The 72,089-nt window shown below is 38.0% G+C and overlaps 3 protein-coding genes across 3 annotated transcripts; 2 read left to right on the top strand and 1 right to left on the bottom strand.

The window, feature by feature from the left end:
- The first annotated feature begins 56,747 nt into the window (after positions 1-56,747).
- Positions 56,748-57,370, top strand: LOC122049285. The gene has a single exon (XM_042610688.1). It carries the CDS (start codon positions 56,819-56,821, stop codon positions 57,179-57,181), a length of 363 nt encoding a protein of 120 aa, XP_042466622.1. The 5' UTR covers positions 56,748-56,818; the 3' UTR covers positions 57,182-57,370.
- A 4,469-nt stretch (positions 57,371-61,839) lies between these two features.
- On the top strand, positions 61,840-63,703 carry LOC122046348 (glycerol-3-phosphate acyltransferase RAM2-like). The gene is made up of 2 exons (XM_042606998.1): positions 61,840-62,484; positions 62,588-63,703. Exons 1-2 carry the CDS (start codon positions 61,891-61,893, stop codon positions 63,458-63,460), a joined length of 1,467 nt encoding a protein of 488 aa, XP_042462932.1. The 5' UTR covers positions 61,840-61,890; the 3' UTR covers positions 63,461-63,703.
- On the bottom strand, positions 63,562-68,465 carry LOC122046347 (translation initiation factor IF-2, chloroplastic-like). The gene is made up of 12 exons (XM_042606996.1): positions 66,954-68,465; positions 66,842-66,874; positions 66,627-66,740; positions 66,317-66,466; positions 66,134-66,232; positions 65,964-66,026; positions 65,726-65,881; positions 65,532-65,597; positions 64,864-65,100; positions 64,501-64,776; positions 64,230-64,418; positions 63,562-64,086 (listed from the first exon to the last, which is right to left on the bottom strand). Exons 1-12 carry the CDS (start codon positions 68,211-68,213, stop codon positions 63,925-63,927), a joined length of 2,805 nt encoding a protein of 934 aa, XP_042462930.1. The 5' UTR covers positions 68,214-68,465; the 3' UTR covers positions 63,562-63,924.
- Between the last annotated feature and the right edge of the window lie 3,624 nt (positions 68,466-72,089).

Raw genomic sequence — 72,089 nt, 5'->3', positions numbered from 1 at the left:
AATCGGTGCAACCACCATTCAAAATATTTTTTTGTGGTATTTTTTAGATTTTCGGAGTCGATTAGAATGTAGCCTCATAGCTATATTCTAATTCTTTTTCCCTCGAATCGGTTTTTCTCGGAATTGGTGCAACACCACCCGAGTTCGTGATCCATTTTTTTCCTTCCGCACTACTAAGCCAGGACCAAGTCCTGGGACAGTTTGTTGGTTGTTTTTCGTTTTAGGTTAATCTGAAATGGCCCTTCAAGAAGGCTACAGTACAGCCCGCCCTCCGCTATTCACCGGAGACGATTTCGGGTACTGGAAGGGTCGGATGGAGGCATATCTCCAGACTGACTTTGAAGTCTGGATGATTGTCAAAACCGGATTCCAACTACCATCTGATAGCGCCGGCAAACCACTACCGTACGAGGACTGGGATGCATCTTTGATCAAGAAGGTGGAAACTAATGCCAAGGCAACTTGCACCCTCCAGTGTGGCCTATCAAAAGAAGAACTCAACCGCGTCGGCCCCTTTAACAGTGCCAAAGAGTTGTGGGAGAAGCTAATTGAACTTCACGAAGGGACATCCGACACCAAAGTAAGTAAAAGAGACCTAATTTTTAATAAATTATTTAACATCAATTGGTATCAGAGCCCCAGGATTTGAGGACATAGAACATCCAAATTATGTCTTTAGATTAAAAAAGGCCCTGTACGGACTAAAACAAGCACCTAGGGCTTGGTATGAACGACTGTCCAACTATCTAATATCAAAAGGGTTCAACCAAGGTCAAATAGACCCAACCCTTTTTGTAAAAACCCTTGAAAACGACATCTTTATAGCCTAAATTTATGTTGACGATATTATTTTTGGATCAACCAACTCAAAATTTCTAAAAGAATTTACCAAACTAATGGAAAATGAATTTGAAATGAGTCTAGTAGGTGAACTTAATTTCTTTTTAGGGTTACAAATTAAGCAAACCAAAGATGGAATTTATATTTATCAAACCAAATATGCTAAGGAATTAATTAGTAAATTTGGAATGGAAAACTCAAAAATCATTAATACACCAATGGCTACTAATGTTAAAATTGACTCAGACTTAGAAGGTAAACCAGTAGACTTGAAATACTATCGAAGTGCGATAGGAAGTCTACTGTACCTAACTGCAAGTCGACCAGACATCATCTTTGCAGTAGGTATGTGCGCAAGATACCAATCTTGTGCAAAAGAGTCTCACTTAACCCTAGTAAAAAGAATCCTTAGGTATGTTAAGGGAACCCTAAACGTAGGACTTTGATACCCTAGATCTTGCACCCGTGATCTAACCGGCTACTCTGACTCTGACTATGCCGGATGCAAGCTAGATAGAAAAAGCACAAGTGGCAGCTGTCAATTTTTAGGGCACTGCTTAGTAAGTTGGTCAAGTAGAAAGCAACATTGTGTTGCCTTATCTACCACTGAAGCTGAATATATAGCACTAGGTGAATGCACATCACAGTTACTATGGATGATGCATACCCTTAAAGACTATCAACTTGAATATCAAAAAACAAAAATCTCAATTGATAACATAAGTTCAATAAATCTAACTAAAAACCCAATTCATCACTCAAGGACTAAACATATAGAAGTGAAGCACCACTTTGTAAGGGATCATGTAGCTAAGGGTGATATTGTACTCAACTATGTTGAGTCCAAATCAAACCTAGCTGACATCTTTACAAAATCCTTACCTGAACTTGAGTTCAGTACACTCAGAAGACTAATAGGAATGTTTTGGGTAGAATAGGTATCTTCAAATTAGTCCTCTTAATGTTTTTTGGTTTAAAATTACATTTCAAAAATTCTAGGCAAAATTTTGTTTTTTTTTTTTTTAAAAAATCCCCATTTTACTAGACTTTCTAAATTTGGATTTAGCCTAGGCTTTTCCCCTATAAATCATGTTCCCCCAGGACTCAGCCAGAGCATCTCACAAACACCTAGGTCTACCTTGATTGTGTTTGTAAAACATAGAATGGTGTGAGATGCATAGGGTACAGCCTGGACTCAAGAATGCTTATTTCTGTGCATCAATATGAGTCTGGGCGTTAAATACTTTATTAACAGTAATCAAATCAAGTCTTCCATCCCTAGTCAAATCTAACTGGATAAATTGACTTGGCTTGACTAACCAAGTGAACACTGTTGCTGTCTAGGCAATCAGCAAGTAGCTAAAGGTTAGACAGTTGGTGAAGGAAATAATAAGTTTAAGCATGCTTGTACTTAAGGGCTCTGATACCTGATCAAAACCAAATCTTGACTCATGCTTGGACCTTAGGGCTCTGATACCTTACTAATTTTGTAAACTATTAAACACTAAGGTTATCGCTTCTCCTTTGCCTTAAACACTAAGTATTCTTGAAATTCATTTCAAAAACATGCCTTAAACAGCTTTTCAAAAACTTCTCCAAATTTAAAACTTTCAAGTGTCCTCTATTTTGAAAATTTTTTAGAAAATTATTTAAGCTGAAACTTTTTCAAAAATTCGTTAAGTTAAAAAAAAAAATTCTTAAGTTAGAAAATTCTTTAAAGTTTGAAAAAAAAATTTTAAGCTGTAATTAACTTCTTTAAGTTGAAAATTGTGTTTTGAAAATTTTTCTGTGAAAATTTTGGAAACTCCTCAAAATACACTAAGTTAAAAAGAGCTCCTTTTTGCTATATCTCTTCAAGCAAAATCAATTCTAAGGTGTTGCCTTTCACTTGCTCCTTGCCTAAGTTAAAATGTTTTCTGCTAAATTCTGTCTTGAAAAGTTAAGTTTTTCAAAACTAGCTCATTTTTTATATATGGCAAAGGGGGAGAGTAGAGAAATTCAAAGAAAATATTTTAAAGAAGAAAATATTTTAAAGGGAGCTTGTATTAAGGGGGAGCTATGGCTATTAGTAAAAAAATTCAAAGAGAATAACTTATATTAAGGGGGAGCTATGTTTATGCTTATCTTGCTATCACGCTTATCTTGTTTCTTGTACTTATACATAACTGGATATTTTTTACTTAACATTGAATTTCGGTTGCCATTATCAAAAAGGGGAAGATTGTTGGTGCGGGAAGCATCCGACGATCGAACCTTAGTTTTGATAATGGCAAAGGATTCAAAGTTAAGTTAGTGTGTGATCTAACATGATTGAATGAGTGTTTCAGGAAAGTCCTAGCTGCGGTTAGGCAGGTGAAATATCCTAAGGGGTGGTAACCTTAGGTCCTAGGGGGCGGTAACCCTAGGTGGAGGAAAACCCTAAGGGGCGGTAACCTTAGGTCCTAGGGGGTGGTAACCCTAGGTGGAGGAAAACCCTAAGGGGCGGTAACCTTAGGTCCTAGGGGGCGGTAACCCTAGGTGGAGAAAAACCCTAGGGGGCGGTAACCCTAGGTCCTAGGGGGTGGTAACCCTAGGCGAAAAGTCCAGTCGGTCTGGAGGACCGGACTGGCATCAGGTAAATCTCCTGAGTGGAGTAGGTGAGGACGCATTCCCCGTAGAGGGAACAGTAGGCATCGGGTCGGTCTAGGGTTTCCGGTTGGGAAATCCGAAGTCAGACTCGGACAGTCCGAAGACTGTCAGCTCTTTTTCACTTATGAATTATCAGATTCTAACATTGTCTTACAAGGTATGCAATTGCTCGGACTAACCTTGTTTTGCAGGAGAAGCGGCTCCTGGAAAAAGGAGGTCCGGGCGCCCGGGACCAACTTTTATCCCCTGCGCGACTTCGCGACGTGGAGCAACCTGGTTGGCTGGCCACGTCACACTCCAGGCGTCCGGAAAGGTCCCAGGCGCCCGGAACCTCATATAAAAGGAGGGTTGAGGTGCAGCTTTAAGTACAACAATCTTCTAAGCATTCTCCGTGCGACAAGCTGCTAACGTCTCGACTCAGAAGTGCTGCAACGACAACCCGGAGCTTCAGTTTTAGTCTTTTTATTGTCGGTACAATATTCTTTTCTGCTTAAATTGTACTTAGCTTGTAATAGCTTTTACGAATTATAGTTGTTGCCCACCGGAAGCGATCAAGGATCGCGGGCCTTCGAGTAGGAGTCGTCACAGGCTCCGAACGAAGTAAATCCTTCGTGTCCACTTTATTTACTTTCCGCTGAGTTATTTCTGAACAAGCTTTTACGATTTTGAAAAACGAAATAGCCACGAGCGCTATTCACCCCCCCCCCCCTCTAGCGCTTTCGATCCATCAATCACGGTCGTGCCATTTAGCATGACCGTGTGCTGCTTGGCCTCGGGACGATTGGCACGGTCGTGCGGGTTTGCATGGTCATGCAAGGATTTGCTTCTGCTTCAGTCGCACGGTCATGCAAGAGTTGCACGACCATGCACCATTCTGCCTCTGTTTGTCCACACGGTCGTGCGAGGTTGCACGGTCGTGTTCTTTGCCTTGTTCCGGTGCGTCGACAATTGCTGTTTTTGCTCAAAAGTTATCCCTGTCAACACAAAACTAAACAAAGAGCAGATCTCCGAACAAAAGAGTATTTATGATGATCATATGAATAAAGAGACGATTATGTAAAGAATATGCACGCATAAAGTAAGTGAATGTGCGTTAAAACATGCCTAAATGATCATACTATTTACACATCACCGGCCATAGCTTGGAGTCCAAGCTTATTGTGGCCGAAATCTTTCCTTATGTGGATATCATGGTTTTAAAAGAGAGAGTTTAAAATTTAAATCTTTCCTTTTATAGCTTTCTACAAAAGATTAAGTGAAAGATTTGATATCTTTCCTTATTTGTAGTTAAAAGGAAGATTTAAATTTTTGATAAAACTTTCCTTTTTTGTAACCATGTTCATGATTTAAAAGAGAGTTTTAAAATTAAATATTTCCTTTTATAAGTTTCTACAAAAGATTAAGAAAAGATTTGATATCTTTCCTTATTTGTAGATTAAAAGGAAGATTTTAATTTTAAAGAAAACTTTCCTTTTTGGAAATCATCCACATGTTTTAATAGAGAGATTTTAATTTATAAAATTTCCTTTTATAACCAACCATAAAGGGAAAAATTATTAGAGAAATTTTTATTAAAATTTCGGAAGCAAATTAGGAAGTTTTAATTTTGTGTTATTAAAACTTTCCTTGCTTGGAGCTATGAGGTGGTCGACCACTTGATATAAGAAAAGGAAATTATTTTTAATCAATTAAATTTTTATTTTCATGGCAAAGAAAATAAGGAAGTTTTTATTTAAATTTTCTTTTTTTTCCAAGACCAAGGATTATAAAAGAGAGGGAGGGAGTGCCTTCATGAGACACAACTCTATTCTATTTTCCTCTCCTCTCTTCCTTGGCGGTGGCCGACCATTAGCTCCTTGCTCTTCTCCTTTTCTCTTCCTCCTTGGTGGCCGGCAGCATCAACACAAGAGGAGTCCTTGGTAGTCGGTTCTAGCTAGGAGAAGAAGGAGAGAAAGGAGGATTTGCTCTTGTGTCCCTTTGGAGCTTGAAGGTTGGTGGCCGAATCTTGCAAGAAGGAAGGTGTTGGTGGTTCTCATCTTGGTAGATCGTTGCCCACACAATGTCCGAGATAAGAAGAGGAATATGGTAGAAGATCAAGAGGTTGTTGCTTACAAAGAAAGGTATAACTAGTAATTATTTTCCGCATCATACTAGTTTTTCTTTGTATGAATTCCAAACACAAGAGGCTAGTGATTCTAGATTTTCGGATCAGATATTCGAAGTTGTGTTTATTTTGTTTTGTTTTTTTCGAATTTATGATTCGATTGCTCCTTTTGGTTAAACCTAGAGTTATATAAGGAAATTAAATATTATGTTTCTTTAAAAGGCTTTGTCTAGGCGGTGGTGGATGATCTCATACCCAAGAAGGCCTAGTGCCTCGCCATGCAGTCCTGAAAGCTAATTATAGAAATTAATATTTAATTAAATTTATAACATAGGTGGATTTGGATCAATAATGTTAAGTATCGTTTGCTATCCAAGTCTAAACCATTAAGAACAGATAAGTTAAATTTGGAATCAATAATGTTAAGTTCTGTTTGCGATTTCGAATTTAATTTCTAAAGAACATAATAGGTTGTTAGGAAAGGTTCAGGACTTGTACAAAATTTTTGTACAGTGGAACCGGTACGATCTTCCTAGGACCAACCAACGGTTATATGTGATCGACCGGACCGACGAATCTTGAATTCTATTAACATTATCTAACCTTATCATTTTATCTATTGTGCTAACTTAGTATTACAGGGAAGTTCAGCTAGGTTGACGGACTGACCAGATAGCTAGCACGAAGTCCAGACTGGTCGACGGGCTGACCGGATGTCTGGCAAAAGATAAGTAAAGGTAAGTCACTAGAGGAAAGTGACTGTGAGGACGCGTCCCAGTTGAGGGAAAGTAGGTGTTGGTCTAGTTTAGGTTCATTTGTGATCCCTAAATTGAGACTTTGACTAGTTTCTAGTCCTGAGAGGATAGGAACTAATTACTTCATCTATCATATTTGTGCTAACACTTGTCTTACAGGGTATTTGGACTAACATATTTGTTGCAGGGCAAGAAAGCAAGCAAAGAAGCAAAGTTATCTTCGGGTGAACAATACCCGAAGGCGCCTCAGTATTGTTCATAGAAGGTGTCTTCCATGGTTATGAAAGGCGCCTTCCATGAATAGAATTTGACTGGTTCACAGATAAACACCGATCACTTCGGGATAGATTCTATCCTATTGGAAGTGCCCTCCAAGCCCTTTATAAGGCAATTTCGAGGAGGCTTTGCTAAATCAAGAACATACGAGCTATTGCACGCACCTCTGAGCCTTCGACTGCTTCCTATTGCTGCTATGACACTACCAAGAAGCTTCTGAGCTCAACAACTAATCTGAGAAGTTCTGATCGTGCCCGGCAGACAGACATCAACATGAAGCGCATCATTTTCATTCCTATAAGAGTATTGGTAACAGTTATTTTTTTGTACTTAATTTCTATAAAAGGGTAAGTGCAGTTTATTGCACTTAACCTAATTCTTGTGTACTCGACTCTCTCTTCCAGGGGTACCGGAAGAGATTTTTAGTGGATTGTCCATCGATAGGTCCGTGGGACCTGGGTCTTGGAGTAGGAGTCACCAAAGGCTCCGAACCAAGTAAAAATTGCTCGTGTTTTTCTGGTATTGCTCTTGTTATTTACTTTCCGCTGCTTACTCAATAATGATTTTCAACGAACACTATTCACCCCCCCCCCCCTCTAGCATTTTCACAATCCAACAACTTGTGATCTGGCCATTATCGGTAGGTCTAAATCTTCTTGCGACAAAGTAACGGTGGTAAACTTTTTGGGGTCGTCCATCTTCACATTCCAATTCAGGTGGAGAAGTTCCCACAGATGACACCAAATTTGATCTCGTCTGAAAGCAGTAAATAGTGGACTACTGGTAAGCTAGCTGGGAGTTTGACTAGAAGAAGACTTCAACGAAAGGAATGCCGGAAGACGCCTACAAGCACCAATAGGAGGAGAAAAAATCATCAGTAAGCAGGTCAGGGAGTCCCTGGCACAACTACTCTGACAATCAAGTCAGGATCTCGAAAGAAGAAGAACAGTGGATTACTATGAAAAGCAGTGGACTTGCGTACCTATGCCAGCGGAGAATGACTCCTTTTATAATGTCTCTCATGATCTCCACATTAAATGATATTTCATATCGCTCTTAGATAACCTATCTAATCATCATGCTTCCATTGTATCCGTAGTTCCATCATAGGTATGAGGGGTATTGTGTATTTGTGCAAAGATACAATCCTTTTATTCTCTCACAAATCCACATGTCGTATTAATGGTGAACCAGGCTTATAGGCCAGAAGGCCCATTCAGCTACTAGTCAGAAGATGGGCCATGAATAGGTAGCCTAATTCTCATGAGGAGTGAATGAGTTATGTGTTGATCCCTTGCGGTTGGCTAGAGGAGGGTGAATAGCCTAAAATAAAAAATGAATACTTTTCTTGACTTATAGCTTTATCAACATAAACACTTGTACAAAAAGGGAAAAGCAAGCAAATTAAAAAGAGCCACAGAGGATTACTTGGCTTGCAATCAAGGGATTATTAATCCAAGTCGTTAAAAGTTCACTATAAATTTCCTTCAGGAGGAGAAGCCTCTTACAACAGTTAAAACACTCAATTACAAAACAAAACTGAAAATAGAATATTTACAAGTGTTGTGTTTAGCTATTGGGATCAGAGCTATATTCATAGCCATAATCAGGGCACCTTGAAGGGTTCTGAGCGCCTGGGTGTGGATATAATTCTATCCGCGTCGCAACGGATCATGACAGTTAGCGAGTCAATAACATTTGTGGTTCGGGCGCCTTGACCAGGTCCGGGCGCCCGGACCGAGTTGAACCAGTCCTAGCCAAGGCCCGAGTTGGGGCTGTTGGGTTCTTCGGGCCGTGAAAACCACTTTTCGCGTCGCAGAAACCCCGAGTCACCCAAAGCCATGGATCTCGTGCAAAGATTCGTAAACAAAATTTTTCGAAAAACCTTTTTCTTGTACGAGTTTGTAAAAAATTTAGATCTACACTAAAGTTAAGATCATTACCCTTGTAGCGAAGCCCTTCGCGTTCCCGCTTGTCCAAGATGTCGCCGGATCTCTAGTTGTCAAAGTAGACAACCTCTATATGTATCCACACAGACACAAGTAGAAGGAGATGACCAAAACACAAGGTGTGCTAGCACCAATGGAGTGTTCGGCCAAGGAATGGGAGAGGGAGAAGAGAGAGCACCCAAGGGAGAAGAAGAGTGAATGAATCAATCAAAGGAAATTCAAAACACACCTTAGCCATCAAGTGGTCGGCCACTCTAGGAGGTGTAACCCCCACATTAATTCCAATTAATGTGGAGACCATTAAGAGTTGTAACCCCCATGAGGTGGCACTCTAGGATGATGTGGATCAACACTATTGGTCCACATCTTGCCACCTCACTAAATGACATGGCAACAAGTGTAACCTCCTCATTTAATGTGGGCCGGCCACATTAAATGCTATGGAGGCTTGTAACCTCCATGAGGTGGCACACATTGATGATGTGGAGCAATCCTATTGGTCCACATCTTGCCAACTCACTAGTGATGTGGCAAAAAGTCAAGTCAAACATGACTTTTCCTCTTCCTCTCAAATCAAGTCAAACTTGATCAAATCTCTCTCATGGTTGATCTAATCCAACCATATGATTCAAGCCAACTTAATATAATGAATCTAATTCATTAAATTAAGTTGATTTAATGAGTCATAATCTAAATTAGACTCATTGAATACATGAATCAACTTGAGTCCAACTCAATTAGCCTAATTTGGATTACTCTTAATCCAATATGATTCATCAAATGAATCTAATCCTCTTGGTTCATCATATGAACCAAATCTCCATCTAATTGTCCTTAGTGTGTGACCCTATAGGTTCTTGTAACGTTGGCAATGCCCTAAACCCATTTAGGAGCATAAGTAATGAGCGGTATCTAGCAACACATCATTACTACCCAAGTTACAAGAATGTCGAGATCCAACATCACCTTGTGACTACTAATTGTGACTCCTCACAATATATGTGACATTGTCCTTCTATCCTAGACATCTAGATTGATCAATATGAGGCATAGACCGTGTCATCCTCTAATCAATCTAAATCTTGAACTCCAAGTAGACTCACTCGATCAAATGAGCTCAACATCTAATGTTGACTCATTTGGGCATGGCCATACACTTCGTGGTCTAACTCTATCAAGAATATTGATGTCGCTCCCGTCATATGGGAGGGATAGATCCCATCTACATCACTCACATCCCTCTGCATAATTTGTTACATACCCAGTAATCGCCTTTATAGTCCACCCTGTTACGGGTGACATTTGACGAAACCAAAGTACATAACTCCTTATGTAGGGATCCATGGTGACTTCAGGGACTAATAGTCATACTAATAGCCACATGAGAAAGTATATGACACTCATATAACGATCCATGATACTTTCTCATGGCGGGTCATTCAGTATACATTCTCTATTGGATCGAGACGTGCTAGAGGGGGGGGTGAATAGCGCTCGTGGCTATTTCGTTCGATTATCGGAAAACTATCGGAGTTAAAACGTGCAGCGGAATAAGCGGAGATAAAATAAAGAGACAACACAAAGAGACAGGTCGATTTTACTTCGTTCGGAGCCTAAGTCGACTCCTACTCGAAGGCCCGCGATCCTTGATCGCTTCCGGTGGGCAACAACTAGAAGCTCGTTAAAAGATTACAATTATGAGTACAAATAAAAGCTATCAAAAATTATACCGACAACAAGAAATGCTAATTCTGAAGCTTCGGGTCGTCGGGCACTTGTAGTAGCACTTAGGAGCGTCTTTTGGAGCAGAGTGTTGATGAAAGATCACTTAGAATTCGTTGTCAAGATTGTTGTTTTGAAGCTGCTCCTCGACCCTTCTTTTATATGAAGTTCCGGGCGCCTGGAGTGTGACGTGGCCAACCAACCAGGATGCTCCACGTGGCGAAGTCGCGGCAGGGATAATGTTTGGTCCCGGGCGCCTGGACCTGTTCCGGGCGCCCGGACAGCCTTTTTCCAGCAGGTTCCTTACCTGCAAACAAAGGTTAGTCCGAGCAAAATCCCCTGCAAGACAGTGTTAGAATAAGATAAAACATTGTAAAGAAGAATTGACAGTCTTCGGACTGTCCGAGTCTGACTTCGGATTTCCAACCGAAAATCCTAGGTCGACCCGACGCCTACTGTTCCCTCTACGGGGAACGCGTCCTCACTGTTAGATTTACCTGATCCTAGCGACTGGACTTTTGCTCAGCACTCGACGCTTCCGGACTTTCTGCTGGACATCCGCTTCCCGGCTAGTCCAGTCTTTCACCTGGTTCGCGACACCAGGACTTTCCACCTAGGGTTACCACCCCCTAGGACTTTTGCCTGAAGCCATCGACCTGCCAAGACTTTCCGCATAGGGTTACCACCCCCTATGACCTAGGGTTACCACCCCCTAGGGTTTTCCTCTACCTAGGGTTACCACCCCCTAGGGTTTTCCATTTGCCTAACCGCAGCTAGGACTTATGCCTAAGTACCACTTAGGACTTTCCTGCAAACTTGTTCAACATATTAGAAACCAAAACACCTTAACTTTGAACCCTTTGACATAATCAAAACATAGGTTCGATCGTCGGATGCTTCCCGCACTAACAATCTTCCCCTTTTTGATTATGACAATACAGTTCAAAGTTAAGTACAAAATAAGACAGTAAGTACAGAAACTTAAACAAAAAACTTTATATGCTTTCCCATTGATTATGTTTAAGTTTACACTTTACTTAACTTTTCTCTCTCCCCCTTTGACATAAATCAAAAAGAAACCTAGGAAAAGAGAAAAATAGTCTATGTAACTTCCTCTCTCCCCCTTGCTCTATGAATCACCTTTTGCAAACATTGAATTTTGAAAATATAGCTTAAGTGAAAAGGGACTTAGCTTAATTTTGAATAAAATAATACTTATTTTTGAAAAAGAACTTGTTAGTTTTTAGGTTGAAGAGAGAGAGTAGCTAAAATTTTAATTTAGATTATTTATTCAGTTGGTCTTTAAGTCTAAGCATGAGTCAAGTTAAATAGTAATCAAATTATCTAATTGGTGTTGATCAGGTATCAGAGCCCTAAAGTACAGGTAATCTTAATCTTAATATTTCTATTTCCTTTAGTTTGAGAGATACTTTTAGCTAAGATAAGGTTATTTTTGTTTTTAACAAGTAACTCAGCAAATTTTTGTGATATCACAACACTTTAAATTCTTAATTTTTAAAGAGGGAGTTTAGAAAAAATTTGATCAAGACTAAGTTTAACTAAGATTTTTACTTTTTAAAATACTTTTATCAAAGACTTAGCTAAACTTATGAAGATAGTAGTTTTGTTAAGTATTTAACCTTAAAAAAACTTAGTTTTTAAAAAAAAAATATTTTGATGAAATTTTGAGAATGTTTTGGAAAATACTTAGCATATTCAGCGAAACTTAGCATTTGAAAACAATTGCTTTGAGAGACTCTTAGCTAAATTCCCTTTTTGTCTTTAAAAAACTTTAAAAGTACTTAGCTAAATTTGAAAATACTTAGCTATATATTCAGCTTAAAAATGATTGTCTTGAGAAAACTTCTTGCCAAATAGCTAAGTTTAGAGTATAATCTAACTAAGCTTAGTTAAAGAAGACTTGATTAAGTACTTAGCTTAAAGAGGTTTTACATAAAGGCTTAGCTTTGAAAACATTCTAGAAGAGTTGTAATTTAAAAGCCAGGTCATAAATAATTTTAATTTTAAAGTTAAGTTAAAAATAACCTGAATTTTTGAAGATAAGTAAAAATAGTTTTTAATTTTGAGGTTAAGTCAAAATTTTATTTTAAAGAAAACTAATTTTAAAACCAACTCAAAATCACTCCCCCTTAATTTATGCCTTAATAAATTTTTGAGTTCAGAAGTCCAAGCATGAGAGGTAAAAAAAAATATTTTCCTATCTTTCCATCTCACTCATTCTAGATTAACAAGCATGTTTAGCATATGAGTGAGCGTGAGATGAGTTGTCTTTGCAATTGATATAAAACATAAGTTTTGAATTTCAAATAATTTTGAAATGAAGTTTTAAAAGATTTTAAAATGATTTTTGAAATTTAGTTTTGAAAATATTTTTAAAATGATTTTTGAATTTTAGTTTTGAAAAGATTTTAAATTGATTTTGAAAAGATTTTGAAATTAAGTTTTGAAAAAATTTTAAAATGATTTTCAACATTTTTTGAAATTAAGTTTTGAAAAGATTTTAAAATGATTTTGAAAATATTTTGAAATAAAGTTTTGAAAAGATTTTAAAATGATTTTGAAAAGATTTTGAAATTAAGTTTTGAAAAGATTTTAAAATGATTTTGAAAATATTTTGAAATTAAGTTTTGAAAAGATTTTAAAATGATTTTGAAAATATAGTTTTGAAATAATTTTAAAATGATTTTGAAAAGATTTTGAAATTAACTTTTGAAAAGATTTTAAAATGATTTTGAAATTTAGTTTTGAAATAATTTTAAAATGATTTTGAAAAGATTTTAAAATGATTTTGAAATTTAGTTTTGAAATAATTTTAAAATGATTTTGAAAAGATTTTGAAATTAAGTTTTGAAAAGATTTAGTTTTGAAATAATTTTAAAATGATTTTTAAAAAGATTTTGAAATTAAGTTTTGAAAAGATTTTAAAATGATTTTGAAATTTAGTTTTGAAATAATTTTAAAATGATTTTGAAAAGATTTTGAAATTAAGTTTTGAAAAGATTTTAAAATGATTTTGAAAAGATTTTGAAATTAAGTTTTGAAAAGATTTTAAAATGATTTTAAAAATATTTTGAAATTCAGTTTTGAAAAGATTTTAAAATGATTTTGAAATTTAGTTTTAAAATAATTTCAAAATGATTTTGAAATTAAGTTTTGAAAAGATTTTAAAATGATTTTGAAAAGATTTTGAAATTAAGTTTTGAAAAGATTTTAAAATGATTTTAAAAAGATTTTGAAATTAAGTTTTGAAAAGATTTTAAAATGATTTTGAAAAGATTTTGAAATTATGTTTTGAAAATAATTTTGAAATTAAGTTTAAAATAATTTTGAAAGATTTTGAAATTGAGTTTAAAAATAATTTTGAAAGATTTTGAAATTGAGTTTAAAAATAATTTTTAAAGATTTTTGAAATTAAGTTTAAAATAATTTTGAAAGATTTTTGAAATTAAGTTTAAAAATAATTTTGAAAGATTTTTGAAATTAAGTTTAAAATAATTTTGAAAGATTTTTGAAATTAAGTTTAAAAATAATTTTGAAAGATTTTTGAAATTAAGTTTAAAATAATTTTGAAAGATTTTGAAATTGAGTTTAAAAATAATTTTGAAAGATTTTTGAAATTAAGTTTAAAATAATTTTGAAAGATTTTTGAAATTAAGTTTAAAAATAATTTTGAAAGATTTTTGAAATTAAGTTTAAAATAATTTTGAAAGATTTTGAAATTGAGTTTAAAAATAATTTTCAAATATTTTTAAAATTAAGTTTAAAAATAATTTTCAAATATTTTTGAAATTAAGTTTAAAATAATTTTGAAAGATTTTTGAAATTAAGTTTAAAAATAATTTTGAAAGATTTTTGAAATTAAGTTAAAAATAATTTTGAAAGATTTTTGAAATTAAGTTTAAAAATAATTTTGAAATATTTTGAAATTGAGTTTAAAAATAATTTTGAAAGATTTTTGAAATTAAGTTTAAAAATAATTTTGAAAGATTTTTGAAATTAAGTTTAAAATAATTTTGAAAGATTTTTGAAATTAAGTTTAAAAATAATTTTGAAAGATTTTTGAAATTAAGTTTAAAATAATTTTGAAAGATTTTTGAAATTAAGTTTAAAAATAATTTTGAAAGATTTTGAAATTGAGTTTAAAAATAATTTTGAAAGATTTTTGAAATTAAGTTTAAAATTAATTTTGAAAGATTTTTGAAATTAAGTTTAAAATAATTTTGAAAGATTTTGAAATTGAGTTTAAAAATAATTTTGAAAGATTTTTGAAATTAAGTTTAAAATAATTTTGAAAGATTTTGAAATTGAGTTTAAAAATAATTTTGAAAGATTTTTTAAATTAAGTTTAAAATAATTTTGAAATATTTTTGAAATTGAGTTTAAAAATAGTTTTCAAATATTTTTGAAATTAAGTTTAAAATAATTTTGATTTGAAAATAATTCATGTTAAAATAATTTAATTATTAATTAACTTGATTTAAGTTAAGTCAATTTAATTTCCTAGTTATCTCACCCGATCTAAATTTTCAATCAGGGAATCCTATAATTTTTGTGAGATGAATTGAGGTTCAATTTAAGGGTTTGGTTTAACTTTGTGTTAGATTTAGATTTAGTTTTGGGTTCAACAAGTAAGCATTCTTTGGATAAACTTCTGGGCTATGGTGAGTCACAAGGAACTCATTAAAGTAACCATGCCTTCGAGGTTTTCCAAATAGTCCTACCCACTGAACTTAATACTAAACCTTGGTCTAACTAGTTAGGATCCATTTAAGGGTAGCTTCGGTCAGTTCCACTTGGCCAAATGCACCAGGTCGAAGTCATATCTTCCTAGACATGCGATGCCCAAGCTTCCCTAACGTACTATCATCCAAAAACTTCACCAGTACCGTGGGTCAAGTTAAACCTCGCCCATTTATCTAACCTTAATTACCCTGCCGGGTAGTCTACTCTTGTTTACCCATTCCGGGAGGATTAAGTTCGGTTACCCAGTCGGGTAATTTAGTTAGGGGTGCCAGCTATTCTGGATCCTCCTTCTATTGACTTTTGAATTTTAATTTAATTTTAAATTTTGAATTTGTAATTTGAATTTTGAATTATGAATTTTGAATTTTTGAATTTTAATTTAATTTCGAATCTAGAATTTGTAATTTCATTTTTGAATTTTATTTTAATTTCGAATTTTGAATTTATAATTTGAATTTTGAATTTTTGAATTTTAATTTAATTTAGAATTTAGAATTTGTAATTTGATTTTTGAATTTTAATTTAGTTTTAAATTTAGAATTTGAATTTTGAATTTTTGAATTTTAATTTAATTTTGAATTTAGAATTTATAATTTGAATTTTGAATTTTTGAATTTTAATTTCGAATTTAGAATTTGTAATTTGAATTTTGAATTTTGAATTTTTGAATTTTAATTTAATTTCGAATTTAGAATTTATAATTTGAATTTTGAATTTTTGAATTTTAATTTAATTTCGAATTTAGAATTTATAATTTGAATTTTGAATTTTGAATTTTGAATTAAGTTGGTTTGATTAATATCGTTTTTCTTTTTGCTCCCCCTGGATCATGGCCTCGATATGGCCTATCGAGGTAGTGTATTTGATCCTTCAGATCCAGATTCTTGGAACCCAAGGTGAACCGTTCCAACGTGTTCTTGAGTTCTTTAATTTGATCTTTCAGATTGGAATTTTCTTCCTCAAGTTGTTGTGTAACGACCACCCAATTTCTTTACTACTACTCTTTAAGGTGAACGTTACTTAACCACTATTTTTTTTTTTTTTTTAGCATACTATCACTTCTAATTATCTCAGTACTACCCTCAACCAAGCTTATCAATCATGCTAAAATGTATCAACATGTTACCATGACAGTGTTTAGCATTTAACACTTATAGGCATGTATAGATCTGTAAACCAATTCAGTTAACTTGCAAACGAATTCCAGATAACATGTATAGCCACAAATGTGTAGGCATTTAAAACTTGCAAATTGAATTAGTTAACCCAGCAAACGAAATCCATCATTTGTTCACATTAAGAATTTAAGCAAACTTGCACATGATAAATTTGTAAACTACCAGTTAACATTTTACATGTACTTCTACCAATCATACATCTAACAACCATTAACAGATTTGCATATATGGCTATTACTCATCTTGAGCAAACTCATGGCATATCAGTTTTCACAGAAAGTTACTTTGCAATTAAAAAAAAAACCAAACTTCCAGCAGCAACAGATAACACAAGAGCAGATAAGTATCACGGCCGAAATAGTTCTCAAGCTTAAGCAATGCAATTCAGGCTACAATAATATAGAACTTTACAGTTTTAAGCAACATGAAAGGATCTGAATTTTCCAAACTCCACGGCAACAATCTGAAACTCCAGATTTAAGCAATGCACCAAAACCGAATTTCATATAACTCAAACAATTCATATTGTACTCAACAGAACCAACGTATTTAATCAACTTCAAAACAGTAAAACAGGGAGAGCATAAAGAATCTGAATTTTTTATTAATTCTCCTAGTTATTTAAGAAGAAACCTAAATAATTTAACTTGCAGAAATTTAAAAGCAAGGTCCCCAAATCTTCCATCACCGCCATCCACACACACATCACCAGTGTCTCCTTGTCGCCTTCTTCTATACCACTTTAGCTTTTCCTTTATTTTTATCTATATCTGCAGTAGGAGGAAAAAGTAGTATCTATAAGCTAAAAGCTTAGTAAGTGCTTTCTACTCACAAAATCCGATACGGAATGCATAAGCATAAAAGAAAGCAGGGAAATACATGCTCAACATGAAAATGGCAAATAGAACTACATCATGCATCTCTAAAGGAAACAACAATTTAATTTGCTAAAATTTGCAACTTAGATAAAAGAACTTGTTCTGTTTGTTTCCAAATTAATATTTTTATACTTTAAAATAATATTCAACTTTACTTGGGCCCGGCATTGTACCACTTTGCGCGCCTTTCTTAATGAGAATTGAGGTAGCTAATCCCAAAATCATTAAGACACTTCTAGACCTTATGTCTAGGGGCAACTTGGAGCCCATCCCTTGGACTTTGTGTCCGGTACATGCCCTTTTAAAAGTAAAATACTTTTCTTTATATCCTTCTTTAAATACTTCTTCTAATAAAATGCCTTGGCACTTATTTGTGTGCTTTGATTCTAAATTCTGGAATTTAGGATCAGATTGTAACTTAGTCTTTCTTTACTTGCACTTCTCTCATTTATTCATTATACGAGAGATTCTAAAGCATATATCACTATATAAGCCAGTACTTATTCAAACTAATCTCCACAGAGTTTTAAAAACAACTACACTACTGGTAAGTAACATGGTATATTGCAAACATAATTTCAACAGTAAATAACAAAACTACATGGTCATAGATGGTAACCTTAGATAGGTTCACAGCAGTAAAAGTTTCTACACATCAAGCTTGTAACAACTAACTTATTCATGAACCTAACAATCTTTCATCATGCTGTAGCTTGAAGAAATTTATACCCACTTAAACATGCTTGAATTGTGAGGTAAACACATCAAAAACATGCTGTGATAAAACAAGGGAACATCAAGATTCTGTCCGTGCACTAAAAGCTTCAAAGGATTGAAACCAAATCTTAATCCGGATTGTTAGAGCAAGGGTTGAAATCAAAACCATATGCTAGAATGAAAAAGACTGCTCTTGTTCATTACACAATAACAAAACGCAAACGAAAACCCCAAAAGCTACTCCTACCGCAGGTGAGAAGCACTTACATCCGGTTCTTGGACTTACAATCCGAAGGAAACGCTCTAGGGTTTCGGTGGAGCTCCGATTTCTCCCTTTTTCTTGTGTTTCCCGAGCTCCCCTTGCCGGAATGGTCACCCACGCGTGGAGACCGGCCGGAAAATGCCTCGCCGACGTCGAGAGGAGGAAACCCTAGCTTTGGCTGCGGTTTCGCCCGAGAGAGTCGGCGCCGTCGCGAGAGAGGAGAGGAGAAATTTCGAGAGAAAGTTTTTTTAGGTTTTCCTCTCTTAACCTCTTTTTATAACCTAGTTTGAATTCGATTCCAACTATGCTTAAATCTATTTCTCTCCATACTAGGTTAATAAAACACGCGCAGTCCAGTTGGTTAGTCGGCTCTCAACCAAACCAAGGGTCTAGGCTTCGAATCCTTATCCGCGCACCTTTTTATTTTCAAAGTTTATTTTCGGTTTCTAAAATATCGCTTAACTATGCTATAAACTTAATTCTTTCCTTATAAGGTTAACAAAAAAACTTGTAGCTCAGCTGGTTGGGCTGGGTTCAGCTGAGATTCGGTTCGGGTCAAGGTCTTGGGTTCGAGTCTCCCCTTCAACGTTTTTTTATCAAAACTTCTTTCTTTTTGTAACTCTACTAAACGACCTCCAAAAATTACATAAAAATATTCTAAAAATTCCTAAAAATCTCTAGAATATTTTAAAAGTATTTCCAAATATTTTATGGACTTTTAGAACTTAAAATAAGGAAAATTGGGTCATTACAATTCCCCATACCTTATAAAAAGTTCGTCCTCGAACTTAGAATAGCTCTGGATACTTCTGTCTCATACTGTCCTCCCGCTCCCAAGTGACTTCCTCGTGCTTCTGGTTCTGCCAGACGACCTTCACTAGTGGTACTTCTTTGCTTCTTAGTCTCTTGACTGCTCTGTCCACTATCTGTGTAGCTCTACTCTCAAAACTAAGATCCTCTTGGATCTGCACTGACTGAGGCTCAATCACTTGGCTAGGGTCCTGGAGACACTTCTTTAACATGGAGACATGAAACACATTGTGTATTGCTGACATGTCTTGTGGTAACTCCAGTTTGTAAGCTACCTTCCCAATCCTGTCTGTAATCAGGTAAGGTCCTACATAGCGAGGACTCAATTTGCCCTTCTTGCCAAATCTCATCACCCCCTTCATAGGAGCAACTTTGAGAAAAACTGAATCTCCTACTTGAAATTCCAGTGGCCTACGGCGTGTGTCAGCATAGCTTTTCTGTCTACTCTGGGCAGTCTCAATCCTCTGTCTGATTTTCTGGACAGCCTGAGTGGTTTCTTCTATCAGCTCTGTCTGAATGCCCAGCTCCACTTCCATTTCCTTTCTTTCACCTGCTTCTTGCCAGCATATAGGTGATCTGCACTTTCTGCCATACAATGCCTCATATGGTGCCATCCTGATGGTGGCTTGGTAGCTGTTGTTGTAGGCAAACTCAGCTAAGCACAGATACTTGCACCAACTGCCTTTAAAATCTAGTGCACAAGCCCTGAGCATATCTTCTAGGATCTGATTTACTCGCTCTGTCTGTCCATCAGTCTGAGGATGGAAGGCTGTGCTGAACTTGAGCTTGGTGCCTAGTGCAGTCTGTACACACTCCCAAAAGTGAGAGGTGAAGCGCCCATCTCTATCAGAAATAATAGATTTGGGAACTCCGTGAAGTCTGATCACCTCTTTAACGTATAGCTGTGCTAACTGCTCTATAGAGTGTGACACCTTGATGGCTAGGAAATGAGCAGACTTGGTCAATCTGTCCACTATCACCCATATCGCATCGTATCCATTTGTGGTTCTTGGGAGACCTGTTATGAAATCCATGGATATGTCTTCCCACTTCCACTCTGGTATAGGAAGAGGTCGTAGAACTCCTCCTGGTCTCTGGTGTTCGCTTTGACTCTCGACATGTCGGTACTGACATATTTAGCCACATCTCTTTTGAGTCCAGACCACCAGAATTTCTGTTTCACGTCTTGGTACATCTTGGTAGAACCAGGATGCATAGAGTATGGCGTACTATGGGCCTCTTCTAAAATTCTCTTTCTCAGCTCTTCATCATTGGGAACACAAAGGCGATTTCCCTGATAAAGAATTCCACTGTCTGATACTCGAAATTCTGAATTTCCTTCTTCTTGTATTCCTTGCTTGATCTTTTGGATATCTGGATCTTCACTTTGCTTTTTCTGTATATCCTCAAGCAGGGTTGACTCTAGGGTCAATGCAGAAAGTTGCCCATAAATAATTTCAAGTCCGAAATCGACAACTCCTTCTGAGTGGCGGAGCTAATGAAGTCAAGGACATCAGGGATGCACTGGATTTTCTGCTTAGTGTATCTGCCACTTTATTAGCTTTACCTGGTGGTAGAGGATTTCACGGTCATAATCTTTGACCAACTCTAGCCACCTACGCTGCCTCATGTTTAAGTCCTTCCGAGTAAAGAAGTACTTAACTCGATGGTCTGTGAAGATTCTGCACTGGACTCCATACAAATAGTGTCGCCAGAGTTTCAGTGCAAAGACCACAGTGCCGACTCAAGATCATGAGTGGGGTAATTCTTCTCGTAGTCTTTGAGTTGTCTGGAAGCATAAGCTATAACTTTTCCTTCTGCATGAGTATAAGCCCATCTTGGAAGCATCACTGTAGATGTCAAAACTCTTGTCGCTCTCTGGAACAGTCAGTATAGGAGCACTGGTCAGTCTCCTCTTGAGTTCTTGAAAACTCTGCTCACATTTATCTGACCATTCAAACTTCTTGTCCTTCCTGGTGAGGGCTGTAAGTGGAGAGGCTATCCTGGAAAAGTCCTCCACAAATTTCCTGTAGTACCCAGCTAAACCAAGGAAACTTCTGATCTCCCTGGCATTCTTGGGTCTCTTCCAGTTGCTGACCGCTTCTACTTTGGCTGGATCTACCTGAATGCCTTCTTTTGAAACAATGTGACCTAAAAATGCTACCTGCTCCAACTAGAACTCGCACTTTGAGAATTTAGCATAGAGCTGCTTTTGCTGAAGGATCTGCAGGACTATTCTCAAGTGCGTGTCATGCTCCTCTGAGGTTCTAGAATAGATTAGAATGTCGTCGATGAACACAATGACAAACTTGTCAAGGTATTCACTGAACACTCTATTCATCAAGTCCATAAAGACTGCAGGTGCATTAGTCACACCAAAAGGCATGACCATGAATTCATAGTGCCCATATCTGGTCCTGAAAGCAGTTCTGGGTATATCACTCTCCTTCACTTTCAACTGATGGTACCCAGAGCGCAGATCTATCTTGGAGAACACTGTTGCACCTTTCAATTGATCAAATAAATCATCGATCCTGGGCAGTGGATACTTGTTCTTGATGGTCACCTGATTCAGAGCCCTATAATCTATGCACATCCGCATAGATCCATCCTTCTTCTTGACAAACAACACAGGAGCTCCCCATGGTGAGTGACTAGGGCGAATGAAACCCTTGTCAAACAGCTCCTGAAGTTGTTCTTGTAACTCTTTTAGCTCTGCTGGAGACATGCGATATGGAGCTTTTGAAATTGGACCGGTACCAGGAACCAGTTCAATCTCAAACTCCACTTCTCTGTTTGGAGGTAGTCCAGGTAGCTCTTCTGGGAATACCTCCGGATACTCACAGACTACCCGAACTTCTTCCTGCTTAGGCCTTTCCTCTTCTTCTGTACTCACAATGAATGCAAGAAAACCAACACACCCTTTAGCTAGCATCTGGTGAGCTGTGAGGGAAGAGAGAAATTTCTGGGTCTTCCTCTTTGGTACTCCGGTAAATTCAAAGGATGATTCACCTTCTGGGCTAAAGACCACTTTTCTTCTGCGGCAGTCGACTGAAGCACTGTACTTGCTGAGGAAATCCATACCTAAAATGATATCGAAATCCTGCATAGCGAGGACTACCAGATTAACACATAGCTCTCGGTCTAAAATTCTGACTGGTACAGACCGAAGCCACTGACTAGATTCCATGACTTCCCCAGAAGGTAGGGTTGTCAGGAACTTGGAATTCATGCTTTCTGTAGGTACCTGTAATTCTTTGGCAAAAGGTATGGATACAAAAGAATGGGTCGCCCCAGTATCAAATAGTAGCTATATGTTGAAAAATAACTACTTGACACACGACCGTGGAGGCACTAGCGACTTCCTCTTTGGTAAGGAGAATACTCAGCATTGTCAAAGTTGGGCGGTGGAGCTCCAACCTTCCTTGACCGATCGAGGTCCTTCCGAGTTGCGGGCATATAATGTAGTTGAGGCTTGGCTCCATATTGTATTGGCATGGCTGGGGTGCTTTGAACTTGTTAGGACATTGTTTGGCCATGTGTCCTTCTTGACCACAAGAATAACATCCAGTCTTACCCAAGAGGCAGGCTCCTGGATGTGTTCTCCCACATTTAGGGCAGGGAAGGAGCTTAGTCTGCTTGGTTTCTGGTCCTCCCTTCTGGTTACTTCATGAATCCCACTGCTTTCTTTTAGTGCCCTTGCCTTTCCAGTTCTGATTATTTGACTGGGGTTTCTGATTTCCCCCAGTCTTGGTCTCCATCTTGATTGGCTTGTGTTGCTCTCTTTGTGCCTTCATGCTGCTCAGGTAGTGCTCAGCTACTAAGGCTCTACTGACCAACTCTTCTCCAGTCAGGGGCTGATGAGTCCCACTGCTCACATTAAGTGATATCACAGGCTTCAGCATTCTGAGCATTAGTCCGACTCGCTCCTTCTCTGTACTTACTAGTTCCGGGCAGAGACGAGCTAGCCTATTGAATCTTTTAACCGCTTCCTCCACTGTCGGATCCCCTGTCTCAACTCCATAAACTCCTCGTAGTGCTTGTTGGTGATCTTTTGGCGAAAGAACTCGTCGTAGAACTCTTCTCAAAATCAATCCATCTCATCGGATTGATCGCCCTCTTGCTTTTGACTCTCTCACACCACATGCGTGCGTCTCCGTCAAAGGAAGGAGGCACACTTGACCTTCTCGACTTGGCCGCCAAGAAGCTCCATGGTGCTCTCAGTGTCTTGAACCAAGCACAGGCATCCTGTGGCTCGATCGTGCTCGAGAAGCTCTGGTTTCGATTTGACCTGTATAAGGTAAGCTTCTTGTCTCCGGGGTGCTGTGACGACTCCTTGGGTAACCGGTGGAACCTCAGTTACCACTGGAGTCTCCACAGTTACTGTTTGAGGAGTAGGAGGGACTGGTTGTTGATTTGCCATCAGATTGGCAATTACTTGCTGTTGCTCAGCTACTTGTTTCTGAAGTTGGGCAACAACTTCAGAAAGATTGGGCTCAGTTGAGCCTGGCCTCTCTTCCTCCTGAACTTGGTCCTCAGTACGAGCGGTACGGGGACGTCCTCTTCTCGACATCTAGTTAAACAAATAAGAAAATTTGATAATTTCTCTACCCTTTCTAAACATACACATTTATATATTAAGAAAGGAAATAGCTAAAAACTCTTATCTTACTTAATCACTTATAAACAATCCATCCATACTGCAAATAATAATAATAAAGGAAAGCACTAAAGAAAGAACTTAAATACTTTCTTACTTGAAAGCGGCAAGGATGATGCTGATGTGTGTGTGTTGCTGGAAAATGGACCTGCTCTGATACCAACTGTAACGACCACCCAATTTCTTTACTACTACTCTTTAAGGTGAACGTTACTTAACCACTATTTTTTTTTTTTTAGCATACTATCACTTCTAATTATCTCAGTACTACCCTCAACCAAGCTTATCAATCATGCTAAAATGTATCAACATGTTACCATGACAGTGTTTAGCATTTAACACTTATAGGCATGTATAGATCTGTAAACCAATTCAGTTAACTTGCAAACGAATTCCAGTTAACATGTATAGCCACAAATGTGTAGGCATTTAAAACTTGCAAATTGAATTAGTTAACCCAGCAAACGAAATCCATCATTTGTTCACATTAAGAATTTAAGCAAACTTGCACATGATAAATTTGTAAACTACCAGTTAACATTTTACATGTACTTCTACCAATCATACATCTACAACCATTAACAGATTTGCATATATGGCTATTACTCATCTTGAGCAAACTCATGGCATATCAGTTTTCACAGAAAGTTACTTTGCAATTAAAAAAAAACCAAACTTCCAGCAGCAACAGATAACACAAGAGCAGATAAGTATCACGGCCGAAATAGTTCTCAAGCTTAAGCAATGCAATTCAGGCTACAATAATATAGAACTTTACAGTTTTAAGCAACATGAAAGGATCTGAATTTTCCAAACTCCATGGCAACAATCTGAAACTCCAGATTTAAGCAATGCACCAAAACCGAATTTCATATAACTCAAACAATTCATATTGTACTCAACAGAACCAACGTATTTAATCAACTTCAAAACAGTAAAACAGGGAGAGCATAAAGAATCTGAATTTTTTTATTAATTCTCCTAGTTATTTAAGAAGAAACCTAAATAATTTAACTTGCAGAAATTTAAAAGCAAGGTCCCCAAATCTTCCATCACCGCCATCCACACACACATCACCAGTGTCTCCTTGTCGCCTTCTTCTATACCACTTTAGCTTTTCCTTTATTTTTATCTATATCTGCAGTAGGAGGAAAAAGTAGTATCTATAAGCTAAAAGCTTAGTAAGTGCTTTCTACTCACAAAATCCGATACGGAATGCATAAGCATAAAAGAAAGCAGGGAAATACATGCTCAACATGAAAATGGCAAATAGAACTACATCATGCATCTCTAAAGGAAACAACAATTTAATTTGCTAAAATTTACAACTTAGATAAAAGAACTTGTTCTGTTTGTTTCCAAATTAATACTTTTATACTTTAAAATAATATTCAACTTTACTTGGGCCCGGCATTGTACCACTTTGCGCGCCTTTCTTAATGAGAATTGAGGTAGCTAATCCCAAAACCATTAAGACACTTCTAGACCTTATGTCTAGGGGCAACTTGGAGCCCATCCCTTGGACTTTGTGTCCGGTACATGCCCTTTTAAAAGTAAAATACTTTTCTTTATATCCTTCTTTAAATACTTCTTCTAATAAAATGTCTTGGCACTTATTTGTGTGCTTTGATTCTAAATTCTGGAATTTAGGATCAGATTGTGACTTAGTCTTTCTTTACTTGCACTTCTCTCATTTATTCATTATACGAGAGATTCTAAAGCATATATCACTATATAAGCCAGTACTTATTCAAACTAATCTCCACAGAGTTTTAAAAACAACTACACTACTGGTAAGTAACATGGTATATTGCAAACATAATTTCAACAGTAAATAACAAAACTACATGGTCATAGATGGTAACCTTAGATAGGTTCACAGCAGTAAAAGTTTCTACACATCAAGCTTGTAACAACTAACTTATTCATGAACCTAACAATCTTTCATCATGCTGTAGCTTGAAGAAATTTATACCCACTTAAACATGCTTGAATTGTGAGGTAAACACATCAAAAACATGCTGTGATAAAACAAGGGAACATCAAGATTCTGTCCGTGCACTAAAAGCTTCAAAGGATTGAAACCAAATCTTAATCCGGATTGTTAGAGCAAGGGTTGAAATCAAAACCATATGCTAGAATGAAAAAGACTGCTCTTGTTCATTACACAATAACAAAACGCAAACGAAAACCCCGAAAGCTACTCCTACCGCAGGTGAGAAGCACTTACATCCGGTTCTTGGACTTACAATCCGAAGGAAACGCTCTAGGGTTTCGGTGGAGCTCCGATTTCTCCCTTTTTCTTGTGTTTCCCGAGCTCCCCTTGCCGGAATGGTCACCCACGCATGGAGACCGGCCGGAAAACGCCTCGCCGACGTCGAGAGGAGGAAACCCTAGCCTTGGCTGCGGTTTCGCCCGAGAGAGTCGACGCCGTCGCGAGAGAGGAGAGGAGAAATTTCGAGAGAAAGTTTTTTTAGGTTTTCCTCTCTTAACCTCTTTTTATAACCTAGTTTGAATTCGATTCCAACTATGCTTAAATCTATTTCTCTCCATACTAGGTTAATAAAACATGCGCAGTCCAGTTGGTTAGTCGGCTCTCAACCAAACCAAGGGTCTAGGCTTCGAATCCTTATCCGCGCACCTTTTTATTTTCAAAGTTTATTTTCGGTTTCTAAAATATCGCTTAACTATGCTATAAACTTAATTCTTTCCTTATAAGGTTAACAAAAAAACTTGTAGCTCAGCTGGTTGGGCTGGGTTCAGCTGAGATTCGGTTCGGGTCAAGGTCTTGGGTTCGAGTCTCCCCTTCAACGTTTTTTTTATCAAAACTTCTTTCTTTTTGTAACTCTACTAAACGACCTCCAAAAATTACATAAAAATACTCTAAAAATTCCTAAAAATCTCTAGAATATTTTAAAAGTATTTCCAAATATTTTATGGACTTTTAGAACTTAAAATAAGGAAAATTGGGTCGTTACATGTTGGACTTGAGTTGAACTTCCAATTTGAACTGACTTAGTTAAAGAACTCGAGTCAGTCGCTTCCTTAAGGGTTGTTACCTCCTTTTGGAGCGACTTAACCCGGACGTTGGATTTAGCCAACTTCTTAAGCAAGTATGGAATTAAATTTTGCGAGTCATCTAAGTTAATACTAGACATTAAAGCACTTATAGTGGTTTTGGGTCCTTCTGAAACGGATACGGATCCGTGTCTTTGCTCGGACTCGGTGTCTGATTCGCTCTCGATTTCTGAATCGGACTCGAACTCGGACTCTGTTTCAACAACATGTGCTAGTACTGGTAGAGCGAGGAGGCTTGCTTGTTCTTCTTCATCGGATTCAGATTCGTCTGATGACTCGGACCATGTTGCCTTTAACACTTTCTTCGTCCTTTTCTTTCTAGCTTCCTCTGTCTTGCTTGTACCTGCAACCAATGTAATACCTTCCTCGACCGAAGTAGTATCATACTGTTCATCTAATTCAAATAAATCGTCTATTAAATTATGCTTACTTACTTGGGTACCTTCGTGTAACTGAATCAGATTCTCCCATAGCTCCCTGGCGCTTGAGAATGGGCCGGCGCGATTCAGCTCCTTATTCGTTAAGCCGCACTGAAGTGTATACGTTGCTTTTACGTTTGCTTCTACCTTTTTGATAAGGTTCGCGTCCCAGTTCTCGAACGGTAGTGGCATGCCGGCGCCGTCAGTTGGTATTTCGAGCCCGGTCTTGGTGATCATCCAGACATCGAACTCGGTTTGTAGGTACGACTCCATTCGGCCTTTCCAGTAGCCGAAGTCTTCGCCGGAGAAGAGCGGTGGTCGAGTGGTGCTATAGCCTTCTTGGAGAGCCATTGAATCTTGCACGAAAAAATGAGCAAAAACGACAACAAGAAATGCTAATTCTGAAGCTTCGGGTCGTCGGGCACTTGTAGTAGCACTTAGGAGCATCTTTTGGAGCAGAGTGTTGATGAAAGATCACTTAGAATTCGTTGTCAAGATTGTTGTTTTGAAGCTGCTCCTCGACCCTTCTTTTATATGAAGTTCCGGACGCCTGGATCCCTTCCGGGCGCCTGGAGTGTGACGTGGCCAACCAACCAGGATGCTCCACGTGGCGAAGTCGCGGCAGGGATAAAGTTTGGTCTCGGGCGCCTGGACCTGTTCCGGGCGCCCGGACCTCCGGGCGCCCGGATCCATCCCGGGCGCCCAGACAGCCTTTTTCCAGCAGGATCCTTACCTGCAAACAAAGGTTAGTCCGAGCAAAATCCCCTGCAAGAAAGTGTTAGAATAAGATAAAACATTGTAAAGAAGAATTGACAGTCTTCGGACTGTCCGAGTCTGACTTCGGATTTCCAACCGGAAATCCTAGGTCGACCCGACGCCTACAGTTCCCTCTACGGGGAACGCGTCCTCACTTACTCCACTCAGGAGATTTACCTGTTGCCAGCTGATCCTCCAGACCGACTGGACTTTTGCTCAGCACTCGACGCTTCCGGACTTTCTGCTGGACATCCGCTTCCCGGCTAGTCCAGTCTTTCACCTGGTTCGCGACACCAGGACTTTCCACCTAGGGTTACCACCCCCTAGGACTTTTGCCTGAAGCCATCGACCTGCCAAGACTTTCCGCATAGGGTTACCACCCCCTAGGATTTTCCTCTACCTAGGGTTACCACCCCCTAGGGTTTTCCATTTGCCTAACCGCAGCTAGGACTTATGCCTAAGTACCACTTAGGACTTTCCTGTAAACTTGTTCAACATATTAGAAACCAAAACACCTTAACTTTGAACCCTTTGACATAATCAAAACATAGGTTCGATCGTCGGATGCTTCCCGCACCAACATTCTCCAATATATACCCATGTGTCAGCTTGATATCTCTATATCCATGACTTGTGAGATCAAGTCATCGAGCTGACCTACATGCTAGTCTTATTGCATTAACATTGTCCCTGAATGTTAATACTCGACTAGGAATGATTTAGAGTAGTGTTCCCTATATCATCTCACTATCGATTCAACTAATCGATTGATATAGGTATGAACCTTCTACTCAAGGACGTTATTATACTTAGTCTATTTGGCACTAATACAAATAAGTATAATAACCAAACAAATGCCTTTATTAATATACAAGAATATGATACAATGAGTCCATACAATCATCAAATGATTGGCTCTAGGGCTCTAACTAACAATCTCCCACTAGCACTAGTGCCAATCAGTATAGGCTCTAAGGCCTAATGACCTAGTGTGACCATCATGCTTCCTCTGTGCCAAAGTCTTGGTCAAGGGATCTGCAATGTTAGCTTCTGTAGGTACTCTGCAAATCTTCACATCTCCTCTATCGATAATCTCTCGAATGAGATGGTAGCGTCGTAGTATGTACTTGGTCCGCTGGTGTGAGCGAGGTTCCTTCGCCTGTGCTATAGCTCCATTGTTGTCACAATAGAGCTCAACTGGATCAGCGATGCTAGGAACCACCCCAAGTTCAGTGATGAACTTGCGGATCCAAACTGCCTCCTTTGCTGCCTCTGATGCAACAATATACTCGGCCTCTATTGTAGAATCAACTACTGTGTCCTGCTTCGAACTCTTCCAGCTCACAGCACCATCATTTAAGCAAAACACAAACCCTGACTGCGATCGGTAATCATCCTGATCGGTCTGGAAGCTGGCATCACTGTAACCCTTTACAGTTAGCTCAGCATTGCCTCTATATATCAAGAAATATTCTTTAGTCCTTCGTAAGTACTTAAGAATATTCTTGACCGCTATCCAGTGACTTTCACCTGGATCTGATTGGTATCTGCTCGTCATGCTCAAAGCATACGAGACATCAGGTCGAGTACATAGCATGGCGTACATGATCGATCCTATGGCTGAGGCATAAGGGATCTAATCCATGCGATCTCTCTCCTCTCTAGAAGAGGGACCTTGAGTCTTCGAAAGACTCACGCCATGTGACATTGGCAAAAATCCCTTCTTGGAGTTCTGCATGGCAAACCGTAGGAGTACCTTGTCAATGTATGTACTCTGACTTAGGTCAAGCAATTTCTTAGATCTATCTCTATAGATCTATATCCCTAGAATGCGGGATGCCTCACCTAAGTCCTACATTGAGAAGCAACTCCCTAGCCAGGTCTTGACAGACTGAAGCATAGGGATGTCCTTCCCAATGAGTAGTATGTCATCCACATACAATATGAGGAAGACAACTATATCCCCTACAACCTTCTTGTAGACACAAGGTTCATCTTCGTTCTTGATGAAACCAAACTATTTGATTGCATCATCGAATCGAAGATTCCAGCTCCGAGAAGCTTGCTTTAGTCCATAAATGGACCTATGCAGCTTGCATACTCTACTAGTATGCTGTGGATCTACAAAACCCTCAGGTTGTGTCATGTACACATCCTCGAGCAGGTTTCTATTCAGAAACGCGGTTTTGACATCCATCTGTCATATCTCGGAATCTGGTCTCATCACAGCTTCCTGATAGGTGGTAGGCTCATCCTCTATGAGCACAATGTCATCATGGTCAGACAAGAGAAATGAATATCTCTCTGGCTGACGACGTACCCTATCAGACCTGTGAAGAGGTATGTCTACTTGAACTGGTTGTTGTTCCTCAACTCTTTGTGGAACAACATCATCCACAACACTTTGTGGTTCCAGTTCAACTTCCATCGAGGCTTCAGTGCTATTATTCGCATCTTGAATTTCTTCAAGATCGAACATGCTCCCACTAGTCTTTCTAGAAACAAAATCCCTTTCTAGAAAGACCCCAGTCTTCCTTCTGCTGACTGGGAATGTAGAAGTAATATCCCTTAGTTTCCTTGGGATATCCGATGAAATAGCACTTGTCGGATTTGGGTCCTAATTTGTCTGAGACTTGACATCGTACGTAAGCCTCACAGCCCCAAATCCTCATGAAAGACACCTGGGCATCTCTCCCAGTCCATATCCTATATGGTGTCTTTATCACGGCCTTGGATGGAACTCGGTTGAGAATAAAAGCTGTCGTGTCTAGAGCATAGCCCCAAAGGTATGTCGGAAGATCTGTGTGACTCATCATAGATCGTACCATATCTAATAGGGTACGATTCCTCCTTTTGGATACACCATTCCACTGTGGTGTTCCAGGAGGAGTGAGTTGGGATAGAATCCCACACTCAGCTAGGTAGTCACGAAACTCATGGCTAAGGTATTCTCCACCTCGATCTGATCGAAGTATCTTAATACTCTTACCAAGCTGGTTCTGTACTTCATTCTTGAATTCTTTGAACTTTTCAAATGATTCAGACTTATGTGTCATCAAGTACACATAACCATATCTACTGAAGTCATCAGTAAATGTGATGAAGTATCTATAACCGCCTCTAGCAGCAACATTGAAAGGGCCACATACATCACTATGTATGAGTCCTAACAAATCAGTTGCTCTCTCGCTATGCCCACTAAAGGGGGTCTTGGTCATCTTGCCTCGTAGGCATGACTCGCATATGTCATATGATTCTAAATCAAATGAGTCCAGCAAACCATCCTTATGGAGCTGGGATAAGCGCTTGTCATTTATATGACCTAAGCGACAGTGCCAGAGGTAGGTTTGGTTCATGTCATTTGACTTGAACCTCTTGGTACTAATGTTATAGATAGGGCTGTCACGCCCCAAGTAGTCCCTGTCCGAAGAAATTTCGGCAGCATCTCCCTTGTACGGCGGACAATATGAATCTCAGTATACATATATCTATACCTCGGCCACACTCGACCGGAACAATACACACAAATAGTAAACAATCCACTCAGTTATATAAAGAAAAGATGATATAGAAATCAACGAAGATATACGTACACATCCTACTCCACTATAACGAGGAAAAACAAAATCCACGAAGTAATAAAAATATATCCGCAGCGGAAAAACCAAAAGTAGCAAATCCAAGTGGTCGATATAAAGTCCACAATACAAACCCACATCACAAGTATACGTATAAAAGCGAATACAGAAAACGATATCTAGAAATCCTCGCGACAAAGGGGCTAGCGACTGGAATCTCTCCTGACGGCCTCAACCTGAAAAATAGTAACAACGGGGTGAGTTCAAAGAACTCAGCAGGTAATCCAATAGATATGTACAGCAACATATAACCACCAGTAACATCCTATGGTACAGTACACTAAACCATAGAGCCTACAGTACAGTCTCCTAACAGTACAACCTACGGTACAGTCTCCTAACAGTATAACAGATATGCATAGCTGAAATAAACTGTAATAACCAGCAATAGGCATAAAGTACAGTCTATAGCAAGAATAATAAGAAAATGCATAACTGAAATAAACTGTACTCACCTGCGAGGCTTGGGCAACTGACTGTCAACATACAGAGATAAAAATAGTCAGAGCAAAAGCATGTATCCTGTATGCATGTCAATCATATGCAATCACCAAAATGCATCAATCATAATGAATGCAATCCGTGCATATGATGCAATATGACATGGTCACCCCTGTCAACCAGTCAGCCATCTCACACACAATGGTGAGACCGAGTGGGTAGGGTTGTGACACCGTGCACTCTGCCGTCACTACCCCTGATGAGTGACCGAGTGGACGGGATGCTGTCGGAGTACACCTATCCTCCTACCTCAAACATAGTGAGGGAGCGCAATGCTCTCAACTCCCGGTACGCGATGACGGGGAGGGATCCCGACTGCAACCCCGCTGTATCGTGCTACCCATGAGCACCCCAGCAGTGCACCACCGAGCAACCTGCCATACACACCCTGAGTGTTGTGCCACTACCCATGCAGTGGTCACGCTGTGTGCAGGCCCATGTAGCCGGCCGACGAGCTCAACAATAATGGAGTTGTCAATCGCCCAGCATGCAATCATGCGATATGGTGCATGCGGCTACAGTATGTCATACCTGAGCATATCCTCCATATGTGTAGGTGCCAAAAAGATAAACACATATATAACAAGGATAATAAACAACATGAATCCAACAACATATAACAAGTACCTACAGCAACTAGTCCAGTGGAGAGTAACACTAAATGTACCTATCCATCTCCATAAACATATATACACATGGCAAAAGATAAAAGCATCTAGTTCTAAGGTAAAGCAACTAACAGAAGAAGCATGTGATAGATATCAACTAAGTTAAGACCAGGTAAGAGATAAATCTACCATCTACCACTAGTAATTATATATAAACTATACGTATCATAAGACAGTATCAAAAGATAAGTCAAAGGGTACCCGCCTCAAATAGAAGGTACAATCCCAAATCCGAAGTCAACGTCGAGATGCCTGTCTCGAATCAGAATCCTGTGTCAAACAACATATATATTTTATTTAGCTAAATCTAAATAAAATAGCTAAATAAAATTCCCAAAACTAAATTAGGGCAAAACCCTAATCAACATAATCACAACTTACTTAACTAAATCCAATGGTCGATTAGGATTAGTTACCTAATCCCTAATCACCCATTAGTTTAGGAAATCCTATCAACACATAAACCTAATTCATATAGTAATATAATTTAACCCTAAACCAATACATCACGTATCAATTAATACAACCATAATCCACATCTAAGTAGCTCACAGGGAATAGAACTCACCTCACTGATCTAAAGCCTCTGCCGACAGCACAGTGAGAGGAATTTCCTTGCTGGATCAAAGAAACCACAGCAACTCTGCTGAAATTCTTCCCCACTTCAACCGAAACCTCAATCACAGCAAAGAAGGAAACATCCCAGAACTGATATGTGGGTTACAGCAAGTAGTTGGATCTGATCTCTCCTTCCTAGCTCAAAACCGAAGAAGATATCACAATTCCAACAAGGATCAAAACAGAAACAAGCCCTAACCTCCAAGATCGACAACCAGAGAGGGAAAATAAGGAACCAGTTGCTTACCTTCGAAACCCTAGGGCATCTTCAAGCTGGCGATCGGATCGGGGAAGAGAGGGTAGGCAGAAACGAGAAGAATGATCAGGGAAGGGTTGAGCAGAGGAAATCAAGATGATTCGTGCCTCCTTGATTGATCTCCGGCAAGCTCCGTGGATAGATCTACACCGGCGATCGTCGGCGTCGACTCGTCCACGCTCGGCGTCGGTTCGTCCCCGTGAGAGAACAGAGAGATTAGAGTGAGAAGGAGAAGGCTTCGGCTAGATCAGAGCTAAAGGATCGATGCTGGTAGAAGGAAGATCGCCGGAGCTGAAGCCTTGCTCCCGTCGGCGCCGATCGCCCGCGAGAGAGAACAAAGAAGAGAGAAAGGGAACGGGGAAGAAGAGAAGCTCGGGTTCGGCGATTTAGGTTTGGGAAGGAATAATAAAGGAAAAGAATTTATATTAAACACTTTTCCTCACTTAAATGGGTATCCCAAACAGGCTTTATCCGAATCCGTCGATCAATCCCCTCAAAACCCTCCGTACGAGTTTCGAAAAATTCCCAGAAAATTTTTAAAAATTTCGAAAAAATTTTATAAGGCTATTTCTCAAATAACCCTATTTATTTAATTTTTTCCGAGATCTCACAAGGGCTCTCAAGGTCTAGAATATAGAGTCCGTTTATTAGTGGTGCACTACAATAGAACATATCTTTTAAATAAACAGAACAACATTTGTCTTTTATTATAAAAGAGTATCCTTTCTTGTCTAAACAAGAAACTGAAACTATGTTCTTAGTAAGAGCAGGCACATAACAACAATCATCTAAATCTAGTACAAGCCCAGAGGGCAGAGATAGCTGATAAGTTCCTACAGCAACAGCAGCAACCCGTGCTCCATTGCCTACTCGTAGGTCCACCTCGCCCTTTGCCAATGCTCTGCTATTTCTCAGCGCCTGCACATCAGTACAAATGTGAGAAGCACATCCAGTATCTAATACCCATGATGTAGAAATAGATAGATTGACTTTTATAACATATATACCTGAAGTGGAAGTCTCACTTCGCTTCTTCTTAAGATCCTCCAAGTATACCTTGCAGTTCCTCTTCCAGTGCCCGGTCTGACCGCAGTGGAAGCAGGTAGCATCCTTGGCGACCCCTCCTTTAGGCATCAATGCCTTGCCTTTGCCCTTGGTTTGGGACTTTCCCTTACCTTTGGGTTTGCCCTTGCCCTTGCCCGGACCATCGAATGGGCTTAACCTTCTTAAGATTAATCTCAGCAGTTCGTAACATACTAAGTAGCTCAGGGTGGCTTGTCAATCTCGTTCATGTTATAGTTGAGAACGAATTGACTATAGCTATCCGGCAAGGACTGCAAGATCAAGTGGCCACCTCTTGGCCAAGTGGGAACCCAGCCTTTGTAGGTTTTCTATGTACCCAATCATCTTGAGTACATAAGGACCTACAGGAGCCCCGTCGACATCTTGCATCGAAACAGTGCCTTCGAGATCTAAAATCTCTCATGCCTCGCTTGTCCCTCGATATAGTTGGCGAAGATGCTCAACCATATCGAAGCGCCCATCAACTCATGTTGCTTCAGCTCCGAGTTCATGGTCGCGAGCATTAGACAGGACACATCTAATGCGTCGTCTTGATGCTTTTTGTAAGTATCTTTGTCTGCTCGCGGGGCATTGGCAGGAGGAGCCTCCGGAATGGGCTGCTCCAGAACATACAGTTTACGTTCCTGGGTGAGAACTATTCTCAAATTTCTGTACCAGTCCAGGAAATTCGCTCCGTTGAGCTTGTCCTTCTCAAGGACAGATCGCAGGGAGAAGGAATTCGTGTTCGACGTCATGATTATCTACAACAGAAAATTTGCAGAAATAAATATCATATTCTTTTAAAAATCATTTAATTAGGCCTTTAATTAAATGATGCTCCCACTGAATTCTATAATTCTTGTGGGACAAGATCCACATCATACTAACCCTTGAGTTAGCTTTGGCTAATACGCCCAAGACTTAGTATGATCGGTAGGTAACGATTACCAATTACATCTCTATGCAACTCTTGTTTATAGAATCAATATACGCATTTATATTAAAACTCGAGTTAGATTTGGCTAATACGCCCGAGAGTTAATATAGATGTGATTTTGATCTATCTTTTCCAACCGTTGGAATAATGCCTATAGTTGACTCGATCCAACGGAGTAACTAGGAATACTCAATCTTATTGAGTTCGTATTCACCCATGCGTTGATAGGCGGGACCAAGATTGTCCCTTCGTACCCTACCAAGATAATATGTATTGCTCTGCTTTGGCAGATTCAACAATACATGTGATCGAGGTAGTGATAGGTATCACGGCACGGTTAGGCATTTAGAGTTGGTTCGATCGAGATCTAATCTAATCGAAAGAGGATGCATCTTGTGCACGACTTAGATCTAATCTAATCGCAAGGGTGCATCATGTGCACGACTTAGATCTAATCTAATCGTAAGGCACTAATTAATTAATTACTTATTAAACATGCATCATATACATAAGCAATTAACTAATTAATCTATTTGTGATTTAGTCATGACCCTACTACGATCTTCTCAAGCCAATGAGAAGATTGAATGGTCAACCTAGGGTCAACAGCTTCTCCAAGCTCCTCCCTTTGACCACCTTGTGTTGCTCGTGCCCGCCTCGGAACTCCGTCTCGTGTGGACCCTCCACCGCTCCAATTTGTACATTACAATTTGAAACTCGAGTTACATTCGAGTCTAAATCTAATTTACAACCAGAATAAGAGAAAGGCATGACGCGCAGGCCGTGGGAAAAAAAATAAAAATACAGCACACACAATCATATGACGGCACGCAGGCCGTATTATGAATTACAACACAAATCCAATCTTATTGGGTATTTTGGGCCATGACTATCACAAATTAATATATAATTCAAAATTATATATTTTTTCATAATTTTTCTGTAATTTTAAAAATAATTTTTACAATTTTTATGAGTAAAATTTCCCGGCGGACCCGTTTAGCGGTTTTGGGCGCAATCGCGGAACGGATCCCCTTGCGGGGCCAGGGGCAGCGCCCCTACCCGCGATCTAACCATCGCGAGGGTTCCTTTACGATCCAACAGCGCCTAAACCCGCTGTCCCAAAACGATTTGGGTCGAGACATTGCCGTTTCAGAAAAATCTTCCCGGCGAGTTCGTTTTTAGCGATTTCGGGTGCAACCGCGGAGCAAATCCCCTTGCGGGGTTAGGGGCAGTACCCCTACCCGCGATCTAACCATCGCGAGTTGCTCCTAAGCGATCTAATGGCATCCAAGCCCGCTGTCCCCAAAAATTTTGGGGCGAAACGAAGCCGTTTTGGAACAATCTTTCCGGTAGCCGAAGCCTACAAGTGCCGAGACACTTGTACTTCGCTTCTACGGAAAAATTACCCATAAAAACTCGAAAACCATAATTTTTACAGAAAATCACAGAAGGTATATTTTCATAAAAATACAAACGAAGTCGTACAAGTCTTTACACGTGGCTCTGATACCACTGTTGGGTTCTTTGGGCCGCGAAAACCGCTTTTCGCGTTGCGGAAACCCCGAGTCACCCAAAGCCATGGATCTCGTGCAAAGATTCGTAAACAAAATTTTTCGAAAAACCTTTTTCTTGTACAAGTTTGTAAAAACTTTAGATCTACACTAAAGTTAAGATCATTACCCTTGTAGCGAAGCCCTTCGCGTTCCCGCTTGTCCAAGATGTCGCCGGATCTCTAGTTGTCAAAGTAGACAACCTCTATATGTATCCACACGGACACAAGTAGAAGGAGATGACCAAAACACAAGGTGTGCTAGCACCAATGGAGTGTTCGGCCAAGGAATGGGAGAGGGAGAAGAGAGAGCACCCAAGGGAGAAGAAGAGTGAATGAATCAATCAAAGGAAATTCAAAACACACCTTAGCCATCAAGTGGTTGGCCACTCTAGGAGGTGTAACCCCCACATTAATTCCAATTAATGTGGAGACCATTAAGAGTTGTAACCCCCATGAGGTGGCACTCTAGGATGATGTGGATCAACACTATTGGTCCACATCTTGCCACCTCACTAAATGACATGGCAACAAGTGTAACCTCCTCATTTAATGTGGGCCGGTCACATTAAATGCTATGGAGGCTTGTAACCTCCATGAGGTGGCACACATTGATGATGTGGAGCAATCCTATTGGTCCACATCTTGCCAACTCACTAGTGATGTGGCAAAAAGTCAAGTCAAACATGACTTTTCCTCTTCCTCTCAAATCAAGTCAAACTTGATCAAATCTCTCATGGTTGATCTAATCCAACCATATGATTCAAGCCAACTTAATATAATGAATCTAATTCATTAAATTAAGTTGATTTAATGAGTCATAATCTAAATTAGACTCATTGAATACATGAATCAACTTGAGTCCAACTCAATTAGCCTAATTTGGATTACTCTTAATCCAATATGATTCATCAAATGAATCTAATCCTCTTGGTTCATCATATGAACCAAATCTCCATCTAATTGTCCTTAGTGTGTGACCCTATAGGTTCTTGTAACGTTGGCAATGCCCTAAACCCATTTAGGAGCATAAGTAATGAGCGGTATCTAGCAACACATCATTACTACCCAAGTTACAAGAATGTCGAGATCCAACATCACCTTGTGACTACTAATTGTGACTCCTCACAATATATGTGACATTGTCCTTCTATCCTAAACATCTAGATTGATCAATATGAGGCATAGACCGTGTCATCCTCTAATCAATCTAAATCTTGAACTCCAAGTAGACTCACTCGATCAAATGAGCTCAACATCTAATGTTGACTCATTTGGGCATGGCCATGCACTTCGTGGTCTAACTCTATCAAGAATATTGATGTCGCTCCCGTCATATGGGAGGGATAGATCCCATCTACATCACTCACATCCCTCTGCATAATTTGTTACATACCCAGTAATCGCCTTTATAGTCCACCCTGTTACGGGTGACGTTTGACAAAACCAAAGTACATAACTCCTTATGTAGGGATCCATGGTGACTTCAGGTCTAAGGACTAATAGTCATACTAATAGCCACATGAGAAAGTATATGACACTCATATAACGATCCATGATACTTTCTCATGGCGGGTCATTCAGTATACATTCTCCAATGTATACCCATGTGTCAGCTTGATATCTCTATATCCATGACTTGTGAGATCAAGTCATCGAGCTGACCTACATGCTAGTCTTATTGCATTAACATTGTCCCTGAATGTTAATACTCGACTAAAAATGATTTAGAGTAGTGTTCCCTATATCATCTCACTATCGATTCAACTAATCGATTGATATAGGTATGAACCTTCTACTCAAGGACGCTATTATACTTAGTCTATTTGGCACTAATACAAATAAGTATAATAACCAAACAAATGCCTTTATTAATATACAAGAATATGATACAATGAGTCCATACAATCATCAAATGATTGGCTCTAGGGCTCTAACTAACAGGGGCGCCTTGGCTGGCCTCAGGGGTTCGAGCGCCTAGACCAAAGTCAACATCTTTGTTAATTTTTCGGTCCGAACTCTCGTTCCGGCTCTGCTCGCTTGGGTGATTTCGACTATCTGGAATAGGGCTCACCTGAACCCATTTTCTGGCATTCTCGAGCAACCTTCCGCTCCGGCTTCTCGTCCCTCGGGAACGTCGCGTGCTTCCTTCTCGTCCGCCAGCGTACTCTTCTGCAGTGCCTCGTCCCTCGGATACACTGAGCCCATCAACTCTCTCCTGTGTCATCCTTCTCGCTAGCTGCGTCTTTCGCTCGACCTCCTGTGTTCCTAAATTCTTGCATACTCAGACACAGGGCATCAAAATATAACAGAACCTAGCTTGATTTGGTTGATCACATCAAAACTATCACGGGGTACTTACAATCTTTCCCTTTTTGATATAAGCAACTTAAGTTAAGTTAGGGTAAACTAAAAACAAATAAGAGTAAAAATGGAAAGTACATATTTTGTATTTAAAAAAATATGCAAAAAATAAAAAATGTACCCTCACCCTAGACTTAACTTCTAATTCTCCCTCTTTGATCACATTAAAAATAGGGATATTTCATGAATCTAATTTGAAATAAATTTAGCACGGAGTCTAAGGGATAAAACTATTATCATTAAGAACTTTAAATTTTGAATATAAGTAGTAATAAATTCTTTTCCTTAGCAAGATGTATTCAAATTCTCTCTCTTAATTTTTTTCTAAAAAAATTACTTAACAAAATTAAAATTCAATTTTTTTTAAAAAAAAATATCTTAGAATAAATTAAAGCAAGTACTTTTGCAGGAAAAAATAAATTTTCAATACCTAACTTTTGAATAACATTTATTTAAAATTCAATAATGGTAAAAAAATTTAAAAATATTTCCATGGATAGAGAAGATTATAATCTTTAAAATAAATAATTTTGTTTAAAATAACTCTTCGAAATATTTTTTAAAATTAAAAAATATGATCTTGGTTAAAAAAATTCATATAATATGATACAACGGTAAACAAAAATCAGAAAAAATATCTTAGATGGAGAAAAAAATAAAATTTTACAAAAATAAATAAATTTTCAAATAATAGCATTGCAAAATATTTTTAAATTGAAAATATGATTTTTGAAAAAAAAATCATAGAAAAATAATGTAATGGTAATGAAATTCTCTTTCTAAAAAAAATAAATTCTAATTAATTTTTAACAGAAATCATGTAAAAAAATTTATTTGAAAACATAAATCATGTAAAAAAATTTATTTGAAAACATTAGACAAAAAAAACTTTAATTCAATTAAAAAATAAGGCATAAGTAAAAAAAAATTAATTTAGGCATGATTTTGGAATCCAATATAAATTCCTTCCAACAAAATTAATCAAAAAAATTTTTGAGACATATTTTGATGATAATTTTCTAATGTGACCCTTATGGTATCTATAATACCAATTTAGTCCTTGAAAATTTTTAAAATTTGAAAGAATAACATTCGAGCATGCAGAAATTTTTAATTTTTATATTTATTCTTTTAAATTTAAGTTTTCTATTTTCAATTTCTAATTTACAGGAATTTTTTGACAATATTTTTATAAACTTAAATAACTAGTCAGGAGGTAGAGACCGTACCTGACTTACCTTGTTGATTTCTGATGCTCCCCCTATAGAGCTGCTTTCCTCTGACGTTGTTCTCCCTTCATCGATACTGATGCTCATTTCAGAAGAGCTCGCTTCATCTTCTTCTCCTTGATGACTTGCCATCAATGCAAGTCTGACATGTGCTTCGATCTCTGACTCTGACGACGTTTCATCCCATGTCGCGTTTAGGTTTCTATGCTTTATATGGATTGGCTTTTTGTTCTTCTCCTTGTTCTTCAATTTTGAGTAGTTGTCTTTGACGTGCTCTTCTTCATCGCAGTGGTAGCATCTTACCTTTCTTTTCCTTCTTTTGCCTTACACTTGATTAAACTTATTAGTTTTAATAAACTTTTTGAACTTTCTTATCATAAAAATTGTTTCATCATTATCGAGAGTCATTTCAAATTTTGATTCGTCCATTTTTGCCCTTAAGGCAATGTTGTGCTTGGGCTCCTTCTTCAGATTTGCACATTTAGTTTCATGCACTTCAAGTCTAGAAAATAATTCCTCTAATGTACTTACTTCTAAATCCTTAGAGATGTAATATGCATCTACTAAGGTTGACCATTCAGGAGTCCTAAAAAATGCGTTAAGAGTGTACCTTAGTGAATCTTGGTTGGTTATCTTTTCTCCGAGATTCATAAGTCTGGTGATGAGTTCCTTGATCCTTGAGTAGAGGTGTGCAATGATTTCACCTTCTTTTAACTGGAGGTTGCTGATCTGGTTTCAGAGCAGGTTTCGTCTCGTGAGTTTTACCTCAGAGATCCCTTTGTGTAGTTCTATGAATTTCTCCCAAAGCTTCTTGGCTGACTCATAGGCTCCGATCCAGTTGACTTCTTCTGGTGATAAAACGCTCAGCAGATGAAACTTTGCCTTACCGTTTGCCACGAAGTCAGCTTGCTCCTTCTATTTTCAGTTCACGAATTCCCTCTTGAACTTCAATGGGTAGATACTCAGTGCGGTCATCTCTTGTGCTTTGATTGGCAGTTAGTCCTCTTGAAATGATTGGGCTCTAATACCACTTGTTGGTCCCTTACGGCCAACTAGAGGGGGTGAATAGCCTGAAATAAAAACGAAAACCTTTCTCGACTTGTAGCTTTATCAACATAAACACTTGTACAAAAAAGGAATAGCAAGCAAATTAAAAAGAGGCACAGAGGTTTACTTGATTTACAACCTGGGGATTGCTAATCCAAGTCGTTGAAAGCTCACTATAAATCTCCTTCAGGCAGAAAAGCCTCTTGTAGTAGTTAAAGCACTCAATTACAAAGCTAAACTGAAAATAGAACGTTTATAAGTGTTGTGTTTAGTTATTGGGATCAAGGCTATATTTATAGCCTTGATTGAAGTGCCTAGAAGGGTTCCAGGTGCCTGGGTGTGGATAGAATTCTATTCGCGTCGCAATGGATTGCGACAGCTGGCGAGTCGATAATATTCGTGGTCCAGGCACCCGGACCCGGTTGAACCAGCCCTATCCAGGGCGAGAGGCCGAGGCGCCCTGGCTAGCCCCAAGGGTCAAGGCGCCAGAACTAAAGTCAATATCTTTGTTGACTTTTTTGTTTGAGCTCTCGCTCAGACTTTGTTCTCTTGGGTGATTTTGGCCATCCGGAATAGAGCTCATCCGAACCCATTTTTAGGTCTTCTCGGGGAACTTTCCGCTCTGGTTTCTCATACTTCGGAAATGTCGCGCGCTTCCTTTTAGTCTGCCAGCGTACTCTTCCGCAGCGCCTCATCCCTTGGACACACCGAGCCCATCGACTCTCTCCCGTGTCGTCCTTTTCGCTAGCCGCCTCTTTCGCTCAACCTCCTGTGCTCCTAAGTTCCTACACACTCAAACATAGAGCATCAAAATATAATAGGACATAACTTGACTTGGTTGATCACATCAAAACTATCATGGGGTACTTACACTGTGATAGTATCCCAAGGGGAATTGAGCCTCATAAGCAATTGTCAGACTAGGGAACTGGGCCCCATGAGAACATGTCCGATCGATATTAGCTGATCGGAAGATGATGGGGAGCAAAGCCTTGTAGCAACTGGCAAACTAGGGAGTTGGGCTCCTGAGAGCATGTTCGATCAACATTAACTAATCAGGAGATGATGGGGAGAAGAGCCTCATAAGCAACTGGCAAATTGGAGAGTTGGGCTCCTGAGAGCAACTGGCAAATTGGGGAGCTAGGCCCCTGAGAGCATGTCCGATCGACAGGAGGTTTCACCGATCAGGTTACTTTAGCTTTAACCTACTTGGGGCTTTGACTGCCAACTATGATGGTCTGTTGACCTTTGAACCCCACTTGGGGGCCCCTCCTCATTCGTCGTAACACTCGGTAAGAATTGAACCTTGATTCATGGAATTGTCCAGTAAATTTGTTTACCAAATGCACTATGCGCTTGGGGTAAACTAAGATGTTGGATGATTCTCATTGTTGTGGCTCTTGATGTGATCTTATCGTCTATTAATGAGAAAATGATTGTTAACTTTACTGTATCACAATGATCCAAGGGTGGGGCCAATTATCAATAATGTGTATTGACCCCGTTTGAAATTGGTGAGAGATGGACTACCAGTGAGTTGTTATTAGTGTTGACCAAGTCACCATGACCATGAGGATAAAGGGATGTGTTGTCTTCGATATTGGCCAGGTCACGGAGCTTCCGAATAAAAGGGGTGAGTTGTCTCCGTCATCGAAAGAGCTTGTGAAGAGTAAGAAAGCGAGGGAGGGTGTGAGAATGGAGACCAGATTGTCTTGGCCTTCCACTCCGACACTTAATTTCCGACAATGTCAAAAATGAAGAAGATAAACAGTGTCATAGAGTAATGTATGTGCTCATGGAGGCAAGACTTTTTAGAGCACAAAGGAGTGATGTGTCACATCTATGGCTGTTAGAGGAGATGATGCATGTCTGACAAGATGTCATGTCCTGGTAAGGAGGGTGTTCCACTGCCATATCAAGGGATCATGTCACCTATATCTGATATTGTAGAAAATATCTTGGGATCACACTACGTCCACCATACTACTCCACATGTCACATCAGTCCACGCTCTAGGATGTCTGGATATTTAGGGTTGGGAGTAGAGGTGAGATAGAGTGTCTGATCGGTAGAGCCGGTCGAACATGAGCTGGATACTCGGTCAGGGAGCTGAGCCCCTATATAGGACCAACTGAAGGCTTGGGGTTGGCCTTTACTGGGAAGGCTGCCAGTTGACTCAGTCGGGAATATTGGCTAGTCAGCTCGGCCAGGAAGATTTACAGGTCAGCTCGGCCAAGAAGATTGGTAGGTTGGATTTCACTGGGAAGATTGAAGAGTCGGACGGGTCAGCCTTGGAAGACTGGTCGATCGGCTCAGTCGGAAAGATTTGCGGGTTAACCTTTACTAGGCAAACTGCCTATCAGCTTGACTAGATAGAAGATGTGTTGGTGCAATCGACCTCCAAGGTTTTAATGTTAGATAAATATGTTTAAGTATGTTTAATGGCGTTTGATCATGGGAAGTCCTAGTCATGGCTAGGCAAGGGTGAGAAGTCAACTGAGTCTTGGAAAGTCCTAGTTGTAGGCTAGACAAGGAAAATCTTGGTATATCGTGGAAGCCAGGTTGATAGGTCTGGAGGACCTGATCCCTGGGTAGCCGAATACTGAGGCAAGGGGAAAATCTCGACATATCGTGGAAGCCAAGTGGATAGGTTTGGAAGACCTGATCCCTGGGTAGCCGAATACTGAGTCTTGGTGAGTGAAGCCAGGTGGAGAAAACCCTAGGGGGAGATAACCTTAGGTAACGAGAAGTCTTGGAGGAGTGAACTCCAAGCAAGATTGATCGGATGGTTTTCGGTCGACCGCAAACTAATGGATCTCGGTAAATCTAGGATTAGGTTTACCATTATATTCTATATTACTATTATTGTTGTTGGCTAATATAGTATTGTAGGAAAAGTCTTAGTGGATCAGGTGATCAGACACTGAGCAGGCAAAGTCCAAACATATCTGAAGGACCATGTTTGGCAGATAGGTTGAGGTAAACAACTGGAGGAGCGACGGTGAGGTCGGGTTCCTGTAGAGAACAACCTTAGGTCGCTGATCCAACTGAAGAAACCGAGAATGTTTCAAGACAGTTCTACTGTCTTTTATATTACTCATGCATTATAATATTATTACTGTACTAACATCTGTTTTGCAGGTTTATTGTCTAACACTGTTTTGCAGGTTTGGCTGGATCGGTCGACCAAACAAGAAGAGATCAAAGTAGTGTTTAGATCAGACCAGAATAGACCGAGTACGATCAAGCCATGATCGATCGACCGAACCCTGATGACAGGAAACTACTGTTGGTGCGGGTAGCACTAACGATTTAACCCAGGTTTTGATGAATGACAAATAGGTTAAGTTAGTTTTGTTGTTGTCTGACACTTTGATCGAGTGTGCAGGAGAAGTCCAGATAGGTCGACGGGCTGACCGGATGTCTGGCACGAAGTCCAGCTAGGTCGACGGGCTGACCGGATAGCTGGCAAGAAGTCCAAACGGGTCGACGGGCTGACCGGACGCTTGGCGAGAAGTCCAGCTAGGTCGACGGGCTGACCGGATAGCTGGCGAGAAGTCCAAGTGGGTCGACGGGCTGACCGGACGCTTGGCGAGAAGTCCAGATAGGTCGACGGGCTGACCAGATAGCTGGCGAGAAGTCCAGACGGGTCGAAGGGCTGACCGGACGTCTGGCAGGTAAGTAAGGTAAGTCACTGGAGGGGAGTGACTGCGAGGACGCGTTCCCGGGAAGGGAACATTAGGCGTCGATCCGGCTTAGATCCATTTCGGATATCTAAGTCAAGATCGTGACTAGATTCCGGTCTCGGAAAGACGGAATCTAAGTCATACTAACTTTTGCTAATTCATACTCACTTTGCTTTTGCTAACAATCTGTGTTGCAGGGTAAATTTGCCTCCGGACTAACGTTTGTCTTGCAGGACGGATTCTGCGGGAAAACAGGGTCCGGGCGCCCGGAAGGGAAATTTCATCCTGATCGCGCGTCGCCACGTGGAACTCGCTGGTTGGACTTGCCACGTCTCACCAGGGCGCCCCGAGCCTCATATAAAAGAAGGGTCAGAGGAGAGTTTCAGAACAACAACGAAAAGAAAAGTCTTCCACTGCTCTGCACTTCTGCGACGCTAACAAAGCTCCGACACTACGCTCCTTTCTTGTCTTTATTGTCGGTATTTGCTTTTCATTTTCATTAGCATTCATTGTACTATTTTTGTAATCATTATTTCGAACTGCTAGTGAATTGCCCAACGAAAGTACTCACGGAGTACGGGCCTTCGAGTAGGAGTCGTCACAGGCCCCGAACGAAGTAAAAAACATTTGTGTCTATTTTACTTTTCCGCTGCGTTTATACTCTAAAATTTCTAATCGATATTCACCCCCCCTCTATCGAATCTAACGGTCCTACAAGTGGTATCAGAGCAGGTACCGCTCTGATTTGGTGCAACCACCAGTCAGGCAAAGAGGGGTGTTTTTTAAAGAAAAATTAGATATCGTTCGTCTTTAAAATAAAACCTCACGCCTTTCGTTTTTTCCCTCCAAAACTGTTTTTGAAAAACACATCATCATCTTTTCACCGTTGCTTAGTATTGATAAAATATTACATTTTCAAAATTTTGAAATAATATTTTTCTTTCAAATATTTTATTAATATTTTAATAATATTTTATTATTTTTTCCGAAAATAGTGAAATATTATTTTTTTCAGCACTGCTAATCCAAGACCAAGTCTTGGGATTTTTTTCTGTTTCTCTGTGTGCAAGAATAATGACTCTTCAAGAAGGACGGAACCCCTGCGAACCACCACCATACGATCATGAAGACTTCAACTACTGGAAGCGCTTAATGGAATGCTTCTTAGGAAGCGTAGACATTGATTATTGGCTGATATTGAGAAAACCTTCTCAGAACTCGGAACTGAACAAAAAGGTAAGTAACATTATTTGTAATGTTTTACCTAACAATATTTTATGCAGATTAGAAAAGTACAAGAATGCATATGAGCTGTGGACCCAGTTGATCAAGCTTCACGAGATGCCGATAGAGCTAGAAGATCAAGTTAAAGTCGAATCCGGACTTGAGTCAGATCCAACGGAGAAGCCTGCTGAATTAGGGGTTGCGCTCAAGGTTAGTAATATTTACCAAAACACCCTTGCTAGTAGTAGTTTAAAATATGCGCCTGTTAATTTGGATATGTCTGAAAGTATATGTGAAAATAGTGTACATGACAATACTTGCAAAAATACCTCTAGAATATTTTCTGATAAAATAAATATAATTAATTTAGAAAATACAGAAAATCTGAAAATAATTAATAAATCAAAAAATTTGAATTTAAACCTAAACAAATTTGAAAATTCAAACAAAAAAGATAACAAGGTCAATATTGATCTAGATAAAATTAATAAATTATTTAATCTAGACAATATTAATCTAGAAAATGCTATCCAAAACCAAGATAATTTAATTAATAAGAAATTAAACTTTAAAGATAAAACTAATCTAATAAATTTAATTAACCATATCAATTTAAAAGGCAAAGAAAATATAAGGATAAAATCAAACACTTTGATAAAATCAAAACGGAATTTAACAAACTTAAAATTAAATGTTAAAGATAACATATTAAACAAAAATAATCTAGAAACTTCAAAATTAACAATTAATAAAAAGCTAAAAGATAAACCGTTAAGAAAATATAATTCAAACAGTTTAGTTAATTCAAATTTAAAAATAAATAAAAACTTAAATTTTAAAAATAAGCTATTAAAGAAAGATAATTCAATTAACCCAATAAAATTGAAATTGAAAGAAAATTCAAATATTAAATACACTCTCTTAAAGAAAGATAATTTGACTAATTTAATTAATTCAAAATTAAAAACTTGAATCTAAATTATAAATTAAACATTAAATTTTAACCAAAACTTAACTATAATAAACTCAGAACTAAAAACTAAATTAATGGCCAATAATTCAGGGGGAGGCTCCAGAATAGCCGGCACCTCCAAAACTAACCTACCCGACAGGGTAACCCTAACCAATCTACCCGAAAAGGGTAACCCCAACCAACCTACCCGACAGGGTAATTAGGACTAGTTAACGAGGGTTCAAGTTTAACTTGAATCATGGTACTGGTGAAGTTTTTTGATGATAGTACGTTGGGGAAGCTTGGGCATCGCATGTCTAGAAAGATATGGCTTCAATCTGGTGCATTTGGCCAAGTGGAACCGACCGAAGCTACCTTTAAATGGATCCTAACTAGTTAGACCAAGGTTTAATACTAAGCTCCGTGGATAGGACTATTCGGAAAACCTCGAAAAATTGGTTACTTCTAATGACGTCCAAGTGACTCACCAAGCTTAGAAGTTTATCCGAAGAATGCCTATTTGTTGAGACCAAAGCTAAACCTGAATCTAACACAAGTTAAACCAAACTCTGTAATTAAATCTAATTCATCTCACAAAATTATAAGATTCCCTGATTGATAATCTAGATTGGGTGAGATGAATAAGGATTAAATTAATTAATTTTCAAACGAAATTAAAATTAAATTTTGAATTTCAAATTCAAATTAAATTAAAATTAATTAAAATTAAATTTTGAATTTCAAATTAAAATTAAATTTCGAATTTCAAATTTCAAAGTATATTAAAATTAATTAAAATTAAATTAAATTAAAATTAATTTTTTTTTAAAAAAAAAAACTATTTTACAAATTAAACTAAACTTTTTTTAACTTAAAAATTTATTTTAAAACTTAATTTTTTTTAACATAAAAATTTATTTTAAAACTTAATTTTTTTTTAACTTAAAAATTTATTATTTAAAAATTTTATTTTAACTTAAAAAAATTATTTTAAATTAAAAATTTATTTTAACCTAAAAATTATATTAATTTAATTATTTTAAAAAAAAACTATTTAAAAAAAAAATATTTTAAATTCTTTAAAAACTATTCTTAAAAATTCTTTAAAAATTATTTTTTAAAATTCTTTAAAAACTATTTTTTTTAAAAAAAAAAAATTCTTTAAAAACTATTTTAAAAAAAAATTCTTGAAAAACTATTTTAAAAATTCTTTAAAAACTATTTTAAAAAATTCTTTTAAAACTATTTTAAAAATTCTTTTAAAACTATTTTAAAAAAAATTCTTTAAAAAATATTTTAAAAATTCTTTAAAAACTATTTTTTAAAATTCTTTAAAAACTATTTTTTAAAATTCTTTAAAAACTATTTTTTTTAAAAAAATTCTATAAAAAACTATTTTTAAAAATTCTTTAAAAACTTTTTTTTTAAAAAAAAAAAAATTCTTTAAAAACTATTTTAAAAATTCTTTTAAAACTATTATAAAAATTCTTTAAAAAAAAAAACTATTTTAAAAATTCTTTAAAAACTATTTTAAAAATTCTTTAAAAAAAAATACTATTTTAAAAATTCTCTAAAAACTATTTTAAAAATTCTTTAAAAACTATTTTAAAAATTCTTTTAAAAACATTTTAAAAATTATTTTAAAAACTCTTTTCAAAATCATTTTAAAAACTTTAAAAAATTCTTTTAAAACATTTTAAAAATTATTTTAAAAACTCTTTTAAAAATCATTTTAAAAAATTTAAAAAAATTCTTTTAAAAATTATTTTAAAACATTTTAAAAACTCTTTTAAAAATCATTTTAAACTTTAAAAAATTCTTTTAAATTATTTTAAAACATTTTAAAAATTATTTTAAAAACTCTTTTAAAAATCATTTTAAAAAACTTTAAAAAATTCTTTTAAATTACTTTAAAACATTTTTAAAAATTATTTTTAAAAACTCTTTTAAAAATCATTTTAAAAACTTTAAAAATTCTTTTAAAACCTTTTAAAAATTATTGTTATTTTAAAAATTATTTTAACTTAAAAATTATTTTAACTTAAAAATCATTTTAAAAACTTTAAAAATTCTTTAAAAAAAAAATTTCTTTTAAAACCTTTTAAAAATTATTGTTATTTCAAAAATTATTTTAACTTAAAAATTATTTTAACTTAAAATTATTTTAATATAAAAATTATATTTTTAAAATTATTTTAACTTAAAAATTATTTAAAAAAAAACTTTTAAAAATCATTTAAAAAATATTTTAAAAATCATTTTAAAACTATCTAAAAATTTTGTATCATTTTGAAAAATTCTTCTTATTTTTTCACTATAATGAAATTTTGTTAACTTAAAAATAGTAATAATAAATTATTTCTATAGATTATTTTCACTCTAAAATTTATTATTTTGACTTTAAACTCATTTTTAATCTTAAACATCATTTTAACCTTAAAACTAATTTTTAATTTGACTTAACTAAAAATTAAATCTTAAATTAAAACTTAATATTGAAATTACAATTAAAATTAAAATTTTTAACTTAAACTTAAAATTAAACTTAAACTTAAATTAACCACTAATATTAATTTAAATCTAAAATCAAAACTGAATCAAACATATGTTAATTAAATTCCTTTTAAAAATGCTGTTTTAGAAATCCCTTTAAAAAATTTTTTAATAACTAACACTTTCATGGAACTCAATCAAGTAATATGAAATTTAAATTATTTCACTAAGTATTAAATTATTAAATCAAGTAAAAACTAATCAATAAATTATTGATAATGCTTAACTGTTATTGAATTAATAAAATCTTATCTTATTTAACCTTAAACTAAAGTTAAGCACCTGAATCTAAAATTAATTAATAATTGATTAATCAAATTCAAATAAACAGTTATACCAAGGATACAGAGATAATAATATATGTATTACTAAATTAGACAAATGTGTTAGGGCTTTGAAATTTAACACAACCAAACCTTAGTATTAAAGGAGAGATATTAAATTAAGGGGAGTAACCAATTCAGGGGGAGGTTCAATTTCTTTTAAATCCCCTAGAAAAATTAATAAATAAAGAGGATTAATAAAGGAATATCAAATTCAGGGGGAGGTTTATTTTTTAATTATCTCCTTAAGCGTTATTTTTTAATCTTCTCTTTAAAATCTCTCTAGAAAATTCTACCTCATTTAAAAAAAAAAAAAAATTTACTTTGAATATTTTTAGCAAAGATTTTCAAAATTTTAAGTATCAAGTTCAGGGGGAGAAATCAATTAAAATTTTGTGTGTTTGAAAAATGCTTTTTTACATCTATTTTAAAACTAACTTATTTTTAAAACACCAGTTTTCAAAAAGTTAAATTTAACTAAGTTTAATCCCACCTAATTTCTAAACCTGTTTTTAAAAGTTGAATATTGCAAATTTAAACTTATTCAGTTTTGTAACATATGCTTGAAAATTCAACTTTCCAAACTTAGCTTTTATCAAATTAGCCTTAAAAATTTATTTTGGCAAAAATTTTACTTCTTGAAAAATTATTCTTACTTGTTTAATTTTTGCTTTGTTTTGAAAAATCGAAGTTGAAAATTTACCTTTTTGAAAAGTAAATGATACTTAAACATGAAAAGTAAATTTGAAAAACCTGATTTGAAAATTTTTACACGCTTGAAAAGTTAAACTTGATTAACTTTAAATTTATACTTTTTCAAAATTCAACTTGTCTCCCCCAAATCAACTTGACTATTTTTAAACTTGGTGTTAAAAATTGCACTTTTATCTTTCAAATTTTGAACCAAACTTAACTATCTTTCAAAATTTGATTACCTGTTACAGTAACTCTTCACTATGATTATTTACCTTTGTTCATTTTTTTTTATGAATGCCAAAGGGGGAGGAGGGTTAGGTGGTTAAGTTAGCTAAACCAATTTGAAAATACAAACTAACAAACTTTAAAACCACATAAATGCATGTTGTTTTCTTTCATATGTTTTCACTAACTTAACCAGGTTGTCATTCCATCAAAAAGGGGGAGATTGTTGGTGCGGGTAGCACTAACGATTTAACCCAGGTTTTGATGAATGACAAATAGGTTAAGTTAGTTTTGTTGTTGTCTGACACTTTGATCGAGTGTGCAGGAGAAGTCCAGACAGGTCGACGGGCTGACCGGATGTCTGGCACGAAGTCCAGCTAGGTCGACGGGCTGACCGGATAGCTGGTAAGAAGTCCAAGCGGGTCGACGGGCTGACCGGACGCTTGGCGAGAAGTCCAGCTAGGTCGACGGGCTGACCGGATAGCTGGCGAGAAGTCCAGGCGGGTCGACGGGCTGACCGGACGCTTGGCGAGAAGTCCAGACGGGTCGACGGGCTGGGGTCGAAGGGCTGACCGGACGTCTGGCAGGTAAGTAAGGTAAGTCACTAGAGGGGAGTGACTGCGAGGACGCGTTCCCGGGAAGGGAACATTAGGCGTCGATCCGGCTTAGATCCATTTCGGATATCTAAGTCGAGATCGTGACTAGATTCCGGTCTCGGAAAGACGGAATCTAAGTCATACTAACTTTTGCTAATTCATACTCACTTTGCTTTTGCTAACAATCTGTGTTGCAGGGTAAATTTGCCTCCGGACTAACGTTTGTCTTGCAGGATGGATTCTGCGGGAAAACAGGGTCCGGGCGCCCGGAAGGGATCCGAGCGCCCGGGAGGGAAATTTCATCCTGATCGCACGTCGCCACGTGGAGCTCGCTGGTTGGACTTGCCACGTCTCACCAGGGCGCCCGGAAGGCATCCAGGGCGCCCTGAGCCTCATATAAAAGAAGGGTCAGAGGAGAGCTTCAGAACAACAACGAAAAGAAAAGTCTTCCACTGCTCTGCACTTCTGCGACGCTAACAAAGCTCCGACACTACGCTCCTTTCTTGTCTTTATTGTCGGTATTTGCTTTTCATTTTCATTAGCATTCATTGTACTATTTTTGTAATCATTATTTCGAACTGCTAGTGAATTGCCCAATGAAAGTACTCACGGAGTACGGGCCTTCGAGTAGAAGTCGTCACAGGTCCCGAACGAAGTAAAAAATATTTGTGTCTATTTTACTTTTCCGCTGCGTTTATACTCTAAAATTTCTAATCGATATTCACCCTCCCTCTATCGAATCTAACGATCCTACAACTACATTGATCGGTCGACTGAACCTGTAAAGTCTCCCAAACGTTAATTAAGAAATTTATTTTAAATATATATATATGTAAAGTCTCCCAAACGTTAATTAAGAAATTTATTTTAAATATATATATATATATATATATAGTAATAATAATAAATTAAGGTCTCATAACCCTTAATAAAGAAATTTATTTACTAAATTTTTTACAAATTTTAGAAAATAAATTCAGAATTTTAATGAACTTAAATGACATGATTTAAAGGGATAGAAGGATTAAAATTAAGGGAAACGGATAATACCAGTAGGAGTTGATTAATTTTAATCACCCTAGGTTAGGGATCTAGGTATAAAAGGCAACCTAAGAAAAAATCGCCGATTCCTTTACTGCTCCAGGTTTATTAATTAACTAAAGGGGAACGAAGGGGAAGAGAAGAAAAGTGAGGGAAAATAAAGTATTTAACTTCTCTTTATTTAGGAGGGACGGAAGGTTCATTAACGTAACCTATGTTATTTTATATGGGAGGAAAGGAAAGGGAAGGTTACCCTTATTTTTTAAATTAGAAAAAAATACCCTTACTTTGTTCCGGTCGAGCTCTCCACCGAGCTTCGAGTTCCGGCCAAGCATCTCCCCATGTCGGCGACTCAGCGGGGGCACTGTGACCGAGCCACAAGACCCTCGACGACCTCACCGACGGCGTTGGCAACGTGCGAGGGTTTCCAGAGGTGATCCAGGAAGGAAAGGGCGAGAGAAAGGCAAGTACATGTCGATTTGAATATGTGAGATCCATAAGGTAGAGGATAGGAGCCCAGGTGAGTTCGATAGTACGCTACGAAGTGCCTTGGGTTGAACGAAGAGTGATTTTGGGATTTCTGTGGTTCTACGGTTTTGCCTCGCGATTTCATGTTTCAGCTAGGTTAGGACCATTCTGATGGTCTCGGCGCTGAGAAGAGGATTTGCTTGTTCATTGTATGATCGTTTGAATGCGACGCGATTCCAGTTCTCTTCGTCTTCATGCTCTGTATCGTGATTTTCTTCGGAATTTCGCTACGGATTTTGGTGTTGCGACGGGATATGGTTTAGTTTGGCTTTGTCTTGATGGTTCGATTAGGTAACTAGACAAGTTGATGATCTTGTTTACAATATTCGATTGGTGGATTGAAATGCAAATTGGTTTTTCCTAGGAGCTTATGTCTCGGCTTAAGGTTTCTGTGAGGTTTTGGTTTCGAATTGGGGTTTTTTGTCCGTGGTGTATTTATCCGTCTTGAGGTTTCTTTGCAATTCTTGTTTTGGGACGCATGATTTCCGGAATTCACCTGTGCATTCTGAATTGTTGGAGTTTGGTTGCCAGAGAAGTTGTTCTGTTTGTTGTTCAAATTTCTGTGTGACACCTGCTTGCTTAAATGTTTGATAGAGATGCCGATTGGTGGATTGTGTTGTGAATTGGGTTTTTATGAAGTTTTAAATTCGGTTTGAGGTTTCAGCGATATTCTTGAGTGAATTCATGATTTACATGAAGTTGGGTTCGAAACTTTTGTGAAGTTCTTGCTTGAAATGTTTATTCTGCTGTATGATATCGTTTACGGATTGTGGTTGGAGTCATTTCCTTATGCTGCTGCTAGAAATTCAGAACTGACTTTGTTATGAACTTGTTCTTCATGCTGGATTTGGGAATTGGTGGTCTTTGGATAATGAGGTTTGCTTGAAAATTTAATTAATGGTGTTTGGGAATTGGTGGTCTTCCGAATTGGATTTGGTTTTTGGTAGATAGATCCATAGATTGCAGAATGAATTCTGTGTTTGCTATTAAACCTCCACTGATCTGTATGGTGAACCTGTTCTTGACTGGCTACGAAGTGCTGATGTGTCATTTATTCTAGAATTGCTATGAAACCAATATTGTCCTGTATGGGTGAATGGGAACTTAAAAAGGAATGCCAGATTGTTTAACTAAGGGACTATAGCATTGTTTTCAAATATATCTAAGTTGTTGAACTTGATAAGATTGTTCTGTTGGTATATGCATATCTCTATTGTTTTCCTTCATGGTATGTATATTTTTAAATTGAATGAATGTGCTACCGATAAAAGTATAGTGTGCATTGACAATGTTCCTATAGGGCTAGTTGGATGAGTATGAGCATATGTGGTGACAATACGGGTTGGATGACCTGGGATGAGTTCCGGAGAGGGCCCTTCCAACATGACTGATACTGTAAATTATTACTGATATTGTAATTTATTGTTAGCTTCGGCTATATGACTGTATGATCTCTAGGTGGGATGCCTCTAGGATCATGAGATTGTTGACTGGTTCTAATTGTGGTTACCGGATATGTGACATATTCACCCTATTAGCTATGTAGGATCATTTGTACATGGTTTACTTTTCTTTGTTGTATCGTAATTGGGTTATGTTTTCTTACTTATGAGACCCCTAATTGCTATTTCTGTTACTTTATGGATGTCATTTTATTTATATCGGATCGTACTTGCTGGGTTCGTAGACTCATGATGCCTACGTTATAGGTGACGACACCTCCAGGATATGCGAACGGAGTAGGCGAGGAGACGAGATGGACGCATGGCACTGTCCGAGCATTTGGGAGTGCAGAGCATACTTGTTCTATTGTGAGGGGTTCTTCATTTGTATAGGGAGATGCTTGAGGATTCACTGATTTATTTTTTTTTCTATTAAACTCTTGTTTGAGATGTTATTTACACTAGTTAAGATAGTTTATTTCGGTGGGAATTGTACTATGATTATTTACATAGTAGATGTCGAGAAGGTTGTTTAAAAAAAACTTGAGGGATAGGCTAGGGATGTTTTAGAACCGAATGATCGGTCGACCGAACGATCAATATTAAATGCACAGTAAATGCGAATCTCGGCGAATCTTGACGAACAGGGAAGGAGCCTATTCGGTCGACCGAACAAAGGGATCGGTCGACCGAACCCTTAATGGGCAGTTAATGCCGAAGATCGAATCAGCAATCGGATCTCAGCCAGGAAGAAAGGGAGCTGGTTCAGTCGATCGAACATCGACGATCTTATAAATTAAAGCTGAGGTCTGAGGCTGATAATGCAATTTGTTGTGGTTCAATTCTGTGCTAGTGCTGCTTGAGCGACTGCTCTACAATTTCTCTACATGCAAACAAGTGTCGACTAAGCTTCAACTCTTACACACAGTCGGTATCCTTTATTGTTTTTGTATTGCACTTAATCTTATATAAGATAGTAGGTTGTTACCATCTTATAATATTGCATTTGGTACACATTATTTCTTTTCGAGATTTTCGGGAAGAAGAATCTTAGTGGATTGCTCATTGATGCAGTCAAGGACTGCGGACCTTCGAATAGGAGTCGACCTAGACTCTGAATGAAGTAAACAAACTTGTATATTTACTTTCCACTGTGCACGACTCTGATTTCAAAGAAAAAGGGAAGTTTTAAAAAAAGACATGATATTCACCCTCCTCTATCGCACTCATTCGATCTATCAAGATGGTCACATTGACCCTCCTTAACTTTTATCTAACTCAGCATCCAATTGATTGTCATTTGTATTCATGACCGTTTTTAATACTTATCGTATTATGCATCATGAATCTCATCATTCATTTATGCATGATTATTTATAATTTTCTTAATTAATTTGATAGTTAACTATAAGTTGTTCCTATAATTTATCTTTTTTTTTATAATTTAGGGACGGACAATAAATAACATCCAGAATAAGAATAATCACCTCTTTTGTTTTTGTTTCTCATAATGATTATCAAAATTGTTAGTCGAAGAGGTAGGAAATCAGAGATAACTTAGTGTGGGCCTGTGGGGGAGAAAGATCGGATTACGTTGAACAGTTAGCATATTGTAAGAAATTATTTTTCTGCATCCGTGACTTTAAAGTCACATGATAATAAACAAATATTAAAAAACAACAACACTCCCGCCTTCCATTTTAAAATTTGCTGCCGTATATTGTTTTCCCTCCTTATTCCTCCCGCCTTTCTAGCATCCAATCCAACGCCGCCCCAGAAATATCCCCCCGCCTTATTCTTATGTGCTATATAAGGAAGAGGAAAGAGTTTATTCCTCTTGTTCCTTCTCTTACATCTCATTTTCGGTTCGAGTCTCCTCTAGCTATGAATCAGAGATCCCGGAGCTCGAGGGCAAAGCCCTCGCCGTCGTCGGTCGACGAGCGGATCCACCGCTTCCTGCGCCCCGGCGCACTCGCCCGCCTCCGCGACTCGAGGATCAGTACCGCCAGATCCGCCTCACTCGCACTCCTCGACCTCGCTCTCCCCTCCTTCCCTTCCCCGCATGCGCCTCCACCTGCTCAGATCGATGGAGTCCGCCCTTTCTTCGCATCCAGGACGTACGGCCCTCAATTTCTGCGGCGGAAGAAGCTTGCAGCCGCCAAGTCCGTCTACATAGCCCCCTCGAGCCCTGATCTCGCGGATCCCTTCTTGGAAGCTTTTGGCGTAGATCTGGTTGCTGCATATTGAGCTTTACCCTTTTTTCTTCTAATTTTCTTCCGATTGTTTATTTCCAATCTCTAATAACACACAAAAAATGGTCCTTTATCTACCTATATATTCTGCTTAGGCTTTCTTTCTCTCTGTTTTAGCTGGCGAAACGGGGAACTTTAGAGAGCGGATTCCATGTAGATTTAACTAAAGTTTGGATTTTTCTAACTAAAGTTTGTGTTGTTCTTGATCCCTGGTGGGAGCTGTTGATCGGTGCCTTTTCTTTCCTAGAATTATTTTTGGAAGTTAGGAAAATGCTTCTTGATTGCACGTTACTTTTATTGTTACTATGTTTTTGTTTTCCCATCTGAACCTAATTATCGACTGACTCCGGCTGATTTGGTTGTAAGGATATTGTTGAGAACAAGAAATGATGAGCTCGCTCATGTATTTGCTTCTTACAAAGGTTTCAATTCCTGATTTGCAAGAAACTGCTGATCTTCTCCATTAGTACTACTTTCTGCTTCATTGAATCAGAAAAGACAAAACACTTGATGCGTGGTATTGCATTATTTCTCCTATTTCACTTTGAATAAATAATTATCTTCATGCATTTTTCAGAATTTGTTTTTTAACAGCTGAAAGCTGATGTTCTGTCATGCATTATTCATTCAAAGTCTCCATATGTTGAGCCAGTCTACTCGACCAATGACTCCCTTTGCTATTGAATCTAGATCCATCTACACTATCATCCTCAAAAACAGTAAACTACTATGGTTTTGCGATAGATGTATTCTATCTATTTACCTTTTGTGATTGTATTTCATATAGTTCTTTACATTGCGACACCCTTGCATTGAATTTCCAACATAGTTTATTGTGATTAATTAATCATTCATGGCAATTTTGCAACATATTCCATTGCATTTTGTGACAACTTTTACTTCACTTCAAATTAATCTATGTCAAAATCATCAGCAAGAATTGGTGTGAGACTTTTTCCATTGAATTTGAGAATATGTGATAAATACAAGCTCATCTATTTCAAATTTACCACAAAAGATTTGGTTTTCTTAGTGATTGGTCTTGCCTTTTGGAATATTACTTTCTAGGGATGCATCATAACATTAGATTTGCACTTAAGAATAATGATGTGAAGGATAGAACTTAAGTGAAATAATCCTTTACACAATCTAGTGAAGGGTGCTTACATTAGTGCTATGTAAATCTTGGTAACATCAATCTTAAAATATATTTATTTTTGTAGTGAGGTGGTTCTGTGTTTTTTTTATTGAGTTACACTAAGCATCTTCATTTTGGTAAAAACAATTAATTAGAATGTTAATACTTTTGTTTAGTTATAAAAAGTTTAATTATAGTAGGTGTTTTTGTTTAGTTATAACAAATGTCTTCTTTTAATTGTAGTAACATCTTTGTTTAAATATAATAAGTGTCTGTTTTGACAACAAAGCTTAACAAAAATAAAAATACTTTTATTAAGCTACATCAAGTATCTTCTTTTAGTTATAGGTGTATAATAAAAAGTTCATAATGCAAGTGCTTGTATTTAGTTATAGGTGCTTACCATAGTAATAGTTTGTAGGAGGATTTTTTTTTGACTAAATTAATCCAACATGATTTGATTAGTTAGTTTGTTGGCAAGCAAATTGTTTACTTTTACAATTTTGATTGTCCAACACTCTTTTGGGTGTATTGATTCAACCCTTTAGGATGATTAATTGCCATACTCTATTATGAATCAGCAAAATATCCTTTCTTGTATGATATACTTTTCTCTTTATTATATTCATTGGCTTAATATTGTGTCAACACATCTTTTAAGTAAAGGCTAGAGTTTCTTTTTAAAATAATATTGCAAATATAATGGTAAAATTATTATGATTTGGAGGTTATGAGTTTACAATAGATCTTTCTTTAAATTTTTTATTGATAAGAGTTTCATGTATGGGGTTATTATTATTTTTTTAAAGTTTATTGAAAAATCATCTCCTAAAATGTAATAACTTGTAATTTAAATTATAAGCATTCAAAATTTTGAGTTTTGGTGAACTTTTAAAATTTTTAAACTCTTTAGATAGGAGAATAAAAGAGTCCAAATGTAAAGATCACAAGTTGAGTGAATTTTAAAAGGAGTCTCGGGTTTTTAGAAAGTGATAGGGAGATTATTGTTGATTGAAGTATTTTCATTAATGAGTAAAAAAAGATAAATCATTTTATTTTTTTCTCTTCTCAATCAAGGTGTAGATTTATTTGGATAGTGTAGTAGGGCATGGTTCTTACCTAGTCTTTTAATTTATTATCATAAGAATTGATATTTATGTATAGGCGAGTTACTTTCGTTCATGCGCCCTTATTCCATCATTAGTGAAAATCAATGCATATTACAATTTTCTCATTTAAATAATTTTAAATATTAAATTTTCTTTTATTCCAAAAATTAATTTATAATAATTTATTTATTTATTTTTGGTAATTTAAGTATCTAGTTCTTTTTATTTGTAGTGAAAATAATAACTATGTTTATGTCAAGTATTGTTTATAATTTATTTTTAAATTATATAAAAAGGATAAATTATAGAATTAGTTTATAATTGACTGTCAACTGTCAAATGATTAGATGGTAGAAGGATTTTTTTCTCGAGAGCATGTTTATGGAGAATTAATTTCTTGTTTTCATTGTAATAAAGTTGTTATTTTCTAATCAATTGGACATCTTGTGAAACCTAGTTCTTCGTATTTGACTAACCTTAGAGTGGATCGATTTGCTTTAACTAAATTTTTTTTATTAATTATTGGAGTAAATTAAGAAGTACAAATAACTTTTATGAAAGATTCAGTATCACGAGTAATTTGAACCTTTTACATGTAATAGGTCTGACATGAGATTAAAATTTTATGGTTAAAATTTTAGTTGTCTGGTGAGCTTATTCCATCATTTATCATCTAGCATTGCGACCTACAATATTTTTTTTATATATATAATTTAAGATTTAGTAAAGTTGATTAATCTTGGGATGGACTGTACGAGCTCATATTTTGTTCATTAAGTCAATTCAAGAAGTACGATAACTTTTGACGTAATGATTCAGTATCACTAATATATATGTCATTGATGTGATGATTCAGTATCATCGATATATTTAATTGTCGTAAATGTATCATGAAAATTAAATTCTAATTGCTTGAGAATATAGTCCAAGAGCATCAAATAGAAATATAATAATTTATTCAACAACAAACTATTTATGTCCTTATCTCACCAATTGATTACTAAAAACAGTTTTAAAACATAGTAGCAAGTAAACAGACTTTAGCCTCTTTTAAGGGAAATGCTTAGAAATTGAATGTAAAATATACGGGATCTCTTCAAATTAACAAACCTAAACAGTTTTCATAAAATAATTTAATATAAAATGTGTTCCTCATTATTCAAAGAGAGTTTAATGGGAATCCAAATTGATAAATGCATGGGTAGCGAAAATGTTTCACTAGCTATTAAAAAAATGTTAGAAAGCATTTTTAGTTGTTAACTCATCAACCCTGAAGAGAAATTTTTTCGAAGTTGAGACTTTGGATGTTTGAAAATTTGATAATCTTTCATTTTAAGCATTGCAAATTATTGAGTAGAGCCATCAATTGGAAGAGAATTTAATTATCGTTGCCTTGTCATGTATCATCACATCATCAATTCATCATCACGAGGAACTCCCTTAAATGCCTCTCGGTCCCTTTGAACTGTGGAGTTGCCAGTTGGGTGATCAAAAAGACTTTCACTCTCTATTGTGGTCCTTCTTCTCCTCACCTACTGATTAGCTTGCCATTTCTGACAACCATGGCTCTGCTTAATCGTAGAACAAATTCTCTTTCGAATCCTTCGTGTACGTGTTTGTGGCAGGGATGAGGCCGTCAGTCTTCCGACTCACTGCCGACGTTCCTCTGCGAAGGAGGAGGAGGAGGACATCTCTCGAGTAAATGCTCCACTTGCACTCTGAAACCTTTCGAGGACTGTTTCTAATTGATTTCCTTTCCTGTTGAAGCAACTGTGGCCATCGATCTCCTTTATTCCTTGCATTACTCCTTGTCGCAATATTCTTTCAGCTGTTTCACTGTGGATATGTAAATGAGTGTTCTCCATTGGAGTGACAATGGGATCCCATTGACATCGGTTCATGCTAAATTCGCGTGTTCTGAATTCCATTTACAGCACTGTTCAGCGTTTATTCCGCATTGCACGTACCCTTACTGATTCAATTACCCAATTGCTTGCTGTTTCAGTTTCAGTTTCAGTTTCAGTCACATTTTAACCATGAAGGCTTGGCCCTAGATCACCATGCATCCATTAAATTAAATTCGCGTGATCATGGACACAGAAACTGCATTATTTTACTCAAGTTTTAAGTGTGAGTAATGATTCATACGAAACATTCCTATAGAGGTCTCTTCTACACTAGTGTTCGAATTGATGTTCAGAGCAATCGATATCAATTGCTAATTGATGGATAACTATGAGTAATTTGTGATCGATGCTCTTGTTTCCACCCCGCTATGAATTTACAGTTTTCGAGCATTTATTTGGACGGCGGCAAATCTAGTCGTCACTGTCACGTAGTTGCACTCGATCTTCCATGCTCGATCTGTTATTTATAGCCTAGTTAGATTAATTGATCTCCACCATCGGCAAACTAAAGTAAAGTTTATCGGAATTTGCTGGCCGAGCTAGCAAGATTATGGAACGTGGTGAAAGCATTGCCTTCGAGCTCGAGGGGGCTCTCCTCGCCTCCGGAAGCCTCTTCCCTTACTTCATGCTCGTCTGCCTGGAGGCCGGCGCCGGCGGACCCCTCCGCGCCGTTGTGCTGCTCCTCGCCGCCCCGCTGTTGCGCCTGCTGGAGCTCGCGGGGCTCGAGGCGGCCGCGGTCAGCGCGATGATCTTCCTCTCCACCGCCGGCCTCCGGGTGGACGACCTCAAGGCCGTCGCCAAGGCCACCCTGCCCAAGTTCTTCATGGAGGACCTCCGGCGCGGCGCTCTCCGCGAGTTCCTCAACGAAGGCGGCGGCGGAGGCGGCGCCCTGAGGTACGTGGCCACCGCGCTGCCGAGAGCGATGGCGGAGCCGTTCCTGAGGGAGTACCTGGACGCCGACGGCGTGCTCGGCACGGAGCTGAGGACGTGCATGGGGTTCTACACCGGGCTGACATCCGCCGCCGGCGTCATGGACGGCGAAAGGAGGCTGGAGGCACTGCGTGTCGCCACCGCGGGGACGTCGGTGATCACTGTCGGAGCGCGCCGGAAGCACCCGCACCAATCGCCGTTGTCCTTTTATGCGGTACGTACGCGTGCAAACATCGTGACCAGGACACGGGCGAGAGAACTAATTAATCAAAACTAAGGGGACTAAAGTGAAAAAAAAATGAATGACTGCATTGCAGAAACAACCTTCGACTCCACCGGAGGATCCGAAACAACCACGGCCGAGGAGCGAGTATCCCAGGCCGTTGATCTTCCACGATGGCCGGCTCGTTCAGCGTCCCACGCCGTTGGATTTCCTCACCGTCCTTGTATGGCTGCCTTTCGGTATTTTCCTAGCAGTCTTAAGGGTCCTGATAGGTCTCCTCGCCCCTCGCCAGCTCACCATCATGGGGCTCGCCGCCACCGGCATGCGCATCGAAATCCAGGGCCATCAGGCCCACTTGGACGCTAACTCAACCATGGTTAAGGGCTCCGGGTCCCACACTCTGTTCGTTTGCAACCACCGAACCCTCCTCGACCCCGTGCTGGTGTCGATCGTCCTCCAACGGAAACTAACGGCCTTGACGTACAGCTTGAGCAGACTGTCGGAGGTGATCTCTCCGATCCCGACCGTTCGGTTGGCACGGGACAGGCTCCAAGACGGCGTGAAGATGCGGTCGCTGGTCGAGCAGGGCGACGTGATCGTGTGCCCGGAAGGCACCACCTGCCGGGAGCCGTACCTGCTGCGGTTCAGCCCGCTGTTCGCGAAGATCGTCAGCGACGTCGTCCCGGTCGCCGTAACCAACGGAGGGAGCATGTTCTACGGCACGACCGTCAGGGGGCACAAGTGCTTCGACTGCTTCTTCTTCCTCATGAACCCTCGGCCTTTCTACGGACTGAGATTCTTGGAGAAGGTAGTGCAGCCGCACGGCCGGCAGCGGTCGGAGTACGACGTCGCCAACGAGGTCCAGCGCTCGATCGGCCAGTCCATCGGATTCGAGTGCACCAACTTGACGAGAAAGGACAAGTACAGAATTCTCGCCGGCAACGACGGCTTAGACCCAAGAATGTGATTGTCCTGAGTGAAAACATGAAATAAAATATATGTTTAAGGAGCTTCTTGTTGTTATCATGATGTTGATTCCATGATTAGCAGGACAATAACACTAGAAAATGAAGATTAAAGCGATCAATCTTTCCAAAAGACTGTTTTCCCATTGCCGCATGTACAGCTTTATAAACAGGGTAAGAGAATGAACACAGTGATTATAAACAGGGCAAACACATTCTGGCTATCACTATTAAGTACAGGTTGATGAATCAGTAAGATGAAGAAGAGATTCAGTGATTGAATTACTTTTACCAGAGGATCATCGAAGGTCAAGTAAAGATTTGGTAGGCGAACCGATCAGCCAAGTGCTTATTTAGCCATGAACTTGCTTTGGACCACCGCCGGGGCGATGCTTTACGATCGAACTGCCACCAGCTATGCATCTCAAATTCACCATAAATGTTTCGTCATGACAGCTTTGGCACTTCACAGACCAACACCAGCTCTACCTAATGCGGCTGTGACTGAAGCAGATGCTTCTTCGAGCGTGCGCTGTTTCTTCGCTGTATTAAAGGCCTCTATAATGTCTCCGGCTTCCCAATCGTCAAAATCATCGACACCGATACCACACTCGAGTCCAGCACCAACCTGCAACCATGTAGAACCTTTTACTTTTTGCCCGAAACAAGTAGATCGACTCCATTTGTAAGCATGACAGGCATTGTTCAAGACATGGCATTCCAAAATAATAAGGATGAAAAACATTGTTTCAATGCTATCTGGACTCATACCTCTTTTACATCTTCTTTCACCCGCCTCAAAGAATCAACTGTACCAATGTGAACTATCTTCCTGTTTCGAATAACACGGACACCACATTCTTTCACTACCTTTCCTTCAGTGATCATGCATCCAGCAACTCGTCCACTGCCGCTACCGAATGCTGCTCGAACTTCTCCTGCTCCTATTTGTATTTGCTCCTAGAAGAAGATGTAATATAAGCCAGAATTTAGACCAGACATCTTTAAGGAAGAGGCAGCCCAATATCAGCAAAGTGTTCACCTCAACTGGCTCTAGAAGTCCTTCCATTGCATTTCTCATGTCGTCAATAAGGTCATAGATAACTCTATACAATCGAATCTCGACGTTCTTCTTGTCAGCATAACTCTTCACCGAGCCAGGTGCTTTTACGTTGAAACCAAATATAATGGCCTCAGAAGCAGCAGCCAGGTCGACATCGCTAGCGCTAACCTCCCCAGGAGCTTGGAGGAGGAACTTCAAGTTAACGCTGTCTTGAGGGAGCACTCGAAGAGCTTGTCTGATGGCTTCGATCGAACCCTATGGCACATACAAGAGGAGATAATATTGGGAAACATGCTCGCTCATGATATAAACATACAAGATAACATTGTTTGGCCATCTTACCTGAACATCAACCTTTAAAATGATGTTCAGCTGATGCATATGTAGATCAGTTTGTTTTCCCATTGCAACAGAAGAAGCAATGGAAGATAGGGTGACCTTTGTTTCCCCCGCCTTTGCAGATATCCGTGTAACTCTTAATGATTCTGCACGAATTTCTGCTCTTTCACGTGCAACATCAAGGGTTTCGACGGCCTCAAACTCATCACCAGCAATAGGTACATTATTCAAACCAATAACCTAAGAAATCGAGTATTCAAAATGTGAGGTGTGGCTGAGACCGGACACAAACAACAAACAGTAAGGTACTAATCCGAAGGGATATAAGTTTTTATCATTCAACATTATTCAAAGATCCAAACCTAAAACCTCCCATGTATACAAATGATAAATCAGTAGCTATGTGTCACATTGAGCATTTTGTTTCAAGGATGTGAGAAATAATTAAACATCATGTTCTAGCAATTCAGCATAATATATCATCAGTGTGTAATAAAAGCAAAGATTATAAATACATTAATAATAGAGAGTGAGCAAAGCATCCAATAAGAATTTACATGCCAAGTTTGTTGGTTCATTGTGTTTCAACAGTCGAAGAGAGTTTCAAACCAAACTTATCCTAATCTTTGGACTAATGGTTAAGAAGATAATATCGTCTGAGAAAAACGAACCTGTACAGCCATTGATGGTCCAGCTTCATCAACACGATCTCCTCTATCATCGAACATAGCACGCACCTACTCATCAATATAAGCAATGACAAGGAAGGTAGTAAGCTATCAAAAAGAAGGAACCAATGTCGCCAATGCATATTTAGGATTCGAGAAAAGATTTTCAAGACAAGTAAAAATTCTAGAAGGAAGACCTTTCCAAAAGCTTCACCGCAAACGACAATGTCACCCTTTTTAAGGGTTCCATTTTGCACAATAAGTGAGGCGACAACTCCCTTTGCTTTATCAAGACCTGCTTCTATAACAGTGCCTTTAGCATTTCTCTTTGGATTGGCTTTCAAGTCTTGCAGCTTCACAATTATGAAAAGGATGATTTCAGGTATAAAATTTCGACAAAGGATATATCAAAGAATCTAAGCACAAAGTTTATACCTCTGCGACAAGCATAACAGTTTCCAGCAATTCGTCGATGTTCTCTCCTTTAAGAGCACTGATCTGATTCAAGAGAGAAGTAGAAAAACATGAAAAAAAAAAAGAGCACATCTAGGTTATTGTCTTCTTCTTTTTTTCTTTTTTTTTTTTTTTTGATAAAGAGGACAAACCTTAACCATAGGAATGTCACCACCCCAAATTTCTGGCATAAGTCCAACAGACGATAACTCTTGCATTACCCTATCTGGATTTGCTCCATCCTTATCTACCTGAGTCGATATAAGAAAGAAACAATCAGATATTTGCACTACACATATAAAGAATTAACCAATATCGCAGTCGATGAAACATGCCTTGTTGATGGCTATGATAATTGGCACACCAGCAGCCTTCGCATGAGCAATTGCCTCATTAGTTTGCGGGCGGACTCCATCATCAGCGGCTACTACAATGATTGCAATGTCAGTTACTCTTGCTCCGCGTGCCCTCATTGCACCAAATGCCTGTTGAAAATCAGTTAGGAGTAGTCAGGACATCATATACTGCTTCAAATAAGAAGCTTGCATTGTGTAAGCCAAAATTATCTGGAGATCCTTAAGCAAAAAATGTAAAATCAGCTGAAAAATCCTAGCAGCACAAGAAAAGGAGCAAGATAATGCGTACCTCATGGCCTGGAGTATCAAGAAATATGCATGGTTGAGGCTTCCCATCAAATGGGACAAGAACCTTGTATGCTCCAATACCTTGGGTTATTCCGCCTGCTTCTGATGCTACCACCTACAAGAATGAACTTAATTTCAATTGCCTTCCCTGAAATTGTATTGTAACAGATATTCAATCAACTAGCTGAATATGCTGCAATGGATATTTGAGGTTACCCTGCTCTTTCGGATATAGTCCAGCAATGTGGTCTGCAAAGGCAAATCGAAGAAGAAAACAGTTCAAGATCCATATGAAAAACACAATAGAAAGAAATTAAATCCCTAATACCTTCCCATGATCCACATGCCCCATGATTGTAATTACAGGAGGTCTGTCTTCTAGCACGTCCAAGTCTTCTTCATCGAGTACTTCTGCTTTCTTTTTTGCCATCTCTTCCACTCTAACTGGATCAACTTCAATTACTTCCACATCATATTCCTTGCATATCATTTTAACCATGTCTTTATCTAGAATGTGGACTGCATCAGGCTTGACCCCCCTTGAGAATAGAAATGCAAGAATATCTCCTTCACTAACGGCCAAATTATATGCTAATTCTTCCATGAACAAGCCCTCTTCACCCACCTCAAGTATCTCAACTTTTACAGGTTCTGCAGCTTTAGCTGCTTCGAGTCTTGCAGCTTTACGGCTCGCCTTGCTCCATTTTCTTCCTTTCCTTGGTTTCATGACCCCAGGGATAGGTACACTGAACTCTGAAGCTTCCTCTTCTATCTCACCATCTTCCGCCAACTGTCTACGCAAACCACTAGTAACACCTGATTTCTTGCGACGCTCATCTTTGACTTTGGATGTCAAGGACCCTTTTGCCGGCTTCAAAGGGACTGGTATCATTGCTGCAGCTGCAATCGGATCCACAGCCGGCTTCTTCGATGCGAATTTATCTATAAGAATGGGTTTTCTCTCCTTCTGTGTAGGTGAAAGAACAGCAGGTTTTGCTTGCAGCCTTGGCTTGACAGGGGCTACTGCAGGAGTTCCCGACACATTTGTTCCTTTAACCACCGCTTGCACGCTCGCGACAGGATTCCCTTTCCGCCAAACACTCTTACCAGTGCTCGACTTCCTTGTAGATGGAGTTGCATTCTGCGGCCTAACTTGTTCGGAGCTGCCATTGGGCACGCCATTATCTTTGGTCGCTTTACCACGAGTTCTCACTGCATTCGCGGTCTTCTCGAGCTTTTCTACCTTCTCTAAAACCTCGCCAAGAGTTTCTACGACTTTCTCTCGGTCTTCCAATGAGGTCGGAGGATTTTCAGGGCCGTTGGGGCGTGCTTTCAGTAAAGGCTTGGGGGCAGGCTTGAGAATGAGATCGGCGTCCCCGTGCAGGGAAGACGGAATTCCCCTCTCCTCGATTAGGTTAGTGGTCACCATGCACCTGTAGACACGGCCTCCGAAGCGACGGCATTGCCTCGAGCTGAGGGAGGAACCAGACCTAACCCCAACAACGTGGATCCTCCCGACGACGACGGCGGTGGGCGAGACCTCGAAGACGACCGGGGAGACTACCATCGCGCTTCCCAAAGAAACCATGGCATCACACGAACATGAGATTCTCTCGAAATCAACATAAAAAACGCATCTTTCGATCGCAGCTTGATCTCAGACGGCGAGATACGAAACAAAGTTCGATCTTTGAGCCAAAAAGACACGAAATTTCACCGTAATCTCATGGATTAGAGGTTCTAAGGACCACAAAAATCCACATTGTCATGCCAAGCCAGCCAAGGGATTTCCCTGGTAGCGGATAAGGGCCAGGGATAGGCTGTGGAGAGAACCAGGGCTGAAGAAGATTTGAGATAGACTTGTGGTTACTTCTGTTCCCCACTAAAGAGAACGCAACAAAAAAAAAACATAAAAAAAAATTACGAAGGAAATTGAGTCATCGTGTTTGCCACAGAAGGATGTGGCTCATTCTCCGATACGTATGTGGTTATAAAGGTGACCTCACCATTAGTCAGGTTAGGTATGGTTAAATTTGGACCAAGAATTTGATCCTATAAAATTTTTGTATCGGTTGTTAAGTTATATCAGAAAATATTTAGGACGGATATTTTAAAAGTTCAATATTTTTTTATTGTACATTTTATTTTGAGCAAATTTTTTATAAATATATTATAATTAAAAATCAAATAATGAATATTTAAATGATAATTAAATATCCATTGTATCATAACTTGAGGTGTAAAGGCTACCTCATAACTTTAGGGTTTGGTGCATTTTATAAATCAGGTTTCACGTCTCATAGGTGTATTTGAATTACTAGCTAAGCTGGGGGTGTAATATTAAGAATCACAGTACTTTTTTTCATTTATTTGGTGGGCATGAAGCCGAATCAATTATTTCAGAATTAATTGAATTGTATAATCTAAATGATGACTTTTATTTGCCTTTGACTTTTATTCTTCCAAAAAAATGTTTTGTAAGGATAAAATATTTCTCTTTAAGGATTTATAATCCTAACTCATAATAATATCCATCATTTTATTAAAAAAAAATATGAAGTCCCACATATTCATTATAACAATATATTTTTTTTATCTACATCCCTTTTATTTTTAGGTCTCATAATTCACTCAATCATTTTAAAATTAATACTTTTAAATAAATATATTTTAAAATATTTAAATTATTATTATTATTATTAAAAATAATCTTATTTTTTAAAAAATAATTTTACTATTTTTAAAAAATAATATTAGATTTTTTTAATATATTTTTTACCATTTAAAAATAAATAAATAAAACAAAAAAACGGAAGAGAGAGGGATGAACAATTTCTAAACACTCCACTCTCTTTTCCCTATATAATGCTCACTCACAATAAAAAAAAAATTAAATAGATATTATAATATTCATTTAACATCCTATTAGGATGTCTTTACTATGTAATAATTCTACAGCAGGTTTTGAGAATTATTAAAGGACCTACTTCGATTTTTATCAAAAAACACATTTTTTTTAATATCCTTTTCATGTATTTCAATTCCAAAATAAAGTGAAATATTAGTTTGTTTACTTAATGTGAATCGGACTAAATCAAAATTAAAAAAGAAATAAAAAAGGGGGAAATAAGAAAATAGAAAATTAAATTAAATTTAGTTATTTGATTAAGGGATTTCATAAAAAAAAAGTTGATATCAAATTAATATTAAATGACCTATTTATTATAAAAATAAATTTTATTTTGTTTTTTAATATCTAATTACAAAGAAAAAAAGTGGAACAAACCTAATAAAAAAGGGGAAAAAAAACTCACTTTAGAGATGCTTGGACTAAAGCAGCTTCAAGGCACTCCAAAGTGGAAGATGAGCTAGGTTTGATCCTTCCACTAGTCTCATCATCATAATAATTAAAAAAAAAACTCTTCGCTCATAATTCATCCTATATAAATTATTTTAAGAATTCACACTTCTTACTTTTAACACAATATTATATCCAGGGGTGTAAAGGGTGTACGAGCACAAAAAGGAGGGGTCAATAGGAGACAATAACATAATCACCCTTCAACATAAACACACACTTTTCGACTTTCTCTCCTAATATGAAATCTTTGATTCCGTCCCTAATTATATCTAAACCTAAACCCCTCTAATTCACTCTAAAATAATGCTAATAGCTTCCTTATACTATTGTAAACTTATTTATGGTAAAGTTTTCAGGTTTTTAGAAGTATTTAAGAAATAAACAATAAAGAAAGTTAAAATTTTAAAACAATTCATGAGTTAAAAGTTTTTGAGTAGGGTGTTGATCTCCGCAAGTGTACGAAAATGTCGTAAGTAATAATAAAAGATATCGTATCTACAGGGAGTGGAATAAGCACTAAAGATGTCTCAACGCGAATTAGCTAAACAACTAATCAACTGGTTTACAGAATCTAATCGTAACTATGAAAAGTAAATAAAGAAATGAAAGAATAAGAAACAAGAATAAGGATGACGATAAAGGGTATGTTCTGGGAGTTTTGGTTTCTTTGTAAGGATTGTTCAATGTAAATGATCTACCAAATCTTATTCCTCAATTGTCCATCATTTGTAGAAGGTTGCCGGTTCTCTCTTGCAATAGACAACCGGCCAAGGATTGAAATCTATACCTAAATGTGATCAATTAGGAATGAATCTATGTTGTCATTACACGGGCTTGCCTATCACGTGCGTCCCTCAGAAAATCAACATAGAATCCATCACTCCTCAATCGCAGTGAGATATAATATATAAACACATACAATCTATCCTACCCTCTTGAAATACCTAATTTCCCCTTCAAGATTACCCCTCAAACGTCCTTACACGGGCATGTTCCTGTCACTAACGTCCCTCAGAAAATCGAATGAGGAATTACCTCTACAAGATCTACAAGATATCCAAACATTCAATCAAGCATGGTAATTAAACCTTAATCACAATAATCCACACATAAAAGAATAGATACAAACAGGGCAAAATCATAGAAATAGAAAATTGACACATCCACAAGAGTTTTACATCAAATTATCCTTACAATTACTCCCTCTATCCTAAAACAAGAAATCTACTTCATAAAACAAGGAAAGAAACCCCAAGAAAAGAATATTACAAGCATTCTTATCCCTCAAATCCAAGAAAAGAGAGAAAGAAAACTTATCTACACAAAAGAACGTCTTCGGATCCAATCCTTGCTTTCCCAGAGTCGATTCGGTGAAGATCCACCCTTAGATCGCCGAAAATCCCTCCAAGAATGGTAAGGAACGCCCCAAATCTTGTTTCCACCCCCAAAAAAAAAGGGAGAAGATCCCCTTTGAAATGAAGAAGAAATCTTTATATAGAGGGGGAAATTCGGGTGCCACATGACTCCAGGACCCGGCCGTGTGTGGGACACGGCCTGGTTCACTCCCCTCTCTGTCTGTCTCACACGGTCGTGTGTGAGACACGGCCGTGGCTTGCTTCTGCCAATGCTCCCCTTGTACGACCATGTAAATCTACACGGCTTGCACTGCCTCCGCCTCTAGAAACCTAGCACGACCATGTGGTGTACACGGCCAGAGCCTTCTTGCTCACTGGAAACCCTGCACGACCGTGTGGTGTACACGACCAGGGTCTCCCTGGCTCTAGAAATCTTACATGGTCGTGTGGTGTACACGGCCTGGCTCCATTTGGCTTCAAATCTTGGCATGACCGTGTGAGGTTCACACGGCCAAGCCATCTTCCTTTCCTACTGCAGCTACACGGCCAAGGATCTCCACACGACCTGGGCAACCCCCCAGGGCAAGGTCGTGTGAGGTACAAGAATGGTGCCTTCCTCCTTTGCTTCGCTTGCAGATTTGACCTTGAACACGAAACATTCACCAAATTCGACTCCTGTGTACAGAAAATGCACAAAAAACATATCTTCGAATAGAAAGAGTAAATATGCTAAAAGAAAAGCTGGAAG

This window comes from Zingiber officinale, chromosome 2B (genome assembly GCF_018446385.1).
Source record: "Zingiber officinale cultivar Zhangliang chromosome 2B, Zo_v1.1, whole genome shotgun sequence".
Taxonomy (NCBI): domain Eukaryota; kingdom Viridiplantae; phylum Streptophyta; class Magnoliopsida; order Zingiberales; family Zingiberaceae; genus Zingiber; species Zingiber officinale.
The sequence above is the reverse complement of the archived record's forward strand: the minus strand, read 5'-3'. Positions and strand labels throughout refer to the sequence as shown.

What these genes read in the sequence shown, in the direction of transcription:
- LOC122049285 (XM_042610688.1), top strand. Translation starts at nt 56,819, where the DNA reads ATGAATCAGAGATCCCGGAGCTCGAGGGCAAAGCCCTCGCCGTCGTCG.
- LOC122046348 (XM_042606998.1), top strand. Translation starts at nt 61,891, where the DNA reads ATGGAACGTGGTGAAAGCATTGCCTTCGAGCTCGAGGGGGCTCTCCTC. An exon ending in CGCCGTTGTCCTTTTATGCG is followed by an intron (nt 62,485 to 62,587) that starts GTACGTACGCGT and finishes ACTGCATTGCAG; the next exon opens with AAACAACCTTCGACTCCACC.
- LOC122046347 (XM_042606996.1), bottom strand. Translation starts at nt 68,213, where the DNA reads ATGGTTTCTTTGGGAAGCGCGATGGTAGTCTCCCCGGTCGTCTTCGAG. An exon ending in ACTATATCCGAAAGAGCAGG is followed by an intron (nt 66,741 to 66,841) that starts GTAACCTCAAAT and finishes TCATTCTTGTAG; the next exon opens with GTGGTAGCATCAGAAGCAGG. An exon ending in GCGGTGAAGCTTTTGGAAAG is followed by an intron (nt 65,598 to 65,725) that starts GTCTTCCTTCTA and finishes ATTGATGAGTAG; the next exon opens with GTGCGTGCTATGTTCGATGA.